General features: G+C 41.6%; 1 protein-coding gene and 1 pseudogene across 2 annotated transcripts; one reads left to right on the top strand and one right to left on the bottom strand.

The window, feature by feature from the left end:
- Positions 1–15,988: 15,988 nt before the first annotated feature.
- On the bottom strand, positions 15,989–19,730 carry LOC147615340 (pentatricopeptide repeat-containing protein At4g13650-like). 2 transcript variants are annotated; one of them, XM_086779419.1, is made up of 2 exons: positions 19,595–19,730; positions 15,989–19,451 (listed from the first exon to the last, which is right to left on the bottom strand). In XM_086779419.1, the coding sequence occupies exon 2, from the start codon at positions 19,294–19,296 to the stop codon at positions 16,741–16,743; it is 2,556 nt and encodes an 851-aa protein (XP_086635545.1). In that variant the 5' UTR covers positions 19,297–19,451; positions 19,595–19,730; the 3' UTR covers positions 15,989–16,740. The 2 variants fall into 2 exon arrangements, with proteins under 2 accessions (XP_086635545.1, XP_086635544.1); XM_086779418.1 differs by having other exon boundaries at positions 15,989–19,497; positions 19,595–19,711.
- A 2,735-nt stretch (positions 19,731–22,465) lies between these two features.
- On the top strand, positions 22,466–32,210 carry LOC147615339 (uncharacterized; annotated as a pseudogene).
- Positions 32,211–72,089: the final 39,879 nt, after the last annotated feature.

Raw genomic sequence — 72,089 nt, 5'->3', positions numbered from 1 at the left:
CCCAGAGCCACCGCCGACAGGTCACTGTCTCGTTCCGGTCGGGCCACCATCGCTTCTCCCCTCCGGACGCCGTCGCTGCTCCAAAAGTGCCCCCGGCCCGCCGTTCCGGCCTCCCGGCGACTTGCCTGCGACCTCTGTACTTGCCCTGCGCCCACCGCCTCCGCCTGGCCCGCCTGACCTGCGTGGACTCCGTGTGCTCCTCCTCGTCAACACCTGCAGCTCCGGCGCACTCTGCACGCCTCCGCCTGTGTGCTCTCCACCTTTGCCTACGCTCCAGCTTCCCGTCGGCCTGCAGACAGCCCTCCGCCGCCCTGCAGGCTCCCTTCAACACTTGCGCCTCGCTGCTGGCCTGTGAGCTCCCCGTCGACCCTGCGCTCCAGCAAGCTCCGGCGGCTCACTCTCGCCACCTTCACCTGCGCCTGGCTAATGTTGCTCGAACACCTCTGCACGACCAGTACCTAGCGTGGCCAGCAATGCCCCCAGCTGATCGTGCTACAGGTAGGAATATGCAAATTTTGACAGAATTCTGCTCACGTAAAAATATGCAAATTTAGCAGACACTGCAGTGCGGGTCAGATACAATTTTGCAGACACTATAGTGCATGTGGTAAAGGGTTCAGGTGATTTGGGGGATTTCTCAATTTCAGGACAAATTAAAAAAATTGGGCATGTTGCTTTGCTTGCAATTTGGGGGTTTTCAAAATTGAGGTCAAAATCAGCAAATTGAACCTCTTTCAGTTGCAGAAATTTGGGGCTTTTGTGAAAATTGGCCAATTAGATGCACATTGAAGCGATTGGAGTGCATAAAAATGGGGGATTTTTAGATTGGAGCATGTAATTGGGCATTACAGCTGTGATTTGTCGCGTATGTATACACATTGTGTGTAATTGGACAATTTGGTGCAGGTTTACACTTGCTTTGGTTTGCAGGCATACATTTGCACAGGACATTTGGTTGCCTGGTAGTGCACATTGGTGCTTAGTTTGCTTCCAGGTATATTTTGTTGACAGGGCACAGAATGCTACAGATGTATTTGGTGTGCTCACCCAGGAGGACAAGTTGGATGGATCTAACTACTCCCTCTGGAGTTTCATGATCCGTAATTTGCTGGTAGCCAAAGGGCTTTGGGGCATCGTGTGTGGTGATGACACACGCCCACTTACCATACAACCAGCCACGCCTCAAAGGGGAGGTGCTAGAACCTGCTCCCACACAAGAGCAGAAGAGATGGGACTCTAGAGATGCACAGGCCATGTCATTTATAGCCCTTTCAGTGAAAAGGACTATTATTCCGCACATTCGTTCTTGCAAGACATCGAAGCTTGCACGGGACACATTGGAAGCAATGTATCAGGTACACAATGAGGCAAGAGTTGTTTACTTGAAGAGGCAATTGGATCTTCTTTCTATGGATGAGGGTGACTCCATGGCAGATCATCTCACCAAAGTGAAAGATTTGCAGGAACAATTGCTCAACATTGATGAGGTTATCCCAGACAGACAGATGGTCACCAACACTCTTCATTCTTTACCACCTTCCTACTTGGGCTTTCACATCTCTCTCAACCTCTCAATGAGAGGAGGTGGTGATCCCGTCACTTTTGAAGAGCTGGTGGGTTTAGTCTTGCAGGAAGAGCAAACAAGAGCAAACTTATCGAGCACAAATTTTAGATTTGTAGGCATATGCTCACTTATGGTAGTGCTATGTGTGAACAGGGCTTAACCAAGGGCACGTTTTCCCATGTGGTTTTTCCCCTTGGATATCAAGTGTAAAAGGACACTCTAACATATAATATTTTGTACTTCTATATTATATGGATGTGGCACACATGCAAGGGTTGACTTGCACTTTGTGGATACCACACTTTTGGCTCTCTCTCTCTCTCTCTCTCTCTCATTTCTGTGTGTGAGCTTCTCCGTCCTGCACCTAACCCTAATGTGCAGGTTTGTTTGTGTGAGTGTGTGAGTCCAATACCAACAATTTGTAGGAATATGCTCACTTATGGTAGTGCTATGTGTGAACAGTGTTGGAAATAAGTGCACACTAGGTGTACTATTTCTAGTCTAGTTTCACTTAAGTCTTTGTGTCTTGAGTCTAGTGCCATGTGGCATCTCCACATTTATCCCATAAGTCAGTCTACTCAATCTTGTACTTCTCACCTATATATTGTAGGTGTCACATCAATGAAAGTATTAATCTTGTGTCTTGTCTACACTCATCTCAAGGTATGTCTATGGTTTGTGTTTCTTTCTAGTTATGCTCTCATTTCAGTTTCAGTTTCAGTTTTATCTCTGTCTCTCCCCCATTTTTCTTCATGGTATCAGAGCCAGCCTTTCCTAGTTCCTTTCCTGCGCCATCTCCTCGCCATGGTTCCAGCTTGATGCTGGCCTGATTCTCTTCTACCTTGCCTCGTCGCTCGTTATCCTCTCCATCGTGCTCAAGTTCTGGCCGCCTATTTCCTGCCCCAAGCTGCGCCATACTCTGTTCATTCCGCCCGCCATAAGCTGCCCCAGATCTGCGCCATTCTTCTCCTGATTGCTGCCCGCCATTCCACTCAGAAATCAGTGCACCATTTCATCCTTCTTTGCCTCGCATTCTGCCCGCCATTCCACTCAGGAATCTGCCCGCCATTTCCTGTCTTGTTGACCGCCATCTACATTTAAAAAAAAAAAACTGAGCGTCATTCTACATCAGCTTGCCGTCAGTTTTGGGCCTCGTCTCATGGCATCCTCAGGGCGATTTCAGTCAGCCTGTCATCGCCTTCATTTGCTGCTCCAGCTTGCAACTCCAGATCTGCGCCAACAACTGCCCGTCTTCTCCTTCTTGCTGCTGCGGGGGTTCATCATGGTGCTGCCGCCTCTCTACTTGAGCTTACCGGCCTGTCCTCTAGTACTGCACATGCAGCAGCTACCCCCGCACTCTCTTCTTCATCAACATGTCTTCTCAAGTCGTGGACCTCCTGGACATTCAACTCATGCAACAACTCGTCATTTTTGGATCTCTGGTCTTCTCGACATCAGCTCGACACCTCCTTTTGTGAAGGTAAATTCCAATGCTGATTTTGGACCTGATTTGCAACATCTGTGCAAAAGGCATTTTCCCCTTTGTTATTTCCCATTTCCTCTTCATCTTCACATGTGGGTTAGCTGTCCATTGGACCAGCCAGACCTGCAGTCAGTCTACTCAATCTTGTACTTCTCACCTATATATTGTAGGTGTCACATCAATGAAAGTATCAATCTTGTGTCTTGTCTACACTCATCTCAAGGTATGTCTATGGTTTGTGTTTCTTTCTAGTTATGCTCTCATTTCAGTTTCAGTTTCAGTTTTATCTCTGTCTCTCCCCCATTTTTCTTCACAGGGCTTAACCAAGGGCACTTTTTCCCATGTGGTTTTTCCCCTTGGATATCAAGTGTGAAAGGACACTCTAACATATAATATTTTGTACTTCTATATTATATGGATGTGGCACACATGCAAGGGTTGACTTGCACTTTGTGGATACCACACTTTTGGCTCTCTCTCTCTCTCTCTCTCTCTCTCTCTCTCTCTCTCTCTCTCATTTCTGTGTGTGAGCTTCTCCGTCCTGCACCTAACCCTAATGTGCAGGTTTGTGTGTGTGAGTGTGTGAGTCCAACACCAACAATTGGTATCAGAGCAGGGAGCTGGCCCTGGAATTCTGCCCCCGGAGGAAAACTTGCAGAATTCCGTTGCCGTCCGTTTCGTCCGCCAGTTCCGGCCACCAACAGCCAGCGGCACTAGTGGGGAGCACCGTGGCTCAGCCCACGGGCGGCACCTCCCCCTCCAGCCAGCGGCACTAGTGGGGAGCCCACGGGTGGCACCTCCCCCTCCAGCCGGCGGCGATAGTGCTGCCAGAACCGCCTCCGCCCGTCAGCGCCCCGTTCCGAGCCGCTCCGTCGTTGTTCAGTTCAAGACACCCAGAGCCGCCGTCGACCTTGCGTTCCGGCCGCCCAGACCCGCTGTCGACGTTGCTGCTCCGTTCCGCCCGGCAATAGCCACGCCGTCTACTCCAAGCTCCGCACGAGCCCAGCCGTCGGCTCCAACCCGTTCTGGGCCCCCGCAGACTTGCCTGCCCCATCCGTGCTCGCCCTGCGCCTACCGCCTCCGTCCGCTGTTCGCGCCCAGCGCCGCCGCCGCCTGGCGTGTCTGCTCTGTGTGCCACCGCCTGCCCGCCCGTCGACTCTCAAGTGCAGCTCCGACGGCTCCCTGCCGCTCAGACCCCCGGTGGCACCACACCTCGACCTGCGCTCGCAGCCCGCTCTGCCTGCGCTTGCCTGCCCCGACACTTGCACCTCCCTGCCGCTCAGACCCCCGATGGCACCACACCTCGACCTACGCTGGCAGCCCGCCTCTGCCTACGCTTCCCTGCCCCGACACCTGCACCTGGCCTGCCGCCTGCAAGCAAAGCAACACATCTGGACCTGCACTGACGCCTGCAAGAGAAGTCTCTGCCATCCGTACTGCACTCGCCTACAGGCACTTTCCATGTGAGTGAAAATATGCATTAAAATATTCAAATTTTGCAGACACTTCTGTGCAAGTCAGATTCAAAGAAAAGTTACAGGTGCAATTTGGGGGATTTCTCAATTTGAGGCCAAATTGAAAAATTACAATTTGGGGGTTTTCAAAATTGAGGTCAACATCAGCAAATTGAACCTCTTTCATTTGCAGAAATGTGGGGATTTTGTGAAAATTGGCCAATTAAATGCACATTGAAGCGATTGGAGTGCATAAAAATTGGGGATTTTCAGATTGGAGCATGTAATTGGGCATTACAGCTGTGATTTGTCGCGTATGTATACACATTGTGTGTAATTGGACAATTTGGTCCAGGTTTACACTTGCTCTTGTTTGTAGGCGTACATTTGCAAAGGACATTTGGTTGCCTGGCAGTGCACATTGGTGCTTGGTTTGCTTGCAGGTATATTTTGTTGACATGGCACAGAATGCTACAGATGTATTTAGTGTGCTCACCCAGGAGGACAAGTTGGATGGATCTAACTACTCCCTCTGGAGTTTCATGATCCGTAATTTGCTGGTAGCCAAAGATCGTGTATGGTGATGGCACACGCCCACTTACCATACAGCCAGCCACGCCTCAAAGGGGAGGTGCTCAAAGAGCTCCTGATGTAGAACCTGCTCCCACACAAGAGCAGAAGAGATGGGACTCTAGAGATGCACGGGCCATGTCATTGATAGCCCTTTCAGTGAAAAGGACTATTATTCCGCACATTCGTTCTTGCAAGACATCGAAGCTTGCATGGGACACATTGGAAGCAATGTATCAGGTACGCAACGAGGCAAGAGTTGCCTACTTGAAGAGGCAATTGGATCTTCTTTCTATGGATGAGGGTGACTCCATGGCAGATCATCTCACCAAAGTGAAAGATTTGCAGGAACAATTGCTCAACATTGATGAGGTTATCCCAGATAGACAGATGGTCACCAACACTCTTCATTCTTTACCACCTTCCTACTTGGGCTTTCACACCTCTCTCAACCTCTCAATGAGAGGAGGTGGTGATCCCGTCACTTTTGAAGAGCTGGTGGGTTTACTCTTGTAAGAAGAGCAAACAAGAGCAAACTTATCGAGCAACTATGGTGGAGACAAGGCATTTACAGCCAAGGATAAGGGTAAAGCAAAGAGCTTTAAGCATGGGGGACAACAGTCTAGCAAGGCTGGTCATGGACAGCCCTCTTCTGGTGGTGAAAAGTCTGACAAAGGGGATGCAAACAAGCCCAAAAAGAAGGGCAAACGTCACTACTGCCATAAGCCTGGACACTACATCAGTGAATGTAGGAAGCAGATTGCAAAAGAGAAAAGGAAAGAAGCAGGCAATGCAGTAGCAAACTCTTCTGATGACAAAGCACAGCAATCAGCTAATGTAATCCAGGAAGAGTACACTTTTTTGGTCACATGCACTAGTGGCACACCAAGTGCTTCAGACAATGATATGTCTTGCATTGCATCTGACAGGCAGAATGCATCATGGTATTTTGATAGTGGTGCTTCGAGCCACATCACTTCATGCAAAGATGTATTTTAGCACTTGGTTTATGCTTCAAATGGCCGCACTGTATCATGTGCAGATCATACCACATATCCAATAAAGGGAATTGGCAATGTCATACTTATTTGCAGCCAATGGTGCCAATATTTGTATGAAAAATGTATTGTATGTTCTAGGGATAAAGAAAAATCTGCTCTCTGTCTCAGCCATAAACGACCAAGGTTTAAAGGTTGAATTTGAAGATGGGAAGTGTTTGGTAAAAGACCCATCAAAGGGTTATGAAATAATCACTTCTGGAACACGATACAAAGGCTTGTATAAGCTGGACAGCTATGACAAGCGTACTTATGATGCAAATACAGTGGCTGCCAACACTCCTTCTATGCATGATGCAGAGCTATGGCATGCTCGTTTTGGGCATGTAAATTTTCGGAGTTTGATACTTTTGCAGAAGCATCATATGGTTGATAATATGCCACCTCTTGAGTCTCCACCAAGACATGTATGTGAGGGGTGTATTTTGGGAAAGATGCAACGAAAACCATTCCCCAAAGACGGAGCTGTTAGAGCTGAAAGTAAATTACAGCTCATACATAGTGATGTATGTGGTCCAATGCAGACACCATCCATAGGGGGGCATCTTTACTTCGTCACATTCATTGATGACTACTCCAGGTTTGCTTGGGCTTACCCCTTGAAAGCGAAAGCAGACGTGTCTTTCAACACTTTGTAGCAATGACTGAAAATATGTGTGGATGCGAAGTCCAAACACTCCGCTCAGATAGAGGTGGAGAATACATGTCAAATGCATTCAAGGATTATATGCTTCAAAAGGGCATCAAACACTCTGCACTGTGCCTTATACACCGCAGCAGAATGGTGTAGCTGAAAGGAAAAATAGATCTCTCATGGAAATGGCAAGATGCATGGTGAAAGCACAAAAGTTGCCTCACAAATTTTGGATGGAAGCTATAATGTGTGCAGCTCATGTGTTGCCAACAAAAGCTTTGAAAACCATAACACCATTTGAGGCTTGGTATAGCCGAAAGCCAACAGTGGATTATATGCATACATTTGGGTGTTTGGCATATGCACATGTGCCAGAACAGCTCCGAACAAAGCTAGATGACAAAGCAATTAAATGCATTTTTGTGGAAGCACAAATTTCAGATTTCAAAGCTGATTTGAAAGCTGAATTTGATATGTCAGATTTGGGGCCTTTACACTACTATCTCGGCATACAGTTTATGCATACAGATGATGGCATTGTTATGCAGCAAACTAAGTACATAAAAAGTTTGCTAAAAAGGTTTCACATGGATGAATGTAAGCCCATTTCTACTCCGGTAGAACCAGGTGTACGGCTTACTATGCATGATATTGGAGAGCCTTCTGAGGCCGGCATTTACAGCCAGGCAGTGGGATGCCTCATTTACTTGTGTAACACAAGGCCAGACATATCTTTTGGGGTGTCTTTGTTGAGCAAATTCATGCACAGCCCAGGCACAAAGCATTGGCAAGCAGTCAAATGCATTTTTCGTTATCTTAAGGGTACCCTGGATCTTGGTTTGTTCTATCCCAGGGGAGGACAGCTTGCAGCTTTATGCATACAGTGATTCAGATTGGGCTGGTGATTATGATACCAGGCAATCCATCAGTGGGAATTTTTTTTTCTTGGCAGTTCATGCATATCTTGGTTGAGTAAAAAGCAACCCACTGTTGCCACATCTACTTGTGAGGCTGAGTACAGGGCAGTCTTCACTGCTACAGTAGATTGTGTATGGTTGAGGAGACTATTGGCTGATCTTCGTGAGTGTCAGCAGACACCCACCACCATTCTCACTGATAGCCAGAGTGCTATGGCCGTGGCACGAAATCCAGTATTTCATGCACGTACCAAGCACATTGAGATTCATTTCACTATGTCAGAGAGAGGCTACATGCAGGGGAGATCAGTTTATCTTACTGCCCTACACAGGATAATGTTGCAGATCTATTCACAAAGGCTTTACCTCGAGAAAAGTTTGAAGCTTTCCGCAAAGCTTTGGGCTTACTCTTATACAGAGAGTGATCTGCTACCTTGTACAGGTTCACACTTCTACTACAGGGGGGATTTGTAGGCATATGCTCACTTATGGTAGTGCTATGTGTGAATAGGGCTTAACCAAGGGCACTTTTTCCCATGTGGTTTTTCCCCTTGGATATCAAGTGCGAAAGGACACTCTAACATATAATATTTTGTACTTCTATATTATATGGATGTGGCACACATGCAAGGGTTGACTTGCACTTTGTGGATACCACACTTTTGGCTCTCTCTCTCTCTCTCTCTCTCTCTCTCTCTCTCTCTCTCTCTCATTTCTGTGTGTGAGCTTCTCCATCCTGCACCTAACCCTAATGTGCAGGTTTGTGTGTGTGAGTGTGTGAGTCCAACACCAACAATGGATAAATACCATTTTCACACATTCAGCCCAAGGCAAACGAAGCTCAGCCTCTTCAAGAGATCTCAGCACACCAACCCTCAGTTGGGCCGGTGTACTCTCTTTGAAGATAGCTTCACATTCACCTATAGCTTATTGGTCACTTTGTCCTTGCGTTTGGTGGTCAATCAATTAGTTTGTCCGCTCAGTCTTGTGGACACAGTTCTCTAGAAGAAGAAATAAAGCAAAAACTCTTGCTGGCAGAAGAGGGGGGGGGGGGGAGGGGGGGGGGGGGGGAGGGGCGGGGCGGGCGCTTCAGTGGGTAATTTGGGACCCGTCTCAACTACATCTTTCAGATTCAGGTATGTTGTTTAAAGGATTGCTAAAGACTCAATAAACTCAAGTTTAAAGAAGGCCTCATTGTTTCACACGGTCCTAGCTTGGCATATGCTACATTGGTATCCGAGCTTGGGACGTGATTCAACTAGGCAACCTAGGGTGAGATGGTAAAGCTGAGATCGGGAAAAACCACTCTCCCATCCACCATGGCATCAAGCTCCAAAGACATCACTACAAAAGAAGAACCATTCTAAGAAACGCTTCCGCAAAAAGAAGATGAAGACAACCAGAAGTTAAGGGACCAGATAAGGCAACTCCAAATTCAACTCGAAATAGTCCAAATGGCAAAAATTATAGGCAACCTTGGCCCAGCAGGAGACACCCAAAGAACAAAGTTCCTCAATGGAACAGTAGTGTCGATGGATGACTGAAAAAGAAGGGCGAGACCATGAAGCAAGACTGGTCGAATAGCTAGTGGAGAAACCCAAATGCAAGACCAAAGAGAGCGACTGTGGGCAGCGAACCACAAGCGACACACCCGAGAAGACTTGAGTGACCAGTTCCAACAGACACTCCGGACTTTGGTAACTTCTTTCCACCCTTCTCAGTCCTCCACAACCCCAGCCATAGCCTCGACAACAGTTTCGTGCCTCAGCGAACTTCACCAATTATGACAGCAAGTGCGACCATTCGGTTGTGACCCAGTTTGTTGCCCACTTTCCACTCTCCAAGATCACAGATACCCAAGACAAAGTCCATCTGGCGGCTCCACACCTCACAGGTGATGTAGTCACTTGGTGGCAACATTGGTCCCATTTGCGCATAGATTCTTAAACTGGCTTACCGGACTATGTTTGGAACATCTTCGTGTCCAATCTGAAGACAAGGTTTCTACCTGCACAGTACATGATGAATCTCGAAGATGAGTTCTATAAACTTACCCCAAACGGTTTCTATGTGTTCACCTACTCCAACAAAGTGAACACATACGCTCAACAGTTGGGGAATTCCGAGGAGGAGAAGCTGAAGCAGTTCATTCAAGGATTGGATCCAAACATTCAGATCCCCGTTCGAAACTTGAACCCTAGACTTATGATAGGGCTTTGACTCTTGCGCAAAACCATGCGATGATGCTCGATGGAGGCAAGCCCAAGACCGCTCCAGTCACCCCCAAACCTCAGCAGCCAACAGATGCAAACCACCCAGCAAAACCACGCATCTAACCAACAGTCACGTAAGGGGGCTCCCAACAACAAAGACCAGAAGAAGAAGGGTCATAATAGCTCTTCTACTGGGAAGGAGCGACAAGATGGACCTAAGAAGACTCCTAAAGAAAAGATCAAGGAGTGCCTTATCGGAGGATTCTTACAGTCAGATGGGAAAGAGCGGTACTTCAAAGAGAACCGTTGTTTTTTCTGCCACCACACAGGACATACAAAGAAGGATTGTACCAAATGGCAAGTGGAACTAGGCAAACAACCAACCTGTACCGTGGCTATTGCCACAGCAATACTACCCCCTCCACCCCCGCCCTCAACCACCAATGTTGTTCATCTTTTTCCCGCTTTGAATGCAGTACCCGCAGTGGTATTCGATGATAAGTAGGAGGGCGGAGTTGAGGAGCTTCAGAAAGATCTTATCAAAGCTGCAAAGGGGCAACAATTCGTTGTTCTCTTCGACATGGGCAGTTCATAAGATGCCATCTCTCCCCAGTTGGCAACCAAGATGAAATGTGTCCTAGTGCTGTATCATTTGGACGTGAATGGGTTCACTCCCGGCCTACGTACCCATATCACCCATAAAGCTCAACAGTTTGCCTTCCCAGTCCAGAAGGCTCAATTTCAGAGGGATTTCATTGTCTCATCCCTCCTCAGGTGCAACATGATCCTTGGGATTCAGTGGTTCCGCCAATATGCACAAATTCCTAATTGGAGGCAGGATACCTTCACGATCATTGGAGGTTTACCTGAGCTACTATCATCCACACGAATCGGAGCATCCAAGGTATTCCGCTCATTTCCCACCTCCAGACCAATAGAGCTATTAGAAAGGGAGCTGAGTGTGCGATGATCTATGTCCACCCATGGCAGATAGTGACATCCACCGCAACTCCATTAGAGCCACAAATGACAGGCCTCCTCCAGCAGTTTCAGGACATCATGTTGAGGGATGATCTTCCACCCAGACCCCACCCCTTTGGTTGCAGAGTGCACCTTTCAAAGGATTCGGGTAGTGGCCGCCGCTTCTCGGAAGTGGCATATAGACCCCGATCTTGCTGATGTGCTCCCGGATTGGCGCATATGGGCATATGCAGCGCGCCCCTTGGCCCGGCTATAGTGGGACCCCGGGGAGTACGAGTGGCATGATCCTTATGCATCCCTTGAGGCCACAGAGATTACCTTTTTCCAGTATACTGTTCGGCTAGGGCGGCATATTTTGACGGCGAGGAGGACGGTCTCTCGAGTGGCAGCGGGGCATTGGCGGCTACAGGGACTCTCACAGGAGTTCTTGGAGGATTTTTGGGCTCGACTCTGAGCTAGTCGACAGGCCTGCAGGATCTCGACTTTTCAGTGTGGCTGGTCGCCCACAGGGGCTCAGCAGTTGGCACTTGGCTTGTTTACAGCGGTCTTCCGGCGGCCTACGTCCGATGCGGCCACCCTATGGAGACACAGAGACACTGCCTTTGGGATTGCCCTCAGGCGCAGCAGATTTGGCTGCGGATGTTGCGTATTCTGGCTCCCCTCTCTCCAGAGGGTATGTTTACATGGGGTGCCGCTGCTTGGTCGACTTCGTCAGGGCCTGCTATGGGCTATGAGATGGAGCAGGGCAGTCAGGCCATCAGATTTATTAGGGGCCAGCCTCGCCTGGTTCCGGCACCGGATTTCTCGTCCGCCAGCTGGACACAGGAGCGGGATTTACGATGGGAGCTCCTCAGCAGCCTCAACATCTGGTTCACCTGGAGGGCCCGGTGCTTTACGACCTTTGAGGGGAGATTGGAGCCACCAGCAGAGACTGTACGGGGGATTTGGCAGGAGTTGATCCACACCCTGCGAGGACAGTACGACCGCATCCGGGGAGACTCGGATGAGGCGATCTTGCGGCGCCAGGCCTTTCACACCACTTGGCGTTGTGGCCCCTTCTACACCTTACACACGGGATCCCCCCGTTGGCACTACAGGCCACCTGTTTGGCTCTTCCCCCCCCCTATTGTATGATTTAGCCTCTCAGTCCTTTGTACTGATGCTTGTATTTTGCAGCACCTAGGGAGAGTCTCCCGGGCTGCCATGCTGTATTCACTGCTCTGTTTCTCTTATGAGCAGGAGAGATCTTTTGTAGCCCTACGGGCGTTTCTATATAACTAATGAAAGGATCTTTTCTCGGAAAAAATAAATAAATAAAGTTTTATCATCAAAGGTTTTAAAACCTTATAAACTTTAAAATCCTTGTCCCCCTTCACACTTGGGCTGGCCACACATATGGGTTTCCTTTTCATATCCAAACTGATGCCGTTCACACTGTCCATCCCGTGCCTGTGCCCACCTGCTTGTTGTCTAGAGAAAAACACAAGGTCGTAACATACACCCCTCTTGAAAAATAGCAAGCGTCCTCGATTGCACTCAATAACATAGTAAGGCATCGTATGAGCAAAGATTCCCCATATGACAAAAGCAATGCCCCTCCAATGCATCTGGGTGATGAAACAATCATCCTGGACAATAAGGCCACCGTGTCACATCAAACTGACAAACAACTCTTGCTTGTTCCTTCAGAACCTGTAGCAAAAGTCTTAAACCAAGTGGAAACACGTAACTTGTGCTAGCCAAAAACAAAACCATGCATCATTCTACATATGCATGACACATATATGCATTCGTAAACAATATGCTCCTCAAGATGCTCTACCTACTCCAATATAACAGTCTCAAGGTTGCTCGCAAGCCTTACACCCATGGGCATCCACGACTGGAGGTACAACATGAGCATATGAAAGTACTCAATGCATCCAAACAGTACATCCACTAAGTACTTCCGACATATGTCCCTGTTGATGCTTTACCCACGCTGCACATGGCCATCCCGTAGGAGCCACACTCAGTGATGCATCCATGAACATAATAAAGTACTTGATGTATCATACCAATATACATGCATCTCATCCTGACACATCCAGAGTATTACCCATGTATTCCCAAGGGTACCAGGCTCCAATGGCACCAGAATACAATAATACCTCAAAAAGTGTATGCATACATGCACAAATAGAGTTCGATCCATATATCCATGAACCAAACCAACTCTAGGACTGCTCGCAAGACTTATGCCCTCCATAGAGTCTTGAAGTGTTAGCTCAGGTTGCTGTAGACTTTGAACTAAACGAAACCCAACTTCGGGTGAATACAAAGATGTCACCAAGCAACTTCTAGATGAAAACTAAGCGTGTCTGTAACAAGGGAGTGGAGGTGCTACCCCCCTCTTGAGCATCAGGCAATGCTCCAAACCCCAATTCTGCTGAACCTGAATGAACCGTCGCAAGAGTCGGCTCCAGCTCAAAGGCATCAAGATAAAGCTGCGGGAAACTTTACCTTGTACCTTTCTTTCCTTGTGTGCCAGTATTTGCTCGGGAATAAGAACCTCATCAAGTTCCTCTCCTTCCATCGGAGCCTCATCTGATACATCCACAGGCACCCAAAACTTACTTGCACTCCACCCAAGTGGTAAGCACAAGTCCCAATGAAGCATAGTAGATCACCACTGCTAAACATAGAAAGAAGCTGCCTTCCGAACCCACCATGAAGCTTTCGTGAAGATTCCACCGGTGTCAAACTCTCGAAAGCCATAGCCTTCAACCCATCTCTTGCCCCATAACACTTCAACTGCTTCTTGTTCTTGGCTGACTATTTCCTGTCCTTGGTGTCTTTTCTCCTGAGCTTCATCTTTAGCTTTTCCTCTTCACCTCATATAGGCGCAGACATACAATCCTGCACTGTCTCATGTACTTCCTTTTCACTTTCCTCATGTAGAAGCTTTTGATGTGACTCTCAGGAGACAACCACGGGCTCGCCTCCTTGAGAAAGTCGACGATATCCCGACAATGGAACCATGAAACCGGCCTTCAGAAATCTGACGGGCGGTGAAACAAACACTCGCACACAAAACACTTCATCACGCATGGCTTGTATTCAATTCTCCAAAAGAAGAAATAAAGCAAATACTCCTGCTTGCAAGGGGGAGCGGTGAGCCCTTCAGTGGGTAATTTGGAACCCCATCTGGTGTCATCTCGACTACATCTTTCAGATTCATGTATGTTGTTTAAAGAATTGCAAAGACTCACTAAACTCACGTTTAAAGAAGGCCTCGTTGTTTCACACAATCCTAGCTTGGCGTATGCTACACTAGGAAATTTCCACAAAATGGATTGACCGGAGGTTCTCCATCACCGTTAGGTTTTGGGGTCTGGATTGTGGAAACCTCCAGTTAAGCGTGCACTGGCATGAACACAACTAGGATGGGTGACCTCTTGGGACTTGGCCCCCCACCCAATTTCCAACAATCCTAGGTAGAGTTTGTGCATACTAAATTAAGTTTTTTTTTTTCTAACTGGCCTTAGGCCCAAGATCCTCTCGTAGTTATGAATTTTCCACCGCCTTGTAGGCGTTTTTTATCTGCCCATAGGCAATGCCACCAAGAAAGTACCATGTGGGGTTTTGAACCTAGGACCTCCTAGTCCTAGACAAACATCTCTACCACTTGATCTATCACCTCATTGGCTGCTAAATTAAGGTTTTTTGAAATTAGAGTGTGTTTTAGGGTTTACAACCAAATTAGGATTTCTATTTTGCATCGAATCAACCATTGGATTAATCTTTCAACCCTAGGTTGAATGTGCGAAGTTTAAAACCAAATTAGGGTTTGTATTTTTGCATTTATAGCTCATTTTTGCATGTAACATTGGTGGCATGTAGACTAGGACCAGCAAAAGTCATAGCCTAGGTCTAACCTAGGTAGAAAATGGCTTCTTTTGGATGTCCCCTCCCGAGTTTGTGCATGCTAAATTAAGTTTTTTTTTCTAACGGGCCTTAGGCCCCGTAAGTTACGAATGTTTCACCGCCCGTAGGTGGTTTTTATCTTCCCATAGGCAATGCTGCCAAGGAAGCACCATGTGGGGTTTTGAACCCGGGACCTCCTACAAACATCTCTACAACTTGATCTATCATCTCATTGGCTGCTAAATTAAGGTTTTCTCAAATTAGAGTTTGCGTCTTAGGGTTTACAACCAAATTAGGATTTCTATTTTGCATCGAATCCATAGTTGCAATGAAACGCGTTTCATTTAGTTTGAATGAAACGAAACGTTTCATACAAATGAAACACGTTTCATTCGTGTCCACTTGGGAACTGTACAATTTAAGCATTTTTAACCTAGATTCTTTAGTTTTAACTTGAAAACATGTTTTAATGTGTAAATGATGCATGTTTAATATTGTTTTGCAAGGAAGGCAACATATTTTTTGCATATTATAAACTTATATATAAATTTTGGGGCTTGTAACCCCCCCGTTTTGTGTGAAACGTTTTTGAAACGTCTGGGATTTGAAAGAAACGTTTCTGGAACTTTTATGAAACGCGTTTCATGAAACGCCTAGCAACTATGATCGAATCAGCCCTTGCATCAATCTTTCAACCCTTGCTTCAATGTGCAAAGTTTAAAACCAAATTAGGGTTTGCGTTTTTGCATTTTCAGCTCATTTTTGCATGTAGCATAGGTGGCATGTAGACTAGGACCAGCAAAAGTCTTAGCCTAGGTCTAACCTAGGTAGGAAATGGCTTCTTTTGGACGTCCCCTCCACAAGAATCCCAGCCCAATGGAAAGGATTGCAGCCTTGACGGAAAAATACAAGCGGGAATGTGAAGAGGGAGACACCTGCCATTGCAAAGAGTTGAAGAGATTAAAGTCCAATACAAATGGCAACAAGATGAACTCGAGGCCCAATGGAAGTAAGTAGACAAGGATCTACGACGAGAAGAGGAAAAAGCACAAGAAGCATGGCAGGTCAAGGGTCATTTTTGGGCATTCAAATATAGAGGTTCCCAGCCCAAGACCAAGGGCTAGAGAACCGGGAGCAAGGGTAGCAACAACCAAGGCATCTCCATCACCACAAAAGCTGTGAATCAGCAAGTCAACTTTGAATGGATCAGTAGATAGGTATGCATAAGCAAGATCCAAGTTCATCATCGTACATATAGCATGTTTTTGCAATATACAATAGATTAGCTCTCTCTCTCTTCTCTATTGTGTTCTTTTTATTAGCGTTAATCTCTCATGTGCTTAGCATTAATCAAACATTTAAGTCTTCCGCTTTGTCACTCCATGTGACAAAAACATATACTTTTTTGAAGACGACCAGACTCCATCCACATGGAAGATAAGATGCCACCTCCCCATCCATACAGAAGCATTGGTATGACAATAGTGTCAAACAGATACTTCTTCAAAGGCCAACTCTTGATATGTGCTTTGTTGCAGGTATTTCAAATGCATAAAATGCCCTGTTCCCTCCAGCCAGCCTGGGTATGCGCTCTGCTGCCAATTATGATTGGACGGGACATATAGTTGAGAGAGCACCAATCAGATTGTCAAACAGATACTTCTTCAAAGCCAACAGATTCCACGCATGTGGAGCGTGAGATGCCACCTCGCCATCCGTACTGAAGCACTGGTATGACTAGTGTCAAGCAGAGACATCTTCAAAGGCCAACTCTTGATCCGTGCTTTGTTGTGGGTAATCTTCGATCTACCTAGGTATGCACTCTGCTGCCAATTACAATAGGAGGGGAGAGATACTTGAGATGTCCACTACCTCCATTGGCTTGTCTAGTAGTGGTATAGTGGGAAAAGGCCTTTTGTTGTCTGGACCAGCATGACTTTGGTCTTTTGCACATTGACCGTTAGCCTGTAAGACAGCCACAAGCTTTAATTTGGTCCTCCCACATGTTGGCACATGCATATACATTTGACATCAATACGTATGCTGAAGCATGTTTTTCATTCAAACTCACTGCATTCTCAAAGGCATGTCTCCCAATGTTCACATTTTTCCACTGTTGACAAGCACCCAGCACATTTATCCATGCCACAACATCAGGTTGAAAAGGCATCTTTTCCATTATTGTTACCACCTTGTCAACAAGACCTGCACGACCAAAGAGATCAACCATGCAAGTATAATGCTCAACTGTTGGAGTAACACCATACTGTTCCCTCATAACATGGAAGAATACAAGGCTTTCATCTACTAGACCTGCATGACTGCACACGTTGAGAACACTAAGCAATGTGCCTGCATCAGGTTCTATGCCTTCCTGCCTCATTCTCTCAAGCAAAATAAACACAAAATCACTCTCTCCCTGGCGAGCATACCCAGCAATCAATACATTCCATAGTGAAACACTCATTAAAGCTAGTGCATCAAACAAGTATTGAGCATCATCCATGCTCCCACATTTGGCATACATGACAACAAGCGTTGTTGCCACGATTGCACCAGCCTCAAGGCCAAATTTACAAATCCAAGCATGAACTACTTTGCCAATCCCTGACAATGATGTCTGGCAGCATGCTTTAAGGATACTCACAAAGGTTAAACTATCGCCTGATACGCCTTGCTCTTGCATTTCTGCATGTAATTTGAAAGCCTCTTCGCTTGCTTCTTGCTCAGTATACCCAAAGATCATAGCAGTCCATGAAACAACATCGCGATAAGGCAGCTTGTCATAGACCTTTCTTGCATCATCCATATTCCCACAATTTGCATAGAAGATCACCAAAGAGTTACCCACATATGCATCTAGCTCAAAACCACCTTCTACCAAGTGAGAGTGGATGATTTGGCCTTTCTCTAGGCACCATATTATGAATAAAGTGCAAACAACATGCTTCTCCTTTTCCCTTGCTGCCAAGGTGCAGCAAGCTTTCAACAAACCAACAAAGGTCTTATCATCGGCTAGGACATTTTCTTGTTGCATCAGAGCATACAACTCTAAAGCTAAAGCACCCTCTTCCTCCTTAGCATACCCCAGTATCATGGCAGTCCATGAGACAACATCACGATTAGGCAACTTGTCAAAGACATTCCTTGCATCGTCCATGCTGCCACAATTTGCATACATATCCAGCAGGGAGTTTCCCACAAATGTATCCGTTTCAAATCTACCTTCTACTACCTGTGAATGCACAACTCGGCCTTTCTCTAGGCAGCTTACTGTTGAGAAAATTCTGTTCTTATCCTTGGCTGCCAAGGTACTGCAAGCCTTCAATGCACCTACGAAGGTTCGATCATCTGGTATAACACCTTTTTGTTGCATTAAAGAGTACAATTCCAAAGACAAATCCCCCTCTTCCTCCTTGGCATACCCTAATATCATGGCTGTCCAGGTGACAACATCAAGATAGGATAATTGGTTGAAAACGTGATGTGCATCCCCCAAGCTCCCACATTTGGCATACATATCCACCAAAGATGTCCCCACAAATCCATCCAAGTCGAAACCTCGCTTCACTGCATATGAATGGATGCTTCTACCTGTTTCCTGGTATATTATCTTCCCATTAACTTGTGTCTGCTCTTCCCATGTTCCAAGGCTACTACAAGCCTTGAAGGCACCAAGAAAGGTTGCTTGATTAGGTAACAGGCTTTCCTGTCGCATCCGCCCATACAATACCAAAGCCCGCCCAGCCTCTTGCTCGTTGGCATACCCCAATATCATTGCATTCCAAGAAACCACATCTCGCTGAGGTAAGTTGTCAAAAGTATGCTGCGCATCATCCATGCTCCCACACTTAGCATACATGTCAATCAGAGTTGTACCCAGGAAAATAGACGACTCAAAGCCGCTCTTCACTATTTCACAGTGAAGGCCTTTTCCCTTTTCTAGTGCAACTTGCTTCTTCTCTTCCTGTACCGCCAAGGTACTGCAGGCTTTCAAAGTGCTAACAAAAGTTCCATGATCTGGCATGATGCATTGTTGGTGGAGCTGTGCATACAAATGCAAAGCCACCCAGCCGTCTTCCTTTCTAGCATACCCTGATATCATTGCATTCCAGGATACCACATTACGGTAAGGTGATTTCTCAAACACATACCAAGCATCCTCCATGCTCTCATACTTTGCATACATGTCCACCAAGGTGGTTCCCACAAATACATTTGAGTCGGTACCAGTCTTCACCACTTGAGAGTGGATAGCTCTTCCTTTCTTCAAAAAGGCTGCCACAAGTTCTATATCAGCTCTGTTGCCGCCTTCCACTGGGGCCAAATCACTGTATGCTTTCAGCACCGCAACGAATGTGCGCTCGCTTGGCTGGACACCTTCCTGGTGCATGTGTTCATAAAGCTCCAAAGCTAGTGTTGCATCTTCATGCTTGGCATACCCTAGGATCATCACAGTCCATGATACCACATTGTGCTTTGGCATAATGTCAAACACACGGCGAGCATCCACCATCCTCCCATGTTTTGCATATGCATGCAATAATTTATTTGTCTCAAATAGTTGAGATCTATTTTCACTTTCCACTGCACACCCATCTTTATATGCACTGCAGGAGTGGCTGCCCCTTTTGAAGCTACCTATCCAGGGTCTTCTTTTTGACAACGTCACTATCACCCCATTTGTTATCATAAAGATGGTCACATAGAGCAGGGACTGATCATGGGGATGGTGTGTGCAGGGAATTCAGAAAATCATTGCCAACTCAAGCAAGCATGCACGAAATCCGAACAGAAAAAGGTAGAAAAAATACCTGGAAGCTGTTATTTTCTGTATAATTTCGAGCAGGATAAAGTTTTCTGACGTTACAAAAAAAATGTTTTCCTTGGTGAGCTTCTATTGACGCAATGGCATCCTGTTACGCTTACACGAATTGAATTTTCCGAATGTCGGGCGTATTGAATTTGAAGCAGCACACGGGTTAGTTTTTTAAATCCTGTTAAATATATATATATATATATTTAAATCCTGTTAAATATATATATATATATATATATATATATATATATATATATATACCTGTTAGTTTTTTAAATCCTGTTTATATATGTATGTATGTATGTATATGGGTGCAAAGGTATTGAGAGAGGCTGCACTGCACTACCAGATATCTTGGATGCAAGGTTTAGATTGAAATTTCACATGTTCAACAGGTTGCTCTTGTGCTCATTGGATTTGGCCTCCACCGCTTTGATGTTCTAACCAAGTGTTGATTGCAATAGCCTATTTGCGGAGGTTGGTCCGCACCTTTTTATGGTCAGGATTGGATGGTACCTCTAACACTCGGGCCAAAGTGCCTAAGGAGACTATTATTCAGAAGGGGCGGTGAATGTCATCATAGACCTGGAGATCTAGTGCAAAGCATTGCTTTGCTAGTGCTGAGCCTTGAAAGGACTTCTTCATGTATCTTGTATCCATATGTGTTCCTCATAGTGGTGGATAGTGCATGCTTAATCTTCTCCACGAGGCAGAGTACAACGTCCCATCCCTCCCACTTCTATCATCCATTATTAGTGCTTTGGGCAATATGCCCACCAAACGTTTTTTTGGGGTTAATTTATTAATTACTAATATGATCTGGGACATGTGTGTGCATATTGACTTTAGTCTTCACACTTGTCAAAGGTTTCCTTCGTTTGGCATGCAACTGATGCCGTTCTTCATGCAACGCGTTTTGCAATGGATTGTTATTGTTGACGCGATAGATGCAATCAGAAGGTGGACGCCTGTGTCGCAAGTCCGATTGTTCTCGATGCTCGTCTCGCTTGCTCGTCTCGCTAATTCTAGCTCATGTTGAATTCTGCAAGGTGGACACGTTCGTGTCTTTGCATCCCGGTGTTCCGTGGTATGCTACGTCTATGAGCAGCATGTGATCATGTCTTTGCATCCCGGTGTTCCGTGGCATGCTACGTCTATGAGCAGCATGTGATCATGTCTTTGCATCTCGGTATTCCGTGGCATAGTGCGTCTGTGAGCAGCATGTGATTCCGAATAGCTTTATCATTCTCAACGAATCTCAATGGTGTACCATTTCTATCGGCTAGCAGGTTATGGGGTGCATATTGGATTGGTATTGCATGTATCAATTTTATTGGTTTTTCTGTTGTTGGGCCATCAACTTTCTTCTCTTGTGCTATTTTTGGCATCGATTTAATGAATCACATGCTTTTCTATTTCTCATCTGTCGTGTTCCCTTGTTTGTCTTTGTCTGTCCACTTTTATGGCTCCTAAGAGGAAACCACTAAACGATATTAACAATCTGATGAAGGTTGACAGTCTACAGATGTCCTTCCTGCTTGCTTTCTGATGAGCCTCATGCGTCCACATCCGATGTCCCCACAGCCCAATCTGATCCTTGCCAACCCTCTATCTGCACTGTCCATAGAGCGCTAGTTGATCCTGAGCAACCGTCGGCCTCCACTGTGCCGAGAGGAGAAGTTCATCCATTACCATCCCATGTTTTGATGCCTCCTAAAGAGCCTGCTACGGTTCGCAACTTACATGCAGTGAAGAAAAAAGCTCGTTCCTCTGGTTCATTTTCTGCACACAAATATCCACGAGTAAAGTCGCTTCTTTGATATACAATGTATATGCATGTTGGTGTCATTCGTATGTTATTGCATTGCACCCATGAAATAATATAATAAATAGATTTCTCCTTATAATATAATTGTAAAACCGATGCAATTCTATTGTATTGATGCATATACCTTTATGTATTCTTTGATCGACACACACTATTTTTTTTGGGGTCAATTTATTAATTGTAATATCGGTGCATAAAAACGTAGCTGCCCCCGAGTTGTTTCTTCTCCTATCCTCTGATGACTCTCTTTTGCACATTGGTCTTGTCTAGGTTCAACACGACATGATGCAAAAGGTAAAGAAGGTTTCACAAAGGAAAGAAATGCTGACTCCGAACCATTTGTCCACAAGACACGTTTCTTCCCGCCCGAGGAGAAGACCAAGCTATTTGAGGTGTCCGTAACCGTAGTAATCAAAAATTGTGACATAAATCTATCTTGCTAGGAACTATTAGAAGAGTTTGTAAGAATGGATTGTTTCAAGGGTTTATTTGCACTTGAAAAAGTTGGTACTTTGAATCATTTGCATTTTCAAATGGTGGTCAGTCTTATAGCTCCCTCACTCATAAGTATTGGCAAAACCATCAAGCAGTAGTTGAGCTGGGATTTTTTTAAACCAGAGGGTGCTATATAGTGATGTGTAAAGGTCTGAGGCAAACAAAAATACATACTCTCGAAGGTATGATAGGGTATTGCATGAAGGACTTACACAAGCCCCACTTCAAGTTTTTCTCACACAATATCTCCAGTGAGGATATAACAAGAGGACGTCAATTGTATGCTCTTTATGGACAAGCTGACTTGAAAAACAAAGTTTTCTTATCGCCTGTTAACCTCTTCAACTGAGCTTATGTATACAAGGATAATTATATAGCTAACAAGCTTGGTGCTTCACTCTAGAGCACTCTATTGAAAATGGTTCGAAGTGGAAAGTACTATTCGGTAGCATCTTGGATAATTCCAAAGACTGGATCATGCATGAGTAGGAGAAGATCCGATGTTGTTTGGAAAGTGATGAAGCTTCCTCACCTCACCACTGCATGGACATAGAAGAGATTTTCTTTTTAGATACTCTCGGTGCCAGATATTTCAATCCTCTACATGCGGAACCTAACAAAGAAGAACATGAAGATGAGAGAAGCGAAGACGGTGATGTAAGAGATACACATGAAGATCTGCATGGTGAGCACACTGTATAGCTAGGAAGTTATGGCAATCCCATTGTCATTAACAATGACCAAGAGACAGCCTCGCAACAAAACTACAGTGCATCGTATCTTTCAGTGTGGGAAAGAACACAGAAGTTCAAGAAAGCAATCATCGATGGAGATGAGTTCGTGCCACTCTCGCTAGAAGTTTGTAAATATGTTGGTCTCACTGAGGAGCAAGCTTGTTTTGTCTAGTTTTCTTTAGCTTGGATTTTTGTTTTGTTCTTTGCTGGATTGTGGGTTGCATATTTCATATTTTGGCTTTGGTTGTATGTACATAATTATCTCCTCTTGTATTGCTTTTTTTCATATATAAATACAGCACAATTGTAATTTTCCCTTTGTCTTATTGGTTATGTATTAAACAATTCCATAATATTTTAAAATAACCAAATTTTACCTTGAAAATCGATGGTACCATAGCTACTACAATCATATTTTGGAGCAATATTTTCTTCCCTAAAGTTTCTTCCAAAAAAAAATTATATGCACCCATGAAAAAATTTAATTAATGTGTTTGTTTGTTTTCATTATTAGTGCTTGGGGCAGTATGAGGAAGTTCTAACGACACAGCCCCCCACCAATATCAATGGAGACGAGGCTAACATTGTAAGTCCTCAATTTACTGGCTCAAACAAGTGTTGAGATAAAGACTCAAGATGTATGCATTGTGAAAATAAAGTAGGACGTGGAATAAATTTGAGCATTTGGAATATGGGATTTTATGCAATTTAAAAAAATAATTGTGGCATCAACCATGTCATAAGGCTCAGGCCAAATGGATCCGAATTACGTGAAGCAGAGCAATAGTGGTATATGTATGCACAAGTTTTTTCCAAGTTTTGATGCAAATCTCAAAGGTTTGAAAGGTATAATTTTTAATAATAAAAGGTGCATTTATTAGAGTTTACGTATGCCAAGGGGTTGAATGGTTGGTAAGTGACTTGACTAGAATGCATGGGGGTTAATGAGAAGCATGGATCAGAAAAAGAATTGGAGATCCATTCAATTCATATTTTGTTCACGAAAAATGCAAGGAGAGGCCCAGACGCACAAAGGGCAGCCCACGACAGCAGTATCAACTCTCTCTCTCTCTCTCTTCTCTCTCTCTCTCTCTCTCTCCCTCCCTCCCAAGAGGAGGTGAAGGCAAGGGAAACCCATTTAGCTATGTATAGGGTTTTATGTGGAGCATATGCCACTATATGGGATATATCCCCTCTCTCCTTTTACTATGAGGGAAGAGAGAGGAGGCCCATTTTACTATATATGGTTTTATGTGGAGACATCCCATCTCTCCTTCACCCATGTTTCAGAAGCAAAATCCCAAACACAAGAGAATGGTTTTTTTGACATGTTAAAGGCTTGATTTAAGACCATAACTTTCAACCTACACATATTCTTTACATTCTTTCTTTTAGGGGTTCAAGACCATCATTAATAAGACTTTAATAAGGTGAAAAATATCAAAATTTAGATTAAGAAAGGTGATCAAGAAATTAGAGTGGAAAGTCATGGCTTAGGTGCTCATAGATTTCCTATTGGAAAAAGTTCTTGAAGAATGGTCTTTTAGGGTTGTAAGACCATGATTGGGACTTGAGGCTGTCATGATCAAAAAGCACGGCAAAGAAGACACCTCTATACGTTGGGGTTTATGAGACCAAAATTGCAACGTTAAGTATAAAACAAGAATATAGAGAAAAACAAGTTGGGGCAATGAGCACAAAGACCTAACATCAAAACGAGTGATTAGGTGTTGTTATAATCATGTTTTTAGATATGTAAATTTGAGTTTATGATGAGCAACATGCAAAGAGAAATTAATGATGGAAATGGTTCAATTCAAGTAGTGGTGTGCACTTTATCTTAAAGCATAATGCATTGTTGGATGTATTAAATTTAAGAGAAGGTAAGTTTGTGTTTAAGGGAGATTATGCATGATTAAAGTAGGTTTAAGACTAACCATTGTGATGACCACAATTTAGCAGACAAGGATCTACTTTATCTTACCAATAGATATGTGGCACATCATGTGTATAAGTCACCACACATGTTGGTGCATTTGTAGAATCCTCTGCAGGAAAGTAAAAGGGGTTGACTTACCCATGATGAAGTACATCCATCTTAGAAAAATAGATGGTTCTAAATGCAAGTTTCAAGAGTGGAGATCAACTCCTAACGAACAACTAATATAGTGGGCTTTTGTTAGCACACTTGTACCAAGATCCATGTGGCAGAACTCAGAGATTTAAAAGCTAGAGAGGAAGATCCAAAGGAAAATCTTGTGGCTTATGGGGCTGGTAAAAGCTATGGTTGGTCATAGAAGTTTTTTACTAATACCTATGAGGATATTAGGAATGTACTCCTTAAATAGGACATGGATAACACTTTGTATTTCGATACATATAGCATGTTTCTTAATAAGGGCAATCTATGATCGTGAGGTCCTTGATGGCAATACATATGGTGAGGTTCCAAAGGGCAAACCTTTGAGTGAGGTCCCTAGACACGTTATTGTTTGTTGCGGGACTACGGAAAACTTGGATGAGGATTACTACATTCACTTGTTTTTGGCACTTTTATACATTAGTAGGTTTGTGAGCCCGGGATCTACAGATCCTAGTCACCCTCTGCTACAAGGATTGAGGTGACTAGAGCTCTGATGGGTTTGAGCTTCTTTGGGAGAGATGCTTTCTCAATGTACAAAGCCATTAATACAATGGGTACATTTGTGAATTTTGGTTTGTCTTAGTGATTACGAGTACATGTGATGTGATATACTTCGAGTTCTATCTTGTTTATATAATGAAAAGAATGTGTAGATATTCTTCAAAATGTAATTTGGAGTAATGTTGTGGTGTTTGAAGCAATTGTAAATGTGTGTCATTATTGTTAAAACTTGCCTTTCACAATGTTTCACAACGATGCATTAAAGTAATATTTTTATGGGTATGTCATTTCTTATGTAATCCTTTGGATATGATGTTTTCTTTTGTGTCTTTTGGTTCTGATTTTATTACTATTTATTTCATTGTGGTTTATTTCCTATTGTGCACTTTGTCTATGTATCATATACTTAGTAGAGTGATTAGGAGCCTCACAAGTGGTATTAGAGCATGTTAAATCAATTGGGTAGCTAGATCTAAGTCTGTCAATAAGAAACATTGAAGGGATTGACATTAATTCTCTTACTCGTTCTGAAGAACAAAACTCCATGATTTGGTAGCTCCTTGTCAACCAAAATGAGAGATGGAACCAAGAGAGGAAAGAAACTTCTAGAAGAGAGAGAAATCTTAACATAGATATTAATCATGAAGCAACCCTATTAATTGGGAAAGAGAAGTCCCAAGAGGTCCAAATAGAAGAGAAGAAGGACAACATTATGTGGGGAATGACGAGGTTAAAGGTCATAACATGGAAGGTGAAAATCCATCTATGGATTGTCAGGGAGAACATGATTATCCAAGATTAGAACAAAACCCCAGAAGGAGGAGTTATGTAGAAATGCAAGCCCAGTTGATTCTCCCCTTAAATATGTTTTCAAGAAAGTCAAAGTATTTGTCAAGAAATTGAAGCTTGGATGAAGAATTAGGAGATTATTTCAAGCTTAGAGAGTTTGATAAAGTAGGGAAAGCAAAGGTAGCACGGTTGTAACTTAAAGGACTTGTCAAATTATGGTGGAATAAAATTTCTTTGACTAGACAGCTTGAAGCAAGTCCAGTTGCTTGGAAAGCATTCAGAGAGACAATGCAAAGAAGATATATTTGTTTCTACTGAGTATAAGATGCAAAAGAAAATGGAGTTCTTAAAGCTCAAACTAGAAGGGAGGTGCTATGGAAGGATCTAGAGATTAATTCCTGAAACTATAGAAGTATGGCCCCGAGTTGGATGATGTGACTTTGATTAGTAAGTTTGTGGAAAACTTAGATAGAGAAATATTATTTCATGTGAGGGGAAGCACTATCATAGATTTCCAAGATGTAGTGCATATAAGAGGGCCAAAAACTTTAAGAAGATGAGTGGTTATCAAAAGGAAAAGTGTGAAAGGTCAAGCTTTGGGATAAATCTAGTCTAAAGGGAAAAGGCCAAATAGTTTTTTGTTTTTTACAACAAAGGATATCTAGGAAAGCATCAAGCTTCGAGACCAAAATTAAAAATCAAGGGGAATTCCAATAGGTGCATGCTATAGGTGTGAAGAACTGCGACTTTACAGTTCATTGTACAAAGAAGGCAAAGTTTTCAAAGCCATACTTGAAGAAGACTACTATAAAGGCTAAAGTTGTAGAGGTGGAAAATCTAGCCATAAAAGAAATTAAAGGTGAAGAAGGTATGTTCCATGACTTAACTATGCGTGTTTAGCTTTTGTTATTAGGGTTAAAGGTAATATTATGGGATTGAAATGGAAATTTCTCATTAACTCTGCTACTACCAGTCATCATGGCTTCTGAGCACGTGAGTTTGGAATGAGCTTGGAGCGAGCTTTTCTTGACAACCACTTTCTCTCTATACCCATAACTCCATACTTCTTCTCAATCTTCTTTCCTTCTCCCTCCTCCTCGTCCTCCTCTCCTCCTCCCAACCCTATCCAGGCTTGCTTGCCTAGCCCCTCAATCCTCTGTCTCTATCTCCTCTCTCCACTCTCTCCCTCCTTATGTGTGCTCTCTCTCTCTCTCTTCTTCTTCTTCTCCCCCTCTCTCTGTCTGTCTCTCTATTCTTCTTCTCCCCCCCCCTCTCTCTCTCTCTCTCTCTCTCTCTCTCTCTCTTCTTCTTCTTCTTCTTCTTCTTCTTCTCCCCCCTCCCTTCTTTCTATCTCTCTCTCCATTCACATCTACCTTCACTTCTTCTTCTTCTTCTTCTTCCTCTCTCTCTCTCTCTCTCTCTCTCTCTCTCTCTCTCTCTCTCTCTCTCATTGTCATTGCAAACATAAAACTCTCCTTATAGAATAATAGTAACCATTCAGAGAGAGAACGATACATGCCAACACAATTTAATGTTGATTGTACGTTCTACAATTTGATTTTAAGATTTGGACACGAGAAGATGATAGTATAAAATAAAAAGGAGCTTCAAATCTATCCATCATTATTTCTATTACAATTTGCCCAATGGCACTAAAACCTCGTTAACAATATGCTCATCTAGTTCCACACAGACTATGTCTCTCCTCAGATCTCTCACAACTTTTGTGAGGTCTCTAGCCCCAACAACGAGGTTTATCACCACATCTCCCAAGGTGCTCCAATAGCTTCTTCCAAAAAGCTCTTCCATTTTGTAATCCACATGTTTATGAACATAGCAAAGGTATCAACTAGATTCTAGACTACACCTATTCATCATCAAACTTAGGAAAGAAATACCCACCCACCTCTATATGCTTCTCCATGACTATCTTTTTCCCACTCCCCTGCCCGCCTTCATCCTTCCAATATTCTATCTTAGGGTATACATAAGATGATATCGAGCATGCCTGTAAAATGCAAAAAACATAAAGATGTTTTAAATCAAAATTATTATTGCAAAAAGTTTTGAGCATCGAGGCTACACATTGGAAAATAAACTTACATGACTTTTGCGGATTATGCCAACCATTTTTTGCATCTCAATGTGTACATTAATACAAGCTTTGATCCATATATATGACTATTATGATGGCATAAGTGGTAGCTTATAAGATTCTTATAGTGAGGGCACAACCATTGTATAAACTAGCCTATTAGCAATCTCCCATATATTTTTCTCCTCTCTAGCATTGTAATTATTCGATAGAGGCACAATTTCACCAACCCCATGGACGGATGCTCATGTTGGTGCTCTACAAACCATTAGAGACAAAGTACAGCTTCAATTTTTAAGCCGAATCTATGATCGTGAAGACTTAACCTCCGCAAAGCATTATGTAAGTGAACAAAAGCTTGGGGTATCTCCCCTCCCCTTAGCATGAAGCCAATCTTTGTAATAGTACTATGCACCGGTTCCATCTCTTCGAAGAGTAAAAACACAAGGCAAGGATCTAAGTCTCTAAATTTGTATACACAACACAAAATAAATCCTTGAGAACGAAGATGTAGAAAGGAATATAACATTTACCTAGAAAACTCAGGGAACCTATCAATATAGTGTAAAAGATGAAGTGAGTAGAATGCATGGTTGTCCTTGCTCTCCAACCCAAGGTGCCTGCATAAAAAGCAACCACTAACTGCACTAATTGTAGTACTCTCCACTTTCTTTTTGCAGAAGGCACGTATAGACAGGAAACCAATTTCTTTAACAAAGTACATGTGATTTGGTGATGAGAGAAGTCTAAGCTCATCTTCTGAACCTAACCTTGTAGAAGTTTGATGCAATGCCTTCCCACAAGTTTTTAGAATATTACTAATCAAAGAAGAGAAAAAAATCCCTCATTTCAAGGTCTTGCAATTTTCATAAATGCAATGTTCTAATGACCACTATAGGATAGTGGCCAAACCACTTACTTGGATTGTGGAAGTCCCATTAAGAGAGGTGAAAGAGGCCAAGACGTGTGTTAATCGTTTAAGCCCTTTCTCCACTCTCAATCCTCTAAGTTAATCCTTCCCATGGCAATGGTTAAGCTAGAAAGCTTGAACGACTCTTGACTCCACTATAGATCAATCACTCTCTCACTCAAGCTTACAAGCATACACACTCAATCACACTATAGATCAATCACTCTCTCACTCAAGCTTACAAGCATACACACTCAATCACACTACAAGCAATAACACAAGCTTGCATACCGCATGTAAGAAAGAAGGTGATAGCACAAGAGAAGAACAAATCTTTGCACAAGAAATGATTGAATTATCCCCATTCACATTATCAAAAAATTTATATATACACATGGGATTTGCCCCACCACCTGCACTTGCCTTTTGTTATACAGAGTTGTCTTGGAGTTGTTACATGACTTGCTTCGCTGGAGCTTAACTTTCAACTAGAAAATCTTGAGTTTTTACATGCTCTGGTAGAGCATGAGATCCTTCTTGTTAATTAGGTAGAGGGCAAGGTTGTGCTTGAGTGGAGACCAAGTTTCTCTTTGTTTCTTTGGATGACCTTTAGATTCTTCTTGATATTAATTTGTATCTTGAGTTTTTTTTTTTGAAAAACGATCCTTCTATTAGTTAATGAGAAAGTGCCATAAGGCTACTTATCTTGAGTTTTTCACCGTTACTTAGGAGGAATTTGACTTTCTTCAAGTTGTTTCTTGTTCCCCTAGTTACATACAAATTAATCTTACTTGTTTCCCTAGTTACATACAAATCAAGATTTTTCTTATAAATCATTATAACTAGATATCACTATCAATAACATTAGCAACCTTAGATTGTGTCTCATTGATAGGAGGGGGGAGGGCTCGCCAATGCTTTCTTAGCAAAGAGTTTGTGCTTCCTTCGGATATCAAGAACTTTCAAATGTGCTTTTCATGATCATCTGCATTCTTAGAGTAAACTAAGATATCATCAAAGGGTGGGTTCAATCTCCCCCCATGCATGAGTGAGCACGCTTCCTCATGCATGTATTTATGTATTAGAAAAAAGCAAGTGTGCAAACTATGCACGACCAAAAAGAGTGGGTTCAATCTCCCCCCATGCATGAGTGAGCACGCTTCCTCATGCATGTATTTATGTATTAGCAAAAAGCAAGTGCTCACAAATATAGCTTTGATACATTCCACTTGGGCCATTAATATCAAAAAGTAACTTGGTCCCCAAGCTAGTCTATTTACATTAAAATTGTAGCAATTTAATTAAATGAAACTATGGGCAGGCGACCATCGTTGCACATCAAAATATAACGACCGCGCACCAGCCAAAATCCATCGTACCCATGCTACTCCGTGCACTGATCTACTCACCAAAAACACACGATACATTAAATCTCGCTTATCTGCCCAACACGATGTGACCACTACTCCATGCTCTCGCGCATAGCCAGTCACGACCATGTGGCAAATGAGCATACCATAAATATCACATAAAATATAAAATAATTCCATAGTTAATTCCATAATTCTCATTTCTATAACATACCATGGGGTTAAAAAGGAACTGTCCTCAGTTGTGTGAAATAAACACAAGCAAGGGTGGCTAACCTCATGCTAACATGCTACCTCAGTTGGTGAATCGGCACTTAATCAGTGTGCTGCCTTGGCACTGAACGTGTTGCCTAAGTTGGTGATCGGCACTAAATGAACATGCTGCCTCAGTCGGCGAATTGGCACTAAATGAATGTGCTGCCTCAGTCGGCAAATCGGCACTAAATGAATGCGCTGCCTCAGTCATCACAGCGAATCAGCTCTGATAGCAATGCATCAATAAACCCCCAAAACCATAGCTTCAAGAAGGAGATAAATATAGCCACTATGCATGACAAAACCATAGCTTCAAGCTTTTTAAAATAAACAAGAAGGAGATAAATATAGCCACTATGCATGACAAACAGAGTGGGTTCAATCTTCCCCCATGCATGAGTGAGCACGCTTCCTCATGTATGTAATTATGTATTAGCAAAAATTAAGTGCTCACAAATATAGCTTGATACATTCCACTTTGGGCCATTACTATCAAAAAGTAACTTGGTCCCCAAGCTAGTCTATTTACATTAAAATTGTAGCAATTTAATTAAATAAACTATGGGCGCGCGACCATCGTTCTCACACCGGCCAAAATCTAGCGTACCCAACTAATATACCTTACGGACATCCTTATATCTCCAAGTTGTGATCTCCGCAACACCAATCAAGTCATCAATTTTGCAGAGGGTAATTCACAGGTTTAATTCATCGGTGCTTGGGTAACTTCCACTATCAACTTTCAATTTTCTTTACTTCATCATGCCGTCAAGCGACACCTCGTGTAACACAACTCCGACATAGATACCCCTTTGCCTGAGGCTACTCCGGAACAACAAATTTATTTGTTGCAACAACTTCAAGATGTGGAACGCCAATTACAAGACCGTGACAAATGACTGCGAGATTTGGACGCTGAGGATGACCGAATTGCTAAAGTTTTGCGAGCGGCATTTGATGCTCAACAAACCCGCAAAGAAGAAAAGATAAGTTGTCGCTCATTTACTTTCTCTCACTTTGATGGTCATACAGATGGAAAAATTGTTTTATCATTCTTGAGTCAATTTGATGACTACTTTGTCGAAGAACTTTTTTTCGAGCGTGACAAAATTAAGTGCGTCACCCCAACCACATGATAAAGCTGCTTTATGGTGGAATGTGCTCCACAATAGCATTGATCGCCCAACCACTTGGGCCTTGTTCCAAGAGAAGGTCAAAGAATCATTCTTACCACCTCAGTTTCATCTTCACGTGCGTCGCGCATGGTCAAATTTTTCATGGGTTGAAGGTGAAAACGTCAGTCAATATACAAAGCATTTTTGGCAACGCCTCTTACTCCTTTGTATGCTCGAAGATGTGCCTAAAAATTCACTTCAACGCAAATACGAAGATGGTCTTCAACATGGTATACAAGCAAAAATCAATACTTTGAAGCCCTCTTCACTCTATGAAGCAATTTCTTTCGCTCATGACGTAGACAAAGAGTTTTAATCTATTGTGTGCCCAGATGGCTCGCTCTTCTAAAAAGGGTACTCAAATTCACCAACCACAAGCGGCAACTCAAAACCGACAATCGTCTTGGGTAACAAATAATCGTAACTTTTGTAAACCATTTGTTACTCACTAATACTTTTAACAACACTCGTGCACCCACTTTTCCAAATAAAAATGTATCGAATGTGGCTAATTCCAAGCCACATGATGTAAATTCAAAGCCTCAGCTTAGCCACAATAGTGTGCACTCTTGCTAAGCTTCCAAAGGACAAACCTTCATCGGGCAAAACTCCACTATATTGAAGAGGATAGCGCTATTGATGATCTCGACTTCGCTCTAGATTGGACTGAAGATGCTCTTCAATCCGAGGTGAACAACACAGAATCTATTGATCTAAAGACTTTGCATCATCACACCATTTAGAGAACTAGCCACAACTGAGATGCGTGCTCCTGCATATATGGGACATAGAGGAATTCAATCCACATTAGCTGCATGTAAATAATATTTCTTTTGGCCTGACATGAAACATCACATTACAAAATTTATGTCTGAATGCATTGTTTGTCAAAGAATTAAACACCATCATGGTAAACCTTTTGGTCTTTTAATGCCCCTACCTATTCCCAAAGGTATATGGGAAGAGATTTCAATGGATTTTATTACTGGCTTGCTCACTACCTCCTCTCATAAAAATGACATGATATGGACCATAGTTGATAGATTTAGCAAGCAAGCATACTTTGTACCTTGCAAGAAGACCTTGTCTGCCCCTCAAGTTGCAAAGCTATTCATTAAGACTATCTTTCCTCACGATGGCTTTCCCAAAGTCATTCTCTTTGACCGAGATGGCCGCTTTTGCAATCATATTTGGGTTGCTTTATTCAAGAACTTAGGTTCTAAAATGGACTTTACATCCGCTTTCCACCCAGAAAGCAATGGCCATATTGAAGCTACCAACAACACTATTATGGATCTTCTTAGATCCTACACTATTGTGATGACTGACCCTCTAATTGGGATCGACATTTGCCTCTACTTCAATTCGCATACAACAATACCCCCCATTCGGCTACTGGTCGAGCTCCCTTTGAAATTGTCTATGGTAAGAAACTTCCCATTCCTGTCTTTACCATAATTAGTGATGTTCCAGCTATTGACTCTTTAGCTCATGACCATACCACTATTTTAGCTGAAGTCACTGAATCTATTAAACAAGCACAATTCAAATACATAGCTCAAGCCAATAAGAAATGACAACTAATGAAATTCAAAGAAAATGATCTAGTTTGGTTTCGCATAGAGAAAAGACGCTTTAAGAATATTGCCAAGCATCCTAAGATCAAGTTGGCTCCTAGATTTTATGGACCGTTCATAATTATCCAACAAATCAATGAAAATGCATTCTGCTTAGGCATTCCCACTTATTGGAAGATACATAACTCATTCCACATTAGTTTATTGAGACCCTTTAAAGACCCCACTCATTTTAACCCTGTTATTGATGATCCATCTCTCCTCAAGGATGACTCTGAAGTTCTAGTACATGAAAGTATTATAGACCATGGCCAGACAACCACCCGTATTGGCAATGTGTATTATCATTACTTGGTGAAGTATAAGAATCATTCTATTGAGGAATCACAGTGGATTCCTAAAACGTCGCTTACCTCGCACTACCGACACTTGATTATGGCATACTAATCACATTCACATTGATTCTTTTATGGACACCGATTCATCGACTGAGGCAGTGTCATAGTTCCTCCACATGTTTTGGTGCCGATTCACCGACTAAGGCAGCACATTCATTTAGTGCCGATTCGTTGACTGAGGTAGTACATTCATTTAGTGCCGATTCACCGACTGAGGCAGCACATTACTTTAGTGCCGATTTGCCGACTTAGGTAGCACGTTCATTTAGTGCCGATTCGTCGACTGAGGAAGCACATTGATTTAGTGCCGATTCGCCCACTGAGGCAGCACATTAGGATGAGGTTGGCCATCCTTGCTTTTGTTTATTTCACACAACTGAGGACAATTGCTTTTTAACCCCATGGGATGTTATGGAAATGAGAATTATGGAATTAATTATGGAATTATTTGATATTTTATGTGATATTTATGGTACGTTCATTTGCCTTATGGTCATGACTAGCTATGCACGAGAACGTGGAGTAGTGGTCACATCGTGTTGGGAGGATAAGAGAGATTTAATGTGTCTTGTGTTTTTGGTGAGCAGATCAATGCACGGAGTAACGTGGGTATGCCGGATTTTTGCCAGTGCACAGCCGTCGTGTTTTGATGTGCAACGATGGTCACCCACCCATAGTTTCATTTAATTAAATTACTACAATTTTAATGTAAATAGACTAGCTTGGGGACCAAGTTACTATTTGATATTAATGGTCCAAAGTGGAATGTATCAAGCTATATTTGTGAGCTCTTTCTTTTTGCTAATACATAAATACATGCATGAGGAAGCGTGCTTACTCATGCATGGGGGGAGATTTAACCCACTCTTTTTGGTCGTGCATAGTTTCTATATTTATCTTCTTCTTGTTTATTTTGAAAAGCTTGAAGCTATGGTTTTGGGGGTTTATTGACAGCATAGTATTATAGACCATGACACCAAACAACCACCTGTACTGGCACTGTGTATCATCGTTGGTGAAGTATAAGAATCATTCTATTGAGGAATCACAGTGGATTCCTGAAACATCGCTTACCCCGCACTATCGACACTTGATTCTAGCATACCACTCACATTCACATTGATTCTTTTATGGACACTGATTTGCCGACTGAGGTAGTGTCATAGTTCCTTCACATGTTTTGGTGCCGATTCGCGACTGAGGCACCACATTCATTTAGTGCTGATTCCCGACTGAGGCAGCACATGGATTTAGTTCTGATTCACCGACTAAGGCAGCATGTTCATTTAGTGCTGATTCGTCAACTGAGACAGCACGTTCATTTAGTATCGATTCGTGGACTAACGCAGCACATTGATTTAGTACTGATTCACTGACTGAGGTAGCATGTTAGCATGAGGTTGGCCACCCTTGCTTTTGTTTATTTCAGACAACTGAGGACAGTTTCTTTTTAACCCCGTGGTATGTTATGGAAATGAGAATTATAGAATTAATTGTGGAATTATTTGATATTTTATGTGATATTTATGGTACGCTCATTTGCAACATGATTGTGACTGGCTACGTGAGAGCGTGGAGCAGTGGTTGCATTGTGTTGGGCAGATAAGCGAGATTTAATGTGTCTTGTGTTTTTAGTGAGCAGATCAGTGCGCGGAGTAGTGTGGGTGCGATGGATTTTGGTCGGTGTGCGGCCATCGTATTTAATGCGCGATGATGGTCACTTGCCCATAGTTTCATTTAATTAAATTACTACAATTTTAATGTAAATAAACAAGCTTGGGGAACACGTTTTTTTAATATATTAAGGGCCCAAAGTGGAATGCATCAAGCTATATTTGTGAGAGCACGTGCTTTTTGCTAATACATAAATACATGCATGGGGAGAGATTGAACCCACTCTCTTTGTCGTGCATAGTGGCTATATTTATCTCCTTCTTGTTTATTTTAAAAATCTTGAAGCTATGGTTTTGGGGGTTTATTGACACCATTGGTATCAGAGCACATGTACAGAGCTATTGGTATCATAACCACTAGGAATCCCACCGGGATGACAAACCCCGCAAATGGCCACACTTGCTACCAACCACATGCACCAAGGGCAACAACGCTGATGGCAATAACACCCGATAACGGTGTGTGCACAAGCAAGTGGGTGTTTCCTTTACAAGACCGTGTGTGTATCAAGAGAGTCCGGCATGTTACAAAGAAAGTGGGAGAGGAGGCTTCCTGTTTGACGTGGTTGCTTGTCCACTGTAGCATGGCTGCAGCCACTACATGGGCCACATAGCAGCAGCAGAGCAGGTGTGCATATAGCCGAGCCACAGCCATGACAACAAACTGGCATCTCCACAAGTAAAGTGTAGCGTGCCTCCACAAGATGAAGAAACGACAGTGATTAACGGAGGAGGGTACAAGGAATGAACATACAGCCATGACACAGTAACAACGCAACATAGAAATATATATCTCTCTCTCTTCTCTATACAACCGTGGAGGGGAGAAGTACATTGTCTTTCTTCTCGGGAAATCGGCAAATGAGGCACACCTCATCTAACGTCTGCACTCACATGCCATCATCAAGCGATGATTCGTTGCAACACAATTCTGACATGGATACCCCTTTACCTGAGGCTACTCCAAAACAACAAATTTATTTGTTGCAACAACTTCAAGATGCAGAACGCCAATTACAAGACTGCGACAAACGATTGCAGGATTTGGACGTTGAGGATGACCGAATTGCTAAAATTTTGCAAACCCGCAAAGAACAAAAGATAAGTCGTTGCTTATTTACTTTTTCTCACTTTGATAGTCGCAAAGATGGGAAAATTGTTTTATCATGGTTGAGTCAATTTGATGACTACTTTGTTGAAGAAAGTTTTTTCGAGCGTGACAAAATTAAGTGTGCCACCAACCACACGAATGATAAAGTTGCTTTATCATGGAACGTGCTCCGCTGCCATAGCATTGATCGCCCTACCACTTGGGCCTCGTTCCAAGAGAAGGTCAAAGAATCATTCTTACCACCCCAGTTTTATCTTCACGCGCATCGTGCATGGTCAAATTTGTCATGGATTGAAGGTGAAAATGTGAGTGAATATACTGAGAGTTTTTGGCAACGCCTCGTACTCCTTCGTATGCTCAAAGATGTGCCTGAAGATTCACTTCAACACAAATACAAAGATGGTCTTCAATGTGGTATACAACCAAAAATCAATACTTTGAAGCTCTCTTCACTCTATGAAGCCATTTCTTTCACTCACGACCTGGAGAAAGAGTTTCAATCTATTTCTCAGATGGTTCGCTCTTCTAAAAAAAGCTACTCAAATTCGCCAACCACAAGCGGCAACTCAAAATTGACAATCTTCTTGGGTAACAAACAATCGTAACTTTCGACCATTTGTTACTCCACGCACTGACACTTTTAACAACACTTGTGCACCCACTTTTCTAGATAAAAATGTATCTAATGTGGCTAATTCCAAGCCAAATGATGTAAATTCAAAGCCCCAGCTTAGCCGCAATAGCGTGCACGTGCCATGTGTTGATTCATAGCACGAATATCCTATCTGTTATTATAAATGCCATAAAAGCTGGGCCATAAACAATCTTAGTGCCATGCTAAGCTTCCAAAGGACAATCCTTCATCGACAAAACTCCACTATATTGAAGAGGATAGCACTATTGATGATCTCTACTTCGCTCTAGATTGGACTGAAGATGCTCCTAAATCCGAGGTCAACAACACAAAATCTATTGATCCAAGTATGCCTCCCTCAATACATGCTTTATTGCGAATGAAAGGTCATATAAATGGTTATGTAGTATGTGTTTTACATGACGATGGTAGTTCACATGACTTCATCTCAGAAAGACTTGCTAGGAAAATCCAACTTGAAACTTCTCCTTTTGCTTATAAAGTTAATCTGCTTTTCAAGGGACTAGGTACAATGGCACACGTAAAATAAAAGATCTCGAAATTTCTATTGGTCCTTATAGGGAAAAATGATTTTTTCTTATTGCACATCTGCACTCCACATATGTTATTCTTGGTATGCCATTTAGACACCAACATAATCCACAGATTGATTATTATATATGCACGATGTCTTTCAATTTCAATAATCAATCTATCTCTTTATCTAGTCACTCTTCTCTTGAAATGTTTCCACTCATCTCTCACACACAAGCACGTTGTGCATTGAGGAAACAAGAGAAAGCGTACATGATTTATGTAAATGAAGTGGAAACAAAAGGATCTTCTCTTTCAACACAACAACAAAAAAAAAATTTCTTCATTTAATGATTGTTTTGTGGATGACTAATGATTGTTTTGTGGATGACTATCCTCCCCGTCTACCTCCTTCTCATGGTGACTTAGACCATAAGGTAGAACTTCTTCTAGGCATTCAATCGCCTCACAAAGGACCATATAGACATGGCCCTTTGTACCAACAAGAAGTGCAATGTCAAGTAGTTGAATTTCTTTAACAAAGGTCTCATTTTCCCTAGTAGTTCCCCTTTTGGTGCACCTTGTTGAAATATACAAGTGAATAGGGTGTGTGCGGGAACAAGCGCTTGGCTAGAGGCTGTAAAAGAGAATCTGTAAATGTGAGAGAACCTGTGAAAAGGTGAGAAGAATCTACTGGGAGAGAATAAAGGGTAGCATGAGAAGATTTAGGAGGTGTGGAGATATTCTGGGAGAGGTGGAGAGAATCAAGCAAAAGAGGTGGAGTGAATCAAGAAGAAATCAGTGGGATTAGATGCTTGGATGTAAACACTATAAATTGAGGCATTGGCCTAATGAGAATTTGTTGGTTTTTTATTATCCATGCCTACATTAAGCTATTAGTTAATTGTTCACTAATCATGTCTTAATTATTATCTAATCACTTTGTTAATGATGTTGATTCTAGCATTTGATCCGCCATAGCTCATCACATTGCTATTGTTTTAACATGGTATCAGAGCCAAGCCTAGAATCCATCAATTTGTGAGCCCATTATCTTGCTAATCACTTTGCTAATTAGGATTAGTAGCTAATTAATATTTTTCCCTCTTTTTTCAACTAACCTCTGCACCCCAGCCAATGGAGGAGCTCTCTCTCCCTACACACACAACCATTGCCCAAGCCCTTTTAGGGACTCATTCTAGACTCAAGGGTCTACACATAGCCCAAAGGAATTGAAGCAATTCAACGCAGAACGCCGATAGCACGATTTGTAGGCATCTTTTTTTTGGAGGAAATCTGAGTTTTTCTACTTCATGAAATGCAATTGGTCTAATTCGAGCTAGGCCTAGGGGTTTTGAAGCATGCTCTACAAGCTGGTGAAGTCAGAATTTGATTTGATCAAGTCTACAGTGAGATCCAAGCTCTTCATCAAATCTATATGTGACTTTGGTAAAACAGAGATTAAGCATTCAATGTTTGGTCAAATCTTGTGTTTCTTGGCTTAATCCTCTACTAGACTAATTGCTATTGATGGCCTTGAAAGGATTTGAGCTCATTTGAACTCTAAGGCCACAAATCTGGGCTCCCCGCATACTCTGTTTTTTGCACACAAAACAGAGGATTAATTTACTAATCTATGATTAATCAATGCTAATCACTATATTTTGGTGCAATTGAAGGTTCAAATTAACCATTAGGTATCTGATACAGATCCCTATAACTTCATATTGCAATTCGGAGTTGGTTTGATACTCCAATCATTCCGTACAAATTGGTTACCCTTGATTTAATGTAATTTCTGGTAAAATTATGCTGATAAATTTGTGGTAATCATCATTTTGTATTTAACCCTTGGTTAATGCCTGTAAATCGCACTCAAATTTAAGATTATTCATAGCCAGAGTTGCATTTGGGAATGTGCATAAGAATGAATGCTATATGCATTATGTATTGGGCACATTACATCAGTGTAAAAATGGGATCAGACACTGCCCTTATCTAGAATAAGGCAAGAGGTAAGACCTCCCGCATAGATTTGGGTTTGCATTGCATAATGACACAAGATAAACATCAAAAGCCCAAAATAAATGTCAACAAAACATTTAAACATGTTGCTCACATGGAGCAACAAGAACTGACAGACAAGCTCATGGCCCCAGCCATGAAAGAAGAAGAACATCTCTTTCCAAGAGGAAGATCCACACCGAGAAGAAAAGCTAGAGGAAGCATTGAAGGAAGACATGGACACGAGAAGAGAAGCTGCCACGACAAGAAGACTGAAGACAAGAGAAGATGTGAGGCTCCAAAGAGTGAGGAGCCATGTGAAAATCTCTGAGAGAGAGAGAGAGAGAGAGAGAGAGACCCCACAACCCAATGTAACCTGCCCCAACAAAGTAAAACCACCTCTGAGCCACCGATGATGTAGGCCACGTGGTAGATGTATGTGTGAGCACTTTAGTCAAGGTCGCGGGCACTTGTAGTAGCCTTGGACACATAGAGAGAGAGAGAGTGTGTCAAGGACTATGAGTTTAGGGACTTGAGGCACTGGTCGCGGGCTATCAAGTAAGAGAGAAACTTGGTATAGGGTCCAGGTGTGCTAAGTTAACTTGAGGGGAGGTGTGCTAGGCACTGGTCGCGGACTATCAAGTAAGAGGGAAACTTGAGGCACTGGTCGCGGACTATCAAGTAAGAGGGAAACTTGGTATAGGGTCCAGGTGTACTAGGAGTATTCACTTAAGGGGAGGTGTTGAAATATACAAGTGAATAGGGTGTGTGCAAGAACAAGCCCTTGGCTAGAGGTTGTAAAAGAGAATCTGTAAATGTGAGAGAAAAGGTGAGAAGAATCTACTGGGAGAGAATAAAGGGTAGCATGAGAAGATTTAGGAGGTGTGGAGATATTCTGGGAGAGGTGGAGAGAATCAAGCAAAAGAGGTAGAGTGAATCAAGGAGAAATCAGTGGGATTAGATGCTTGGATGTAAACACTATAAATTGAGGCATTGGCCTAATGAGAATTTGCTAGTTTTTAATTATCCATGCCTACATTAAGCTATTAGTTAATTACTCACTAATCAAGTCTTAATTATTATCTAATCACTTTGTTAATGATATTGATTCTAGCATTTGATCCACCATAGCTCATCACATTGCTGTAATTTTAACACCTATCTTCCTTGTGCAGAAAAAGAATAAAACTTTTAGGATGTGCATAGACTATAGAGCACTAACAAAGTGAATGTTAAGAACCGCTACCCAATCCCTAAAATTGATGACCTATTAGATAAATTGAAAGATGCAAGTGTATTTAGTAAAATTGACTTAAATTCTGGGTATCATCAAATCCATATGGATCCTGCTGATATCTTCAAGACTGCTTTTCATACAAAAACAGGACATTTATGAGTTCATTGTCATGCCCTTCGGTCTCACTAAAGCTCCTCCCACATTTGCATGCATGATGAATAAATTTTTTATAAATTATCAAAACTTTGTGATTGTTTTCTTTGATGTTATTCTTGTTTACAGTCACTTTGAAGAAGAACACAAGGATCACTTAAGCATTGTCTTTGATTTGTTAAGAAAAAATTAATTATATGCTAACCCTGACAAATGTTCTTTCTTTCAAACTGAGATGGAATATTGAGGCCATATAGTATCAGCCACGCCGATGGTATTCGAGTAGACCCTAAGAAAGTCCAAACCATTCAAGACTGGCCTACTCCTAAAAACGCCCATGAAGTTAGATCTTTTCTAGGTCTAGCAGGTTTTTACCACAAGTTTGTAAAGAATTTCTCACTCATTGCTCTCCCATTGACTATCTTGCTTTGCAAGAAGACAATTTTTTGATGGGGTGAGAGTCAGCGAAAATCCTTCAAAACTTTGAAGTACTTATTGACCCACGCACCTGTCCTACAACTACCTAACTTTGATTGTCCTTTCTTTTTAGTTGTCTCACAGATACTAGTGGATCTGGCATAGGCACAGCTGTAAGATTCCTCCCCAGCCTCTCAGGATGTCCAGTATCTTCCCTTGTAGTCAAATTCCTCTTCAGAAAAGATCTTGTTTCTACCAGTTTTGGCCTAGAGAGAGAAAATCTTCTAGAGAGTGGTAATTCAGTTTTTAAATATTTTTAGATGGAAAAATATCTCTTCTTATTAAAATAAGTTTGCAAGTTGATCTTGACAAATTGGAATGTATACATTGTGATTGGTAAAATCATTTTCTATTACTACATGGTATTGGAAAGCTCTTGAGAAGCTAATTTACAAGTTGTTGCAAAGGGGGATTGATTTGGAGCTTATAGAAATTTGGTAGGACATTGTTCAGGCTTCTACTTGATGCCTAATGCAACTATATGTGTATGTAAAAAGAAAATGAGCACACGGGAGTGTAATGTGGAAATGTACATGGTTTGAGAAGGATTTTTAAAATGCTTTTGCATTGAGCAACTTTACATTTATTGGTTGGTAGAGTATGCTTATTTAAGCATTATGTTTGGCCAAGATGATTGATGTCTAGATAAAATTATTGGTGAAAAAGCTTGAGAAGAACAACTTTCAGATTTGGAAGTATTGCATGACAATGTTCTTAAAAGGCAAATGAATTTGGTGAGTGGAGTAGGTGAAGAGACAAAGCCAAGGTCTTGCAGTTAGTGCAACTCCAGCATAACAACGTTCTTGAAAGGTAAATGAATTTGGTGAACAGGTGAAGAGACAGAGCCAAGGATTCCTATAGTTAGTGCAACTCTAGCATAACTTATAGCACATAGAAATTGGTTGGAAAGAGCATTTAAGGTGTTGTATCACTTCTCATTTTGTGTGTGATATAGATAGAATGTTATGTCATATCTAGGATGTAGATAATCCTAAGGATGCATGGGATACTGTTAAAACCCTAAGATCTCTCTAGATAATTGTCATGCATAAACATGCATAAACCAGGCATAAACTCATCCACCCAACCAGCCCCGAGCCTAAGGGATGCACACATGAATTACAATGAAGTACCTCATATCTTAACCTTGATGTCCCATGCCATCAAGAGGTATGACTCCAATCCAGCAACATGTAGCTGTAGTGTGAAATGGCATGAGAGTAGATACAATCCTCTACACAAGAGAACATAGCATAACATAGCCTCTCTTGAGTGTGCCCCATGCCCCTATTATACAGGAGGGCCAAGTGACTCTTGACTCTCCATTTCCCATGTGTGACCCTTGGATGCCTGACCCTAACCGCAACCCTAACCTCAACCCTTAAAGTTAGCCCTAACCCATGCTCCCATACTCACAAGCCTAATGTGGGTTAGCCTCCTAGTATATGCACATATAATGTGCACATAACATACTTCCCCTCTCTCAAAACATTGCACTCTTGCAATGAAAATAAGGAAATATGTGCTGAACATTCTCAACTGACTCCAAGTCGAATCCTCTATTTCCCTATCTTTCCACCTAATTTTAACCTCAAGGATTAGTTGACTACGAGGTTTCCTTTCCCTAAATTCAAGTACCTTTTCAAGTTCATGTGGAACATAGGATAAATCTTCAACTTCAACAAGTTCTTGAGGAGTAACTGTGTTATCCTCACCTCCTAGTTTCTCTTTCAATCTACTGATATGAAAGACTGGACAAACTCTAACATGTGGAGGCAGTTTTAGTTCATACACAACCATAATCCAACGTATAATTCAAAATGGACCACAATATCTAGGAGATAATTTCAAGCATATTCTTGTTGACAAAGTCTGAGAGTCTTTAGGAACTTTTAAATAAACTAACGCTCCTGGTTCAAAAGACCAAGGTGAGAATCCTCTATCAATATAAAACCGTGCACTATCCTGAGCACTCCTGATAGAATCCCAAGCTTCGGTTAGCATTTCTTGCATATCACACAAGAAATCCCTCGATGCATCAAGCTTAATGTCCTTAAGATCGACATCAATAGGTGCCCTGGGTTGATACCCATACATAAGCATGAACGGACTAAAACTAGTAGCAGTATGTTTAGAACTGTTATAGGCAAATTCCATCATTGGAAGATACTTTTTGCAATTTGATGATTTTTTAGAGACATATGCATGAAGCATATCCTCTACAATCTGATTCACACGCTCTATTTTCCCATTAGACTGCGGATGATCAGAGGAACTCATATTCGAAGTAGTATCCTTGTTGTAAACCATTCGGAATAAAGTAGGAAGACATGGCATTATAACGGCAGGAACCAGGGATCCTTCGGTGGCTCGACGTACCCACATCTGTACAGGGAATTATCGGCGTCTCGAGTTACCCATATCAACATAGGGAGTCATCAATGTCTCAATGAGTCACATATGTACATCCATAAACCATCAGGTGGACTATATAAATCACCTAAAGGACGGAACTAGAGAAAGAAATGCCAATAAAGGAAGAATCCAAAATTCCTTAATCCGAACACAACAAAATAAACTCGTTGAACTCTAAAGAAAGAGATTTCAACAAGTGAAAATGCCGACGAGATAACACTCATCAAATCATGTAGGCTATAGATAAAAGAAGTTTATCTAGAGAATGCCTACACTACAACTTCAAGTGAATTCAGAAAATGAGATTGTCTTTGAATGTTGGGGTCAACATGCCAAGTAATGTTAGCAAGGCAACAATCTTGAGCCCAAATTATCCCCCCATAATATAATATATGCGAGGAATCTCTAGCATCCCATACCACCATGATACCACCCATACATACCTTACCAATTTGGAACTCCCTAGTATGCCATCTAGGAAATATGAATAAAATCTTGCATAAAAGGAATGAAATGGCCTTATCCCAGACTTTCACATACTAAAACCTGTCTCTATATATGTGAGACCACATCAAGAAATAACTCTTTCCGAGTACATCATTAGAAAACAATTTGAATTCTTGGCGCCTGTCTAATGATAACTACCCAATAAACACAATAAAGTTGGGGTAGAGAAATAATAATTCACCTAGATACATAAGCAACTAGGTATCTAAGTTGGAATATGTATAAGAGTACAAGGAACATACTCCAAAATTACATGCAAAAACGAAGGCAAATGCTACCTTCAAAGCACATGATATTATCCAAAAGATCAAAAGATCCTTATAAAACCATGGATAGAAGTATAGAAGCACCTCTAATCCATGAAAACCATAGTTGATCATAAAAAACAATGCATGCCATCTAATGGTCATTAATCATGCCAAAAGAAGCATTAAAATTGGTGGCCAACTCATCAATCTGGAGTATATGAATGTAGTGTTGTTCAAGTAGAACTCCCAAGTAAGCAAGAGAAACACATGTGTGTAGCACTCATTAAAAACCCCTAGACACAAGTAATCTAGATAGAAGCTAATGAGTCTAGATAAAACTTAGAAACCATCCAATAAAATCCACCAAAACAACTAGATAAACTAACCTATAAATACCAAATAATCCTCGAAAATGAGAATTCTCAGGAAAAAGGAATTACCATGATTTTTTTCTAATTTTTCCTAATTTTATAGGGCCTCAAAATACGCTAATTTTGAATTCCATCAAACCTAGCTTATGGCATTCCAAACCTATATTTTTCTAGAATTTTTTTTATAGCAAAATTAGATTTACCAAAATACCATTGATATTTTATAAATACCAATTTCTAGGATTTCTAAAAATAATTTCTAGAATATTCCTAATTTCTCCTCAGAATCCCATCGTTTTACGAAATTTCCAATTCCGCCCGATAATTCTCAAATCCAACAAAAATTTATAATTTTAATAGATTTTCTAATTTTCTGAGCAAAAATAGATTTTAAAAGGAATTTAAATGGTCACGGGCGCCTGAATAAACTCATCCACCCAACCACCCCCAAGTCCAAGGGATGCGCACATGAATTACAATGAAGTACCTCATACCTTAACCTTGATGTCCCATAACATCAAGAGGTATAACTCCAATCTAGCAGCATATAGCTGTAGTGTGAAATGGCATGAGAGTAGATACAATCCTCTACACAAGAGAACATAACATAACCTAGCCTCTCTTGAGTGTGTCCCATACTCCTATTATATAGGAGGGCCCTCAAGTGACTCTTGACTCTCCATTTCCCATGTGTGACCCTTGGATACCTGACCCTAATCTCAACCCTTAAAGTTAGCCCTAACCCATGCTCCACTAGAGCTTGTTCTTGTGCTCACAAGCCTAATGTGGGTTAGCCTCCTATTATATGCACATATAATGTGCACATAACAGATACATTGGTGAAGATGTATGATACAAACATGAAGGCAAGGAAGATTCAGTTAAAACAAAAGATACACATCATAACATGGAACAATATGAGTATACATGATTATGTGCAAGAGATCAAAGCATGTGTAGATGTATTGAAATCTATCAATGCATCAATGGATGATGATGATTTGGCTATTACGTTTAGAGGTTTGGGCACTCCCAAGGATTATAAGTCATTTGACACTTCTATCACTATAAGAAGTGGTGATCCCCTAGACTTTGAAGAGTTGATTTCATTGCTTATTATGGAAGAGTTGAAGCTTATATTAGGTACATCATCAGTGACATACAAGGGACCATGCATTTTACACACAAAGAGGTGCAAGAAACGAGGGGAGATCCTCATCTAGAGGACACACAAGTGGATGTGGTTGGCAGGATAGAACACAACAATAACATAATGTTTAGCCCTCATATGGTGTACAAGGAGATAGAGACTCATGTGCAGATGTATTGAAATCTATAAATGCATCAATGGATGATGATGATTTGGTTACTATTACGTTGAAAGGTTTGGGCACTGCCAAGGATTATAAGTCATTTGATACTTCTATCACTGTAAGAAGTGGTGATGCCCTAGACTTTGAAGAGTTGATTTCATTGCTTATTATGGAAGAGTTGAAGCTTATATTAGGTACATCATCGAGTAGCAGTGACATACAAGGGACCATGCATTTTACACACAAAGAGGTGCAAGAAACGGGGGGAGATCCTCATCTAGAGGACACACAAGTGGATGTGGTTGGCAGGATAGAACACAACAATAACATAATTTTTAGCCCTCATATGGTGTACAAGGAGGTAGAGACTCATACTCCTGAGGCAGGGGGAGATCAAATTTTAGAGGAAGAGGTAGATGGAAACATGAGTAGAATTATGGAAGAGGTAGATGGAAACATGAGTAGAATTATGGAAGAGGCATTGAGTGTCACTATTGTGGTAATATTGGACATATAGCCACCAAGGAATGTTATAAGAAGTAAAATGATTTGCGAGGTGGCAAAATTCAGCATGGTTACTATGCATTCTCTTTAGCAATGCATGGGAATGAAGTTTATCTATTTGTAATGAAGCATGTGATGGGAACTATTACTTCATGTCGTGAAGGAGAACATACTTGATACATGGATTTTGGTGCATCAAACCAATGGTGAATGGTTTGATAGGAAGTTTCCCACACAAACACAGGGATATGTGGTTACTGGAGATGTGATACATAGCGTCACATTACTCATGTTGGTAGTATGCCATTAAAGATACATGATGGGAGAGTGAAGACAATATTGGAGATATTATATGTGTTATTAATCACTAGAACCTTACATCCGTGGGTCAAACGATTGAGCAAGGATTGCAATTAAGTTTCAATGAGTATGGTTATTTTGTTGAGGACAAAACTTGTGGAATCACGTCGCTTGTGATTTCTGATCACACTATGATTCTCAGAATGATTAGAGTTGTCCCACTAACCCTAAGATTATGCATTATACATCGTATCTCTAACAAATTTCATCTTATCCAATTGTGATCATGGCTCACAAGATCAGATTCTTCATGGCTCAATTGATCATGTCCATGTTATGGGACTACTATCACATCATAAATCATGCCTTTGGATCATGGTCTATTGATTAGTAATCATGCCATGATTGCCACCACATCACAGTGACCCCACTTGAGAATTTGATAAGGTAGATATCTAAAATAGCTATAAGGGGTCCTCAGGGAACTCATATAAACATTCATTAAACGTATTTAGGTGAAGATCATCATTATGATTCTGTAGTAGAGGAAAATGGTCATGATTCTTTATCCTATAGGATCACCTCAATAACTAAGACCTTGAATGTCATTAGGATAAATGCTCATGGGTATTTATAAGGTTGTCTTGACACTAGGGGTAGTAGTAAACAATTGAGAATAAATAGAAATTTTGCCGTGATTTGTGTCATGTGATCATGCCCATGATTTTTGATCACGTCTTGATTCTGGAAAAATCTGGTAATTTTAATTGTGCACAAATTACCATTTTTGCTAGTTAAAACCATTTCATGCACTTAAGGTCGGGAAGGCTTGTTGGTGACGACATTACCCCTGATGACATAGTGTATCTAACCAACCATGATCCTCTTATCAGAAAACCTAAGATTTGGTAGAGCTGAGATTCTTTCTTAGCATAGAGGTTATTAGGACACCACATGATATATGGATGATGGATATGCGGCCAGTGGGATGACAGGCTGTGTGAGCCATAGTTATAGCACCAACTCATTTAGTTGGGTTCACACTATAGAGAACCCTAGTATGTATTTGGTTGAGTACCTTTTCATATAGTGTGTACTCTTATCTTTGTATATGATGGTGTGTTGAGTGTTGTGTGAAGAAGAAGAAGATTTTTAGCCTCTCACCTTGTGTGTTCTCTTTTAGGGTTTTGTGAGTGTGTGTGTGCTTGCAAGAGCTCAAGCTCTCTTCTCCGCATCTTTTCATGGTATCAGAGCTTGGTTCATGCTAAGGGCTGAGCTACAAGAAGTAAGAGAAGCACAGGAAGCAGTACGAGGGTAAGAGCTTCATCTACTCTTCCCTATTTGTGTTGGCGACTACACCCTTGTCGGGAGCTCTACGCACAGGCACCGGCAAACGATCTCTGATTGAGAAGCTTTCTTCGTAGGAGTAAAGCTATAGGGCAACTATACTATCGTATCGGACAATATTTTTTGGGCCGAAAACGTGTTTCGGGCGCGTTAGGACCTCCATTTTTCAGAAAGCAGGCGATTTCAAGCACTGTGAGAAAGTCATCGATTCTATGCACAGAACTCTATTTTAAGAACTGCAAGAAGACAGATTGGTTGTGTAGACATTGTGTGTGCTACAAGGAGGTCAACAGTTGCCATTGGGTGTATGTATGCACATTGAGGTCACTGGTTGTGACATTTGAGTGTAGTACAGTACCACTGCCAGAAAATACAGCAGTTTGTGCAGGACAAACCAGAGTGCTGTTTCTGGTAAATTTGTGTGTCTGGCAAGATGTCAAATGATGGCATAAACCAGATTGTTGCTGAGAAGTTTGACAAGAAAAACTTCCATGATTGGAGGTTCAGGTTGACAAACTTCCTGATGGGAAAGGGTTACTGGAACTACATAGAAGGTGAGCATGAAGAGGCACCGGAGATACTCGAGATCAATCCGACTGCTACAGATGTGAAAGACTTCAAGGATTGGAACCAAGGAGCCAAAAAAGTTATGTATTGGCTCTCTATCAGTATATAGGACACCATGATTGGGCACATACAGGATGCCAAGTCCCCCAAGGAGGCATGGGACACCTTGGTAAAACTCTATGAAATGAATACCAAGGCACGAAAGATACAGTTGAAGAATGAACTTCATACTGTGGAGAAAAAGAGTATGTCTGTGAATGACTATGCATTGAAGATCAAGGGTATTGTGGAATCCCTTACATCTATTGGCATTTTAGTAGATGATGATGATAAGGTGGAAGTCTGTCTACGTGGTCCCGGGCCACAATACAAGGCGTTCAAGACGTCTATTCAAACTCGAGAAAACATTCCCAATTTCATAGATTTGGTGTCTATGTTGATTATAGAAGAGAAGAGCTTGGGTGAAGACCACTTCACAAAACAAAAATAGTTCAGAGCAACAGGCCTTCTACACAAGTTCAGGAAGAGGACGAGGTAGAGGAGGCCGTGGACGCGGCCAAGGAGGTGGCTGAATAGGTAATTAGAATTATGGCCAGCAGTAGCAACAACAATAGTCCCAGAATTCACAACAACAACAACAACAACAACAGTCCCAGAATTCACAACAACAACAACACACAAGTGGAAGAGGCCAATTCAAAGGTAGGTGGAGTCAAAGAGGTCGTGGAAATTGGCAAAGGCAGTATAATGATATACGTGGATGCTTTTATTGTGGTAAGCCTGGACATGTGCAGGCAGATTGTTATAAGAAGCAGGCTGACATGCAAAATGGGAAATTGCAGCAAAACAACTATGCATCCTCGAGCAAAAAACAATGAGGATAATGAAAGGTTGTTTGTTATGCAGCATGTTGTTAATGCCATGTCTGAAAATGTTGAAGCAGCACATAAAGACAGTGTATGGTACGTTGATTCAAGTGCTTTGAACCACATGACAAGTCATGGGGAGTGGTTCAAGGAGATAAAAAACCTTGAAAGACCAGGTTTTGTGGAAACAGGGATGACACTGCTCATCCAATTTCCCATGTTGGAGATGTGCCATTGTCTATGTAAGATAGCAAAGTGAAGTACCTTGTAGAGAGCAGATGTACTTCATGTTCCAAACATAACAAAGAATCTGGTTTCAGTTTTTGAGCAGGGTTTGCAGGTTTGGTTTAACCCTGATGGTTGTTATGTTGAAGACAAGTGTAGGTTGGTTGTAAAAGGCAACAGAGTGGGTAGAATGTTTACATTGAATGTAAACATGCCTGAAGTGAGTGCTGCGATGTTTGCAAATGGTTCAAAAATTGTTGCAGACACAGACATTTGGCATAAAAGAATTGGACATGTGAATGTGCAGAGAATGAAGTCTATGCAGACTAAAGGAATTGTGACAGGACTGCCAAAGTTTAAAGTTGAAGGTATGCAGAAAATATGTGAAGCATGCCAATTTGAAAAGAAAACAAAGCATGTATTTCCACGTGACAGAAATGTGAGCAGAAATGCACTAGATGTTGTGCATTCAAATGTATGGGGTCCTACGAAGACCATGTCTATGGGAGGCTGCAGGTATTATGTGATATTTATTGATGACCACACAAGGAAAGTGTGGGTATACTTCATGAAGGAGAAGGGTGAGGTGTTCACTCATTTTTAGAATTTCAGAGTTATGGTTGACAAGCAAATAGGAAAATATGTAAAGTGCCTAAGGTCAGATGGAGGGGGAGAGTACTTCTCCAATGAGTTCTCTGAATTTTTTTACGAAGAATGGTATTCAGAGACAGTTTACATGCAAATACACTCCGTAGCAAAATGGAGTTGCTGAGCGAAAAAACAGGCACATTGCTGAGATTGCGCGAGCATTGATGGGAGAGAAGAATATGTCGCATAGCTATTGGCTGAGGCTGTTTCTACAGCAGTTTACATCATGAACAGGACTCCAATTGTAACTCTAGAGGAGAGGTTTACTGCTGGCAGAAAACTTGATTTGTCTCATCTGAAAGTCTTTGGATGCATTGCATATGTGCATGTGCCAGATGAGCTGAAAACTAAGCTGGATCCAAAAGCTGAAAAATGTGTGTTTATTGGGTATTCCCTTGAGCAAAAGTGATACAGGTGTTATAATCCTACTACACATGAGTTGAGGGTAAGCAGGGATGTTGTTTTTGATGACACAAAAAGAAGCTGTTGGGGCTGATGTGAGTGGAAATGTGGTTGCACAGAATGCAAGTCAGCAATCACAATCTTTGAGTGGACCAGGAGCGTCCTCATCTAGTGGTTCAGTTGATAAACCATGGAGTCGTAGGCTGCGTCATAATACCAGTCCTGCAAATGTGATTATTATATCAACATAAAGGCAAAGAGAAAGTGGTTGAGCCCCTTAGTATGCCTAACATTTCTGCAGGGCATTCTCATGTTGATGGAGAGTCTACTGGCTCAGAGATGAGTCTTGATGAGGATCTTGGGATACCAGCTATGAGAACACCTGGTGTAAAGAAGGCTATGGAAGCCTTGAATGCAAAGCTGCGAAGATCTGGAAGAGTGAAGAAACTGTGCAGAGGTTTACCTATGATGGTTATGTAGCACATCGCTATGCATGCATGGCAAAAGTTGTACAGGTTGTAGAGCCCACATGCATTGATGAGGTTGTTGGAAATGTGTGTTGGGAGAAAGCTATGGATGAGGAGATGGTGGATGCACACTATATGGAAATGAGACTTGGGATTTAGTGCAATTGACTGAAGGCAAGAAAGCCATTGGATGCAAGTGGGTGTACAAAGTAAAACATAACAGTTATGGAAGTATAAGCAGGTACAAGGCTAGATTGGTAGCCAAAGGATATGCGCAGACATATGTCATTGATTATGAGGAAACTTTCAGCCCAGTTGCCAAGATGGCAACAGTGAGAGTTGTGATAACAGTGGCTGTGTCAAAGCAATGGTCTTTACATCAGATGGATGTAAAGAATGCATTCTTGCATGGGGATTTGCAAGAAGAGGTGTATATGTTGCAGCCACCTGGTTATGAGGATGTGAGTCACCCTGAGCATGTTTGCAGGTTGAAGAAAGCCTTGTATGGCTTAAAACAAGCACCAAGAGCATGGAAGATTTCTGAATATCTTGTCACTATTGGCTTTCATGTAGCCAATGTAGATTTCTTGCTGTATATGTGAGACATAGTGATAGAGGGGTTGTGCTTATTGTCATCTATGTAGATGACTTGATCATTACGGGGGACCATGATGCAGAGATCTTTGATGTAAAGATCTTGCTTAGACAGAAGTTTGAGATGAAGAATCTGGGGGAGCTCAGATATTTCTTGGGCATTGAGGTGATTAGGTCACCACATGGTATTGGATTACTGTAGAGACAGTATGGCTTGGACATGTTGTCCAAGTATGGTATGACAGGCTGTAAGCCTATCTCAGTGCCATTGGATCAGAATGGCAAGTTGAGTGCAGATTCAGGAGAGATTTGGGAGGATCCTATTATGTATAGGCACATAGTAGGAAGCTTGATCTACATGATGATCACCAAGCTAGATTTGAGCTATGCTGTTGGGTTGGTGAGTCAATTTATGCAAGTTCCTCGGAAGCCGAATTTGGATGCATTGAGATGCATACTGAGGTATGTGAGGTCTACTTTGTATTGTGGACTATTTTATAAAACTTGGACAGAGATATGTGTATATGGGTACATAGATGCTGATTGGGCTGGTAGTATCTCAGATAGAAGATCTACTAGTGGCTTCATGTTTTCTTTGGGGAGTGCTGTTGTGACTTGGAGTAGCAAGAAGCAGCCTATGGTTGCTCTATCTAGTACAAAGGCCGAGTATGTGAGGTAGCTTGGTTGAGAAAGCTATTGGTGGCAGATTTGGGTACAGAGTATTTGAGGTAGCTTGGTTGAGAAAGCTATTGGTGGCAGATTTGGGTCTATTAGTGTGGATAGACAAGTTGTCATTTTCTGTGATAACATTAGCAGTATATAGTTGGCCAAGAACAGTTTTTCATGCTCGCACAAAGCATATAGAGGTCCACTATGATTTTGTCAAAGAGAAGGTTTTGGCAGGAGACGTTGGCCTTGTTTATGTCAGCACATAGGATCAAGTCGCTGACATCTTCACCAAAGCATTGGGTATAGAGAAGCTCCGCAGATTCAGGGCTTCGCTTGGTGTACATGAGATGGTGTTAAGCTCGAGGGGGAGTGTTGAGATATCGAGCTCATCTAGTGAGGCGGTGGACACTAATGACCCGCCTGGGGGATAAGCCCCACACTTACACCACTAGCATGGTTGGTGAGATCATGGGTGATATGCGACTAGTGGGATGGCATAGTTATAGCGCCAGCTCATTTAGTTGGGTTCACACTATAGAGAACCCTAGTATGTATTTGGTTGAGTACTTTTTCATATAGTGTGTACTCTTATCTTTGTATATGGTGTGTTGAGTGTTGTGTGAAGAAGAAGAAGATTTTCAGCCTCTCACCTTGTGTGTTCTCTTTTAGGGTTTTGTGAGTGTGTGTGTGCTTTACAAGAGCTCAAGCTCTCTTCTCCCCTACATCTTTTCAATGTTGGCAAAGTATGGCATGACTATATGCAAGTCTATGGTGATACCATTGGAGAAAAGCATAAAGCTAAGGGCTGATCTTGGTGATGAGTTGGATGATGTTACTATGTAAAAAAAGATGGTTTTTGGAGCTTGATTTACTTGACTATCAATAGACCAAATTTATATTATGCATTGGGACTAGTTAATCAGTTTATGTAGAGTCCTAGGAAGCCACATTTAGATGTTGTCAGGGGGATCATGGGATATGTGAAGACTACTACCCATTGTGGTTTATTTTATGAGCATAGAAAAGATGTGATGGTGTATAGTTACACAGATGCAGATTGGGAAGGTAGTGCTTATGAAAAGAGATCTACTAGTGGTGTATGCATTTAGCATGGGAAGTGCTGCAGTAAGTTGGAGCAAGCAAGAAGGTTACTTTATCTAGCACAGAGGTAGAGTATAGAGGAGCAAATATGGCTACATGTGAAGTGGTATGGCTAAAAAAGTTACTTGGTGATTTGCGATAGTATCATAATGGAGGAGTTATCATATGTTGTGATAACATGAGAAGTATTTAGTTGGCTATAGTTGGCTAGTAATCTGGTTTATCATGCGAGGACCAAACACATTAAGGTCCATTTATCATTTCATCCATGGAGAAAGTATTGGATAGACAAGTTGACTTGACATCTATGAAGAGAAAAGAACATGTTATGGATAGCTTTACCAAATCACTTAGTAAAGAGAAGTATGAGTACTTTAGAGAAAGACTTGGAGTACATGAGATGGACATGGTGAGCTAAAGGTGGAGTGTTGAGAATGCAAGCTCATTGAAAACTGGTGGGATAGCATTAGAGAAGTATGAGTACTTTAGATAAAGACTTGGAGTACATGAGATGGACATGGTGCACTTAAGAGGTTGAGAATGCAAGATCATTAATAGCTGTGTGCTGGTGGATAGCATTAGATATGCCAGACAATAGTCTAGTAGTGTGTGGATAATTATTGTCATGCCCAACTATGTGTGGATAATTATTGTCATGCCCAACTATGTGTGGACATTAATGCTAGGTTATGTTATGTGTGAACTTATCACGGAATGTGTTGATTTTGGTGAAGGAAAATAAAGCTAGCTATGGAGATTCTCTACATTGTTGTATGAGATTGATTAATGAAAGAAATTAGGGTTTGTGTGTCTCTACTGGTCTCATCTATTCTTGTTTCATCAAATCAATTAATCTTTCATTATATGGTGAAATCATTTTCTTTCTCTACATTGAGTTGGTTACATCTCTCTCTCTCTCTCTCTCTCTCTCTCTCTCTCTCTCTCTCTCTCTCACACATCCATTAACCATGGACATCTTCCATCCCTCGTAGATATGATGTCTCCTCATGTACTCTAATATCAAACATGGTACTAGAGCCCAGTTCAAAAGCTTGAACCTCACTATGATCATCTCACTTACACAAAAAATTAAAGTGCTTATGTGTCTCACTGTTGCTCAGCCCCATGAAGATCTACCAGTGCTTTTCTTCAAGCCTATTGTGTCCACCTTTTACCTAGCATTTTCTTTAAGAAGCTCTGAAGTATCCCTGAAGCTATGCTTACTTGTGTTTCCCTCCCATTCTATAGGTGTTCTTCTGCTCTGAAGTGCCACCAACCCCTGGCAGCTCAACCTATTTGATGGTAGTACACAAGTGCATACATGCCCATCCAACCACCACTAGCTTCTCTCCCATAGTACCTTTTTTATAGACGTAGTTGCACATGGTGACCCTCCCACAACTACTCTGCCCATCTACATGTGGTGGCTTGTCTGGCCTACTCTCCCGTGGTGACTTCTCTTCCAATCCATGGGTGGTGCAAGAGCCCAGTGGGCCACCATCTCCTACTTCTGCATACTGACACTTGCTGCTTGTCAACTTCTTCGACACCTAGTCGTCTCCATCTCTCTCATATCATCTACACCCATAGTGGCTCATTTTTATTCATGATAAGGTTTTGAAAAGCTTAAGGTAAACTATAAGGTGATTGGTAATTTAAGGTTTTAAAAACCTTCGATTAAACTCTAAGGTGATTGGTAGTATAAAGCTACTTTAATAAAGGGTAACTCTATGATTCTAATAGTGCATTGCATATTAGTGCTACAAAGAGAAGTTCACATGATAAAAGATTGGGTATGTAATTCTCAGGCACCACCAAGTGTTGCATCATCAACAAGCTTTCATTCCCATCAGCAATAGTATTAAACACCATATTAGAGAATTTGGAAAAATTCCAATTCCCATTTTGTAATATTGTGAAAAGGAGACCATGGTAATTCTTTCTAAGCTTTTGTCAAAACCCCCTCATCTGACATATCATTGTAAAAAGAGCTGAAAGACTAAGTTCTAAGTGCACATTCTCCAACAACTTTTGAGTTCATATTCTTAAGACACACCAAAAAGTAGATTGAAAAGAAAATTTCCAAATTCTTGGGATTTTTCTAAATTCTCCAATACAGTCTTATTATAAAAAACATTAGGGGAAGCTTGTGCTTCAGTAACATTACCGACATGTACCTCACTATCATCATTTTTAGCACTTGAGCTCCAAGTTTCCATACCACGAAAATGATGTCATAAAAGGCATCTCGTCTCATTGACTCTCTTCCAAGCAAGGGGGAATCTTCTTCTTGGACATTTTTAAATTTTCATTTAATTTTCTATGTGTGTGAGTGTCAAGGATTCTCCACATGGGATGTCCCCCGAAATTTGAATTAAATAAACCCTATGTGTGTTTTCTCTTTTTATATGTTTGTAATACCTTGTGCTATAAAAGGCTCATCATTTCCTATCCATCCCTGCTTAGAGCAAGGGGTTGTTGTTTACAGTAGATTAATGTGAGTAAAAGTCATATGTGATCAAACACTTGTGAGTAAAAGTCATATGTGATCAAACACTTGTTCCCTAGAAAGACCATATTAGGGAGTTGGGGAAAATCCCATTATTGTGGGAATTTAGCTTTTAATTTACTTTTCTTCAGTATACCAAATCCAAAGTTGTTGGAGAATGTGGATTTAGAACCGGAGCTTGTAAAACGGGAGAGTTGGAGCCGTATTAGGAGCATCTTCTCTAATCTTATTGTTACGTACTCCTCTTGAGGTAATATTCTGGCATTTTCGGGATGGGGCCATCTTGGACGTCGTCTTGTAGTGCTCACTGTCTCGCGATCGTAATGCTCCAGTTAGATCTCAATTCCGAGATCGTTTGCTCACCGTATGAGCAAAAGACCACAGCGTATGAACCCTCTCTAAGGTCAAAACCTCTTGCTAAAGTCCACGCAAATGGGGGGGATTTGTGAGATGTCCGTAACAAAAACGTTTTGCTGAAGGGGAGAGGCGTGCTGCTGTAAGCCTCTTCACACCACGCCGGGGGGGGGGGGGGTGTGGAGAAGAGGTCTGTCTTCAACAAGGGGGGAGTTGAGGAAAGTTGCCTTATCTGAAAAGCGGCAGATGAGGGAGTGTTGAGAGGGGCGGCAGCAAGGGGCGGTTGCACTGCAGCAAGCACACTGCGCAGGGATAGAGGGCGGTACAGAACGACGACACGGCAGAGTGTAGGCTACGCAGAAATGCGTGATGCCCATGGAGCACCCCAAGGGTTTATATAGCTGTGGGGTACGGGTGTGGGCGCTACGCAAAGCACGATCGAAAGGACAGTGTGCCGGCAAAGGGTGTGGATCAGTGGCCTACATGGCTCTGGAGGAAAGGTACGGTGGCAGTTAACAAAAGGAGTAGTACACATGTACCTTATATGGTCAGAGGTAGCATGGGTGTCCACGTAGCGGTGCATGTGGACCACACAGTGGATGGCCGACCTTTGGTTCTTGTGCGGCCATTGTACGAGCACCTTGGTGAGTGTGTACAGTCGCTTTTTTGGGGCGGGGTCTCCAAATTTGGGGCGCCAAACCGCCCGGGGGCGAATTTTTTTTTGGTTCAGGATGTTCCCTGGTCGTTGAGGTGCAGACTGTTTGTCAATCGGACGCCCGGTGGTGCATTTATTAAGGTTTAAAGATCGTCGTTTTTTAACTAAAAATAACCAAAATTTACGTATAAGCTTGATCCGGTGTCCGTTTTGGATGCTGTAAAATCCTATATTAGGGTAAAATCACGCGTAAATTCCAAATTTGGACTTGAAATTTGAAGATTCTAAGTAGAAATGGCTGATTTAATAAAATCATTGATTTTTATACCATAAAAACTCATAAATTCATCTATTATATGGACATTTCTTTATTAGTGAAGATGGGTATGCTACAATTCACCATGTCCCAAATTTTTTATCTTGCAAAATGGGAATTGGGATTTTCCCAAACTCCTTAACATGAAAAGAAACACGCATTCTTCGAAACAAAGATGCATTATTTCTAGGTGCTCTTAAGAGATAATTATGCTTGAAAAAGAAGGTATTTGGACCAATATGTGCTACTTAAGAGTGTTTGATGGCCATGAATCTAAGTTCTAACTTCTAGGTGCTCTACAAAGTGTGTAAAGGATCCATGTACACACGCTTGCAAATTTTGGTGCCATCGGATAAGAAATTTAGCCCAAGACATTGTGGACCCTATACAAGCATAAAGTGTTTTGACATAAGTGCCCAGCTCCCAGCCCATGTTAAGATCTACAATGTATTTCATGTAAGCTTGCTGAAGTCTTATGTACCCAGTCTCGATCATATTCTTGATGATGAGAAAGTTGTAATCAGAGAATGTGGAGAAGGATGCAAAGATTCAAAGGCTAGAGGAACTTATCAAATGACGCAAAGCAATGCCAAATGGTGCTCTCGTGAATGCAAAAAAAAATTGGCTGGTATAGAATCTCTTGCGTTTGAAGGTGGAGCACGGAAGAAAAGGATTCGTACAACAAAGTAAGTAACATAAACTTTCATTATGCACTCCGTGATTTAAACAAAATAGTCATGATTTGTGTTCTGCCAAGAATTTTCTACAAAAGGTGTGTGGTTATAATGAAGAGGGATGGAAGGATTTGGTCAAAGCCATTCTGAATACCAAGGATATTCTCTCAATTATTACTGACCCTCATCATCCTAAAATATGCCAAGCTATTGTCAGCAATGTAGTAAGCGAGATTACCACCTCTATCGATTCTTCATTAATTCAACATGCTTGTGATGCGACTGGAATCAGCATGAAAGGGTACCAAGCAATCCGTCAGGTTGTAAAAGATGCATTTCTAAGATAAGGGATCACTGGCACTTTATTTCCTACACTCAAGGTGATTCACAATGTTAAGCGTATCAATAATGATGATGTGCAGCGAGCTATAGGACAATTTTATCACGTTGAGGGCACACTAACATTAGACACAGGGTGGATCAGAAAGAAAATCAAGACAAGTACAGAATTTCACTATGATGTTTACAATAACATCTTTGTTCATATTGAGAGACTACAACAAGCTATGGTGAAGTTCTATGGTCTTTCACCCTAGAAGGTGAGAACTTGCGATTGCTACTATTCATGTTTTTTAGTAGAAAATGAAGACAATTATTTTGTTTTGAATATTGTAAATTACCGTTTATTTGCAGTTTTGGGGAGCACACTTTCATTTGAGCTCAAGCTAGATGAGTGCCAAATTGTGAAAGGTCGGAAGCTGGAACGTATGAGCATTATGCTCATGAATGAGGCCATGATCTCTGCATGGGAAAAGACTACCAAACCAAGTTTTAGTGTGCAATCTAAGAAAGAGGTCTGGTGGCTTGGTGCATTCGAGGTACCGAAGGAGACACATGAGGTATTGACATGGATGTTTGAAAGGACTCCCTGGATAACAGATGTAATCAAAAAGCAAATTGATGGTCAAATTTTAGATGTAGAAAACATAAGAAAGTTCAAGGTGGATTGGCATCTTGGGGGAGATTTGAAGACAATTAAATGCATGATGGGTTGTACTCAAGGTGCAACATCAAGATGGCCTTGTCCATACTACAATGCTCAGATTGATATTCCTGGGCAGAAAAAGACAAATGGAAAAGGTATACAAAAGGTTGGTTCTGTTGGGAAGGATGCCTCGAAAGGTCCCAAGAAAGGGAAGAAGCAACAAGAAGATGCAGTAGATCCAACCGAGTCAACTAATGAGAGGAAGATGAGGAACAACCAAATGCAAGATGGGTGGAAGGTGTCATGTCTCGTGATATGCTAGGAGAACCAAACAGGAATTCAAATTGGAGCCCCATCATTAATTTTCCACTAAAGAATATTCACTTTCGCACACTTCATACATTCATGAGAATCTTTGATCGATTGCTTAAGTGCCATATCGATTATGCATTCACAATGCCTACACAAGAGAGGAAAGTTACAGCCCTTGGTAAATTAGAGCATCTTTTGAATTCTCGGGGCTGCCATGGTGGAAACATGAAGATTTAAGTGAATAAGCAGGCCTCTAGTATGTCATACAAGGTTGCTCAAAAGGTCTCCATGACTGGATCAAAGGCAAGGAGATTTTTAGAGAAGCCAACAAACATAGAGAATTCAAAGAAGACTTGGGGACTCTGGAGAGACCTGTGTGTGCAATCACCACAAATGTAGATTGTCCAATGCCAGCTCTTGTAAATATGCATAAACAGCTTTGGATAAATTTCAATAACATGGTTCACATTATGAATCAAAGTAGCACAACTGCCCAAGAACGAGCATCATTCCAACAACATATCATAGAATTCACCAAAAGTGTGCTAGGTGCTTGGGGAGAGAGTAAAGTAACACACTATATGGTAAGTTGTACAATAAAAAAATAAACTGGTGTTTTAACCTTGACTTTTTCTAATTAAATTCTATTGTCATGTGTACAGCACATAGTTTATGCGCATGGTGCGTATTTCATGAACAAGTATGGATCACTCAACATGTGGAGTACCTAAGGGATGGAGAAATCACATTATAAAGCAAGAGGGGTTTATTTCAAAAATACAAGACATGGAGGTGGAGCTTCCGCAGGAGGAACACGTACAAACTATCTACTACAAGAGATGTTCAATTGGTTTTATCGCACAAACTTTGGAAGGGTATTGGTTAGGGAGCGGGCCCAACAATCTAAGCTTGCGCAAGAGGCATGCAAGGCTACACAAAGTCATGCTTGGCTTGAATGGTTGAAGACAGATGCTCCGGTGCTTGGCATGCATGAATGAGGAGATAAGGGAGGCGTTGGGTTGTGCATGCACCAGCATAAATCTAGATGTAATAAGGCTAAGAAAATAAGTTTAGTTAGGATTTTTTTTCCCCTTAAAAAAAACTATTAATAGTTCCTTCTCTCACTTCATTTTCATTTCACTTTTTTTAGAGAGCTTGAGCTCAAGATCTACGTAGACACCCATGTAAGGACACCAGCACATCACCACGTTAGCATAGTCGTACATGGATATGGCACGCACCAAGAACACTGCACGTGTTACCATGCCTTCACAAAACACAGTGCAAGGCACCCAACGACCACATACTGGCAACACCACAGAAGAGAGTGACCCCTTGGATTCTAGGACATGCCCAATGGGATCACCAGAGTCCCCAACCCTCCTCCCACAGCAACACCAGTGTGCACAAACATGCAGGCTCTTCTAGTGGGAGCAAGCGTGTGAAGAAGACCCCACAATGCAGCCACCCCAGAGATCAAGACAGAGAGGCCAATGATGAGCAGTTTGACTGGGTTGGTGAAAACATTCCTACATTGCGCAGCACCATAGGTGGCAAAAACCCTACTACCAGGACAGGGACCACTACTAGGACAGGGACCCCTACCTACCCGGGAGTACCCATCCGGGAGGAACTTGATACACAGGTACCACAACAACAGGAGGAGGAGGATCCAGACTATGAGAGACACCAAGAGGAGGTTCTTGCAAGTGCACGCAAGCGTAGAAAGGTCAAGCTCTTCAAGCCAAGGAAGTCCCAACCTCGCCAACGCACTAACACAACACAGAGAGCTCCAAGGAGAAGGATGCGCCAAGGGCATAGGGCTCTACAAGAAATCAAGTTTTATCAGAGGAACACTGAGTTGCTGATAAGAAGAGCCCCTTTTGCTCGCATAGTGAAGGAGATTCTCTAACAATATAGAACAGAGTTCCGTGTGGAGGGGATTGCCCTTGACGCATTACAAGAAGCCTCCGAGGCTTACCTTGTTGGGCTTTTTGAAGAAACCAACCTCCTTACAAGGTAAGCCTCCGAGGCTTACCTTGTTGGGCTTTTTGAAGAAACCAACCTCCTTGCAATACATGCAAAGAGGATTACCATACCTGCCAAGGACATGCAACTAGCTCGGTGCATTCGAGGCAAGCGAGACACGATCTAGAGATCTTAGATGTTAACCTTTTTTTGAAGCAACTCTTTTGTTTCAAACCCCCCTTTGTAACAAGCCTATCTAGCTTTTATTTGTAACCTTCTGATAATTAAAATTTTAAGTTTCTCTTACAATGTCTCGATGTCATCATGTTTGTTTAACATGGAGTGTCTATCATATGCCAGTTTGTCACCCAAGGCATCAGAAATGCTCCTGGAGGACTGAGGAAGCTGTGCCAGAACAGTGCAAATTTGGCCTCTGCAATTGCGATGTAGGCTCAAAATTCGCACTGTTCTGGCACTTCTCCCCTAGCCACTCAGGATCATTTCTAATGCATTTATAATGAAGTTGAGCACACTAATTGTGAGAAACAATAGTTTATAAGATAAAAACACCTTTGATCATGTGTAAAAATATAGTGTTTATCATCCAATGCATTAGAATTGCTCTTGGAGGACTGGGGAAGCTATGCCAGAACAGTGCAAATTTAGGCTCTGCAGCGACGGTGCAGGCTCAAAATTTGCACTGCTCTGGCACTACTCCCCCAACCACTAAGGATCATTTCTGATGCTCTGGCACTACTCCCCCAACCACTAAGGATCATTTCTGATGCATTTATAATGAAGTTCTGATGCATTTATAATGCATTTCTGATGCATTTATAATGCATTTCTGATGCATTTTTATGTTCTAATGCATTATAAATGCATTTCTGATGCATTTTTATGTTCTAATGCATTATAAATGCATTTCTGATGCATTTATAATGAAGTTAAGTACACTAATTGTGAGAAACAATAGTTTATAAGATAAAAATAGCTTTAATCATGTGTAAAATTACATTGTTTGTCATCCAATGCACTAAATTTACTCCGAGAGGACTGAGGAAGCTATGCCAGAACTATGCGAATTTAGGCTCTGCAGCGATGGTGCAGGCTCAAAATTCGCATTGTTCTGATACTACTCCCCCAGCCACTCAGGATCATTTTTGATGCATTTATAATGAAGTTGAGTACATGAATTATAAAAATAGTAATTTACAAAATAAAAATACCTTTAATCATGTATAAAAATTCATTACTTGTCATCCAATGCATCAGAATTGCTCCTGGAGGGCTGGGAAAGCTATGCCAGAACAGTGCAAATTTAGGCCCTATAGCAATGGTGTAGGCTCAAAATTCGCACTGTACTGGCACTGCTCCCCCAGCCACTCATAATCATTTTTGATGCATTTATAATCAAGTTGAGTACATTGATTATGAGAAACACTAATTTACAAGATAAAAATACCTTTAATCATGTGTAAAAATACATTATTTATCATCCAATGCATCAGAATTGCTCCTGAAGGGCTGGGGAAACTGTGCCAAAACAGTGTGAATTTGGGCTCTCTACAACAGCAGCGGTGCAGGCTCAAAATTCACACTGTTCTGGCACTGCTCCCCTAGGCTCCCAGGGTCATTTCTGATGCATCCACAAAAACATTGATGGTACAAACTAGAAAAAACAATGATATACTTGATGAAAATAAGTTTGCAAAAATTGTATTGTATTCATAATAAGAAGTGAAACATCATCTTTACAAAAGCTTTCTTACAATATTGAGCTTCCTTCTCTTGTTATTGGGCAGAGTGTGTTCAAGGAGTGATTGGGCTATTTCTTGAGGATCCTCTATGCCTATGCTTTTGGCTATACCTATATGAGCAAGAAGCTTACCCCTAAATCCAAAACCAAAAACATCGAAGGCAAGGGATTTTTTAATCAGAACTATACATTTGGTGCTCTGTGCCATAGAGGCTACACAGAGCACCTTAGAGAGGGCTTTCAAAAAGAAGAGAGTGAAGGCAGATTGAGGGGTGTAGTCCCTGTGGATAATGGTGATGCCATCCACTAGAAGTCGACCAAGATAGTGCACCAACGTAGCATCATGTCCATGGACCTTGGCTTGGTCTTTGCTATCGCCGCCTCTCCCAAGCAAATGCGTCAATTTCAACCACCTTCTGCAATCAAAGGAAAAATCAAAATATTTTCCTATACATAATTACAAATGTTTCTAGGTTGTAAAAGGTCGATTATTACCTCTTGCTCAATGTCTTCTTTTGCCAAGTGGTGGTGGGGGCGGAGAGGTCAATCGAGGACTTAGCCTCATCCTTTTTTGGTGCTTTGGTCTCCTCCATCACTCCAGCAGCAAGGGTATCCTTTTCAGCCTCTAGCTTGTCTTGTAAAGTTGTGAATTTCTCCTCTGTAACTAGGGCTTGCTCCGCGGTCTCAACCACAGTTTCCTTGACCAAAGCAACTATCTCTACGATAGATTCTCCAAGGGGTAATATAGCACTATCTAGGTGAGGACCGAGGTTGGACATATCAAGGTCCACCTCACATCGTGTGTATATAATGCCCAAGCATTCATCCATTCTCAAGCCAGCTACCTTTTCAAGGTCATGAAGAAATAAGTATTCTTCACCTTCCACCACAATGGTGCTCAAGAGATTGATCTCAAGCTCTGGCAGCACCTTGCTCTCCTCGTGTGGGGAAGATGGCCCCGCATCTTCTACTACAGTGGGCTATTTAGCTGCAAATTGTGCACCCTCTGGAAAGTGCTCTGATGCAAGCTGCTCTTCTACACTAACACTCGTTCCTACTGCCTTCACTTCCTTGTCATCCCTCACAAATACCCTGCCAACTGCAATGCAGGCATCTCTACCTCCTCATCAACATCTTGCTCTCCTCGTGTGGGGAAGATGGCCCCGCATCTTCTACTATAGTGGGCTGTTCAACTGCAAATTGTACACCCTCTGGAAAGTGCTCTGATGCAAGCTGCTCTTCTACACCAACACTCGTTCCTACTACCTTCACTTCCTTGTCATCCCTCACAAATACCCTGCCAACTACAATGCAGGCATCTCTACCTCCTCATCCGAATCCTCATCTCGCTGATGAGGAACGCAAAAGTGGCGAGCCACGAGAGGAACCTAGTTCCTAAATTGCCCTTCTCCCCAACCTCTTCACCTCCTACTTATTGAAGGTACAGTAAGCTCCTTCTACGGGGATGCAGATGTCAACGAAGCGTTCAAGGCACTGGATGTAGGGGCGGGCATATTGTTGAATGTACTTAAGCAGCTCAACAGGCACCCATCGATCATTGGGGCAATGGGGAAAGGAGATGGAGTGGGGAGCCAAGTATTGCTCCATGTATGCAATCTACGTCTCATAATGTTGGGACGCAAGGGCGAGCGACTTTTCAAAGTCGACTTCACGAGAGAACATGACAAAGAGCTCGCTCTTTGCCCACCCACGGGGTGGTGGAGAGGAACTCACAAAAGTTATCAAAGTGGGTAGCCATGTGAATGCAAAGAGATAGTGTGAGCTCATGCTTGGTTTCTATCGCGTGAAAATGAGAAAGAAGGCACCTTTGGCTATTTATAGTTAAAATTTAAAGTTTGGTCTTTTCACGCTAGACCGCTAGACAAAAAAAATTACAGTTTGCAAAAATATTAAGATTTCAATTAAATAAAGATTGGTTAAAAAAGAGCCTGCTACAAAATTACAAGCATGTCATCTAATCTAAAATTGTTATAATGTCTTCATTTTTTGCCCCTCTTGTGACATTTACTTCATGTTGATCTCCCATCTCCTTGTTGACTTGAAAGCTTGTCATTGCCTTCACCTCGATCATCCTGAAACTCTTGCCCCTCACGTGCATCAAAACAGAGGCTATTTTCCAATATACTCATTTCATCTTCAAGCTCTTCCACATGCCTACTATGTGTTGGTAGAGCTATGCACCTTGCTGTGCTAAAAATTCAAGGTCCCCATGGTTGTCCCCTCCTTACGCTTCCCAATCTGTAAAAATATAGAAAGTGGCACAATAACCAGAAAGTGTAAGGGTTAATTCTAGACATGTAGTGGAATCAGATATACCTTTCTTCTCATCAACTTGAAACTTGACTCTTCCACATTGTCAAAGCCCATGATGCTAAAGTGTTGATGCAGGTCTGCTAGGCTCCAATGCTTGCTTGCTACCACTCGCTCAATCCATCCATTTTGCATCATCACAGCTACCTCAATATGCATAATTTCTTCTTCTGAGGCTTGAAGTGGGATCTATGTCCCGTGCTTTTGCATCCATCTTTGGTAGTGCAGACTCATGTACAAAATGGAGTGTGCCTTCAAGAACCTGAAAGATACTGTGGAATCTACTACATTGAACTTGTACACATCACCTTGATGTGACCCCTCATTAACCTTGATGTGACCCCTCATTAACCTCCCAACCCTCTCCTAGTAATCCTTGAATGAGGTCAGACCATACCTCCTTACAAATATACATTGTTTTTGTTTGGTGCATTGGCATGGAATTGAACATGTGCACAAAAACCAATTTAGCCCTACTGACCTAGATGCCTTTAAAAACTTGAGTGATGTCTTGATATCACTTACCATCTTAAACTTTAAGCATAAGATGGTCCAAGCATCAGGTTTGGGCCATTCGGGATGGTTAAGAGGGGGGTTGGGGATCTCTTCTAGCTTGCCAAATAAACTTGGTTTTCTATCTACACAAAATATGAGTGAGAAAAGAAAAAGATATTATTCTGTACAAGATCACTTGGGCTTTGAGATACGAACATTGCCTCTCCAATGGATGCATGCATAGCATAGAAAACTCCAGTGAGGCTTTGGAGTGGTTGTTCCTCAACATAATTAGAGGGGAAAATATCTCCAGAAAGACATAAGAAAATGGAGAATCATAAGAAAATTTGGAACAAAAAATCCAATATTAGCATGTTGTTAAAGCTTTGTTTATGTTACACTGACAATTTGAAGGAAACTTGGTCGTTGGCCTTGAATGTACAGGTCTCCAAGGGTATACACATGTTGCACTATGGCAACCAGTCCTTCCTTCTTAGTATGCTTGAAGCCTTGTAGCTGCCCCTTCCAATGATGTAGCATATTCCCCAGTTGTTGACGCACTCGATGTGGTCCCTTAGAGCTTGGCTGCATGTAGACCCAAGCCCCAAGAATCTTGTTGGAGCCCAAACTCTATTCTCATCTCTTGTGTTATGCAGAGCACAAGCTCTTCCACCTTCTCCCTAGGTCTTCTCACATTACTGGAAGAGACCGCCATGGTGGTAAGAAAAGAGAAGAAGGGAAAAGAAAAGCTTGTTTTACAACAGAGGAGTGGAGAGGAGAGAAAGTTCAGGGTTTTTAGTGCAGTAATGGAAAGCTTAAAAGAGGGTTAGAGTTTGAGAATAGGCTTCCTGAACCTAGAGTAGACTAAAGAGGGATAGAGTTTCTGCAGCAATGGAGAGGGAGGGAGCTTGAGAGAGAGAGAGAGAGAGAGAGAGAGGGAGGGAGATTGAGAGGGAGGGAGCTTAAGAAGGAGGGAGAGCTTGAGAGAGGGATGGAGTTTCTGCAGCAATGGAGAGCTTAGAAAAGGAAGAAAGAGGGAGAGGGAGCTTGAGACTAAGGGAGCTTGACAAGGAGGGAGAGCTTGAGAGGTATGGAGTTTCTGCACAGCAATGGAGAGCTTAGAAGAGGAAGAAAGAGGTTCAAAATGAGATTTCCAAACTTAGAGTATGTTGGGGGGAAGTTTGAGAGGAAAAACACACTTTTGGGAAAAAAATTAAAATTTTTCAATTTTTAGGGTTTTTAATCTGCACGATTCTAGGTGGGGGAACCTTTAAGTTTGGGCCCAAGACGTAGGGGGACAAAAGTAGTAATTAGGCCCCATTAGCAAACCAAAGCCTAGGCTCCCTAGCGTCAAAGAAGTCAAAAATGTGCACCCAGCCCTCTTCCTATTGGTCCATTCCTAATCAAAAGTTAATCCAAGAGGCCCTCTTTGGGTCTAAAAAATTCCTAATGATAGAGTAAGACTTGGCATGATGGACCATCCCTTAAGGGAAATTGTTAAAGAGTAAGGGAAGGCTCCATAGTTTCTCCATGCTTGGAGAAAAGGAGGAATCAATAGTCTTCCACAAAATAAACATGTTTTAGATTTTTGAATTTTTTATTTTGCAGGCTTGAGTCAGCTATTTGAATCAACTGACTGAATTAGCTACCGGAGTCAGCTCCTGACCTGTGAAGTTTGTCAGAGTCCATTATCTAAATCAACTAATTGAATTAATTGTCTGCTATGTCTGAATCAGCTACATCAAAGCTAGCTCACTGTATCAATTGACTGAATTGGTCTGTTGGAGTCAGCTTTTGACTGAATTGGTCTGAATTGGTCTGTTGGAGTCAGCTTCTAACCTACGGTGTCCGCTGTCTAAACAAAGGTTCACAGATATTGCTGATCTTGAGGGCAGGTGTTAAAAGATGTTAGTTCACACCATCTCTAAGGTTTTCAAATCCTTGAAAATGTGCCGCTTGTTTGGTAAAAAGAGATTTCTACATCAAAGGAGGAGTGTTTTGTGGAAGACTTCAAAAATAAGTGCCTCTTGGTTCTAAAGGGTAATAGAAATGGTAGGATGCTTTCTTTGGACATTAACACGCTTGAGGTTAAAGTAGTCATGTTTGTGCATAGGACAGGTGTCATTGCACATATTAACATAAGGCACAAGCACATTAATCATGTGAATATATAACAATTGAAGTCTATAGAGGCCCAAATTATTGGTTTGCAAATTTGCCAAAGTTTAAGGTTGATGGTATGCATAAAAAGTATGTAAGGCATGCTACATGTTTTCTTGCATGAAAAGTACGTCAGCGCAAGGTCACTGGAAATTATATATTCAAATGGGGATCGACCAAGATTACAACATCTTCAAGTTGGAGTGTTACATTCATTGACGATCACACTAGGAAAGTGTGGATTTATTTCATGAAGAAGAAAAGTGAGATGTTTACTCACTTTCAAACATTTAAAGCCTTGGTCAAGGAAAAGAAAGAATACCAGATGGTAGGGGAGAGTATTTCTCCAATGAGTTCAATGATTTCTTGAGAAAGTAGGGAATCAAGAGACAGTTTACATATAGATATACTCTGCAACAAAATGGCATTGCAAAAAGGAAAATTAGACAGATTGTATAAGTGACATGTGCCTTGACGTCTGAAAAGAATATACCAAATTATTTTTAGACAAAATTAGTAGCACTATAGTTTACATTATGAACAAGATCCCCCACTGTAGTAGCTATTCATGGTATGATGCTTGAACATAATTTATAGGAATAAAACCAAATGCTTCTCACTTGAAAGTATTTGGGTGTATTGTATATGTGTATGTCCCCGATGAAGTGAGAATAAAGCTAGATCCAAAGGTTAAGAAATGCATCTTCATTAGTTATGATTTGGAGCAGAAAGGCTATAGATATTTTAATCCACCACTCATGAGATGTGAGTAAGTAGAGATGTTATCTTTGATGAGATGAGTAGATGGTATACATGAGTGACAAAGGCAATAGAAGATGAAAATATAAGAAGTAATGTTGTTTCCCCACCGTTGTAGAGCAACAATCACAAGTGCTTAGTGGACCTAGAGAGTTCTCTAATAGTGGGGATCCAATAATAGTCATGGTTAGGTAGGTTGAGGACATATGCAGATACACGTGTCATCATGCAAAGGAAAGGAAAAGGTAGATTAAACTTTTGTGCTTGATCAATCGGTAGATCACCCACATGTGGATGGTGACCCAAGCAGCTTAGAGTAGAGCCTTGATGAGGAGATTGGCATTCCCCATCAAGGGTTACTCCTAGTGTTTGGAGAACTAGGGTTATTTTTTAGGAAACTTGGTAGTGATCCAGGTGTATGTAGGGCTATGAGGGTTAGATACCTTGTTAATAAGTTGAGATATAATGGATATACGGCCCATCATTTTGCTTACATGATAAAGTAATACATGAAAAATTGGAGTCCACTTGTTTTGAGTAGGTACTTGAAATAAAAAATGGGAAGATGTCATGGATGAGGAGATGGTAGCATTGGATGCCAATGTAGCATGGACATCAGTGCCTTTGCCTAAGGAAAAGAAGAGAGTTGAATATAAGTGGGTATATAAGATCAAGAATAACCTAGATGAATCAATGAGCAGGTATAAAACAAGATTGGTTGCCAAGGTTTATGCGTAAGACCTATGGCATTGAGACTATGAGGAGACATTGAGTCTGGTTGTAAGAATGGAAACCATGAGAGTTACCATTGATATGGTTGTAGAAAAGGATTAGTCTTTATATAAGATAGATGAGGAGACATTGAGTCTGGTTGTAAGAATGGAAACCATGAGAGTTACCATTGATATGGTTGTAGAAAAGGATTGGTCTTTATATCAGATAGATGAGGAGACATTGAGTCTAGTTGTAAGAATGGAAACCATGAGAGTTACCATTGATATGGTTGTAGAAAAGGATTGGTCTTTATATCAGATAGATGTAAAATTTTATTTCTTTCATGGTGATTTACAGGAAGTCTACATGATTTAGCCACCGACGGGTTATTGACAGTGATGCATACCCAGATTTTGTATGCAGGTACTATAAAGCATTCTTTGGCTTTAAACAAGCACCTAAAGCATGGTCAAACAAGATCAAGGAGTATCTTGTGACCATTGGATTTCTAATATCCAATGCAAATTTTTCACTTTATGTGAAAAAGATAGATAGAGGGATTATGCTATTAGTCATTTATGTGGATGACTTGACTATCGTTGGTGATAGTGATGCTAACATACATGATGTCAAGAGGCTATTGAAGCAGAAGTTTAAGATGAAGGAATTGGGTGAGCTATGGTATTTCTTGGGCATAAAGGAGGTGAGATCACCTCATGGCATTTTTTTGTTACATAGGTAGTATGGCTTGGACATATTATCCAAGTATGGTATGATATTCTATAAGCCTATTTTAGTACCATTGGAGAAGAACACAAAGATTTCCATAGATATAGGTGAGCTTTTAGAGGACCCCACTATGTATAGGTGCATAGTGGGTAGCTTGATCTACGTAACCACCATTACTAGGCTAGACTCGACTTATGTTCTTGAACTCACGAGTTATTTTATATAGCTTCTAGGAAGTCATACTTGGATGTGGGTTAGAGGAATTCTCAAGTACATAAAGTCCATATGTAGTTGATGAAAAGATGCAAGGGGGAAGAGAGCTTGAGCTCTTGCAAGCACACACACACTCACAAAACCCTAATAGAGAACACACAAAACCCTAATAGAGAACACACTCACAAAACCCTAATAGAGAACACACAAGGTGAGAAGCTGAAAATCTTCTTCTTCTCTACTCAACACTCAACACACCATATACAAAGATAAGAGTACTCATAATATGAAAGGTACTCAACCAATACATACACGGGTTCTCTATAGTATGAACCCGACTAAATGAGCTTGGTAATAGCGACGGCCAAAAAGTGCCTAGAATAACTCCACCTTTGTCAAGGCTGCTTGGTGCATGAACTCATGGACAGATGCATCTAGATTCAAAACCTGCAAGTACACATAATACATGTGTTTGCAGGGGAGGTATACCTTGTGTTTTGCTTCCCTCATCTGAAAATCAGGATATGAGTAGGCTGGAAACTCTACAAGTGTCACCACATAATGCACCCTAGCTGCTGCACGGGATCCCTCAGTGCTCACATAAAACATGTGAAACTCATTACATATGACAATATCTTCTCTTGTAATGGTAGCAACAAGTGAGCGTCCCTTTTACACATTCTCTTGAAATTCTTTAGTAAGATTTGAATGCCAACACGCCACCTTTGCACTTCGATACTTAGGTCGAAATGAGCTTAGGACCTTTGGTGTCGATCCCACGCTCGTTGTCACCCTTGTACTCATTCTGGTAGTGGCTTTATCTATTTCCAACAAGAAGTCGGTCCTTTCAAGACTGGCCACCTCAACCAATGAAAGATTTGTTCCTTTAGCAAATAGGCCACACTCCAGGTGCTGGACCA

This window comes from Cibotium barometz, chromosome 40 (assembly GCF_041138505.1).
Source record: "Cibotium barometz isolate CiBa-2024 chromosome 40, ASM4113850v1, whole genome shotgun sequence".
In the NCBI taxonomy this organism is placed as follows: Eukaryota; Viridiplantae; Streptophyta; class Polypodiopsida; order Cyatheales; family Cibotiaceae; genus Cibotium; species Cibotium barometz.
Note: the sequence above shows the minus strand (reverse complement) of the source record. Positions and strands in the feature narration are given on the sequence as shown.

Coding starts and splice junctions, on each gene's coding strand:
- LOC147615340 (XM_086779418.1), bottom strand. CDS start 19,473: ATGATAACAAATGGGGTGATAGTGACGTTGTCAAAAAGAAGACCCTGG.